This window comes from Lynx canadensis, chromosome A3 (assembly GCF_007474595.2).
Source record: "Lynx canadensis isolate LIC74 chromosome A3, mLynCan4.pri.v2, whole genome shotgun sequence".
Taxonomy (NCBI): Eukaryota; Metazoa; Chordata; class Mammalia; order Carnivora; family Felidae; genus Lynx; species Lynx canadensis.
In genome coordinates, this window is record NC_044305.1 from 59,012,955 (window position 1) to 59,085,043 (window position 72,089).

Below are 72,089 nucleotides of genomic sequence, written 5' to 3' on the forward strand. Positions count from 1 at the left end.
TGGTTGGAGCATTTAGTCCATTTACATTCAGTGTTATTATAGAAAGATATGGGTTTAGAGTCATTGTGATGTCTGTAGGTTTCATGCTTGTAGCGATGTCTCTGGTACTTTGTCTCACAGGATCCCCCTTAGGATCTCTTGTAGGGCTGGTTTAATGGTGACGAATTCCTTCAGTTTTTGTTTGTTTGGGAAGACCTGTATCTCTCCTTCTATTCTAAATGACAGACTTGCTGGATAAAGGATTCTCGGCTGCATATTTTTTTCTGTTCATCACATTGAAGATCTCCTGCCATTCCTCTGGCCTGCCAAGTTTCAGTAGATAGATCCGTCACTTGTCTTATCAGTCTCCCTTTATATATTAGAGCATGTTTATCCCTAACTGCTTTCAGAATTTTCTCTTTATCCTTGTATTTTGCCAGTTTCACTATGACATGTCGTGCAGAAGATCAATTCAAGTTCCGTCTGAAGGGAGTTCTCTGTGCCTCTTGGATTTCAATGCCTTTTTCCTTCCCCAGTTCAGGGAAGTTCTCAGCTATTATTTCTTTAAGGACACCTTCATCACCTTTCCCTCTCTCTTCCTCCTCTGGAATCCCAATCATGCGTATGTTATTACGTTTTATCTCATCACTCTGTTCTCTAATTCTCCCCTCATACTCCTGGATTTTTTTATCTCTCTTTTTCTCAGCTTCCTCTTTTTCCATAATTTTACCTTCTAATTCACCTATTCTCTCCTCTGCCTCTTCAATCTGAGCTGTGGTAGCCTCCATTTTATTTTGCAGCTCATTTATAGCATGTTAACTCCTCCTGACTGTTTCTTAGTCCCTTGATCTCTCTAGCAATAGATTCTCTGCTGTCCTCTATACTTTTTTCGAACCCAGCAATTAATTTTATGACGATTATTTTAAATTCATTTTCGGTTCTATTGTTTAAATCATTTTTGATCAGTTCGTTAGCTGTTGCTACTTCCTGGAGGTTCTTTTGAGAAGTCTTCCATTTCGTCATTTTGGATAGTCCCTGGAGTGGCATGGAACTGCAGGAATCTTCCTCTGTGCTGTCTGGAGTAACTTGCATTGGTGGGCGGGGCCGCAGTCAGACCTGATGTCTGCCCCCAGCCCACCGCTGGGGCCACAGTCAGACTGCTGTGTACCTTATCTCCCTCTCTCCCAGAGGCAGGGCTCACTGTGGAGTGGTGTGGCCTCTGTCTGGGCTACTTGCACACTGCTAGGCTTGTGGTGCTGCTTCCATGGGATCTGGCATATTAGCCAGGTGGATCCGCAAGGTGCACAGTGGCAGGAGGGGCAGACTCAGCTCGCTTTGCCTTCAGTGGTCTGCTTCAGGAGGGGCCCTGTGGCACCAGGAGGGTGGCAGACCCTTGGAGGGATGGATCCACAGAAGCACAGCGTTGGGTGTTTGCACTGTGCAAGCAAGTTCCATGACGGGAACTGGTTCCTTTTGGGATTTGGGCTGGGGGATGGGCGAGGGAGATGGTGTTTCCCAGCACCTTTGTTCCCCACCAAGCTGAGCTCTGTCCTCTGAGGCTCAACAACTCTCCCTCCCATTGTCCTCTAGCCCTCCCATTTACTGAGCAGAGCTGTTGACTTATAACATTCCAGATGTTAAGTCCCACTGGCTGTCAGAACACACTCCCTCTGGCCCCTCCGCTTTTGCAAGCCAGACTCAGGGGCTCTGCCTTTGCCGGGCAGGCTGCCTCTCCACCTCCCGGCTCCCTCCTGCCATTCCGTGTAGCACACACCGCCTCTCCACCCTTCCTACCCTCTTCCGTGGGCCTCTCATCTACGTTTGGCTCTGGAGAGTCTGTTCTGCTAGACTTCTGGTGGTTTTCTGGGTTATTTAGGCAGATGTGGGTGGAATCTAAGTGATTAGCAGGATGTGGTGAGCCCAGCGTCCCCCTACGCCACCATCTTCCCTCAAGAATGGTTTCTTCTCACCCCGTCCAGAATACAGAATTGAGTGCAGCATAAATAGGAGCAGGAAGAGGCTGGGACTCTTGAGGACACTAAGAAGATACAGATCCAACTACCTACATCACAGATTCCACTGAGAAGCCTGCCCAGGAAATTAAGAAGTGCACCTGTTGTGATGAGCACCGGGTGATGTATGGAATTGTTGAATCCCTGTATTATACACCTCTCACTTCCAGTCCGGCATTCACCAGCTCTGTGCCGGTCATCACCGCCATCATTCTCTTCCTGCACTCCCCTTCCTATGCGGCCAGATCGCGGGGTGAGTGAGAAAGAATGTGACTTGGGAACAGCCAGGCAGGTGCATTACAAAGGAGGAGGGGTGCAGGATGGGCGGACAGCTTCTCTGCCATCACCAGGCCGCCACTCTCCCCGCAGCTCCACGTCTCCAATGCAATATTTCTTACCAATCCCCAATTTTATTTCTAGGTGAACATGAGATAACACGCTTTATTAAAAGCACTGGATTGATATTTCAGTCTTATTGGCCCACTTGAAATCATTAACTAGGTCATCATTTTTCCATTTACAGTAACCACGTTGTTATCCCTTGTAAAAATAACTGTCATATGTGAAGATATGATCTAAATATTGCCAAAGGCAAATTAATTATTTTTGTAGATGATCATGAGATTAGACCCAAATAATGTGTAAAACAAAGCACTTATAAAAGTATTTTCACAGGAGTTACATTTCAGGCCCAAAGTTGAATGGTGGAAAGTTAGAGCCAGGGAGCATTCTGAGAACTGGCGTGCCACAGTCCCAACTACAAGTGGAGCTGCACACATTTAGGTCCTGGGAATGAGAAGAGATGGCAGCAGAGCAAGAAGTGGTGGTGAAGAGCTGAGAACACCAGCATTCAAATCTTGGCACTGGCCGTTCTGGGGCCCAAACTCTCTCTGCCTGTTTCCTCATATTTATTTTTACCGTAAACTAAGAGAAGAGAGACGTTGGGAGTCACTGACTTTTATCAATGGGGAACAGCAAGGATGTGCTCTTGACCTTTTGCTTTCATTAGGAGATGAAGCATCAAAGCACCTAAGTACAGGTGTGTATATAAATATTCTCCCTTTGGGGTGAGAGCCTGGAATTGGTCAGGAAGACCATGCAGATGCTGCAGTGTCCCACCTGCTAATTGCAGCATTTCAACTTCCTTTCTGTGGTCCCAGCTGTGGGGACAGCTCAGGCTGGCCCTTAGTGCACGGTTGCTTATAGAGCTGGTGTGTGGATGTGCTGGCATGTTGGGCTTGCTCACAAACCTGACCTAGCATCTATGCTCTTAGGTCTGACTCCCCAGGCATCTAGTATTCCTCTTGACAACTGTCAAGGGGGATAGAGTCATGTTGCTTGGCTGGTGTGATCAAAGAGGCTCACCCTAGATCGCTTGGTGAGTGAGCAAGGTGGAGCTATTGGCTCCAGATGGTTTATGATGTTAAACATATCAGATGAAAAGCTAATGTTTTTGTCCAGATTACTGAACATAATGCACTTGGATAACAAATCCATTTTCTCACTGCCCTATAGATTTTCAAAGTCAAATGCACAGCACATTCTGGTGTGTGTATGTGTGTGTGCATATGTGTGTATGGAGTGGGGTGTCAGGGGGTAGGCTGATAAAGAAAATTCCTAGTAATGGACGCTCTTCAGGAGCAGGCATCTGAGCCACTCATCTGCTGGCTCCAATGTTCCACCAAGTGAAATCAGCCATAGGGCTCCAGGGTCACTCAGGCTTTCCAGGTTTAAGAAAAGTGAGACACTCATTCTGCAGAGGTTTACTGGGCACAAACCACAGTCCAGGCCCCATGCTAGGAGTTGTTGGGGAGAGATATCACTACCATACACAAACTCACCATTTCATGAAGGCAGACAGGCACACATGGAAGATGGTGGGGGGCCACGATGTCATCCGAGTTGTCCTCCCACTGCCCATTAAGTTGGCACCTGTGCAGATGGCTCATAGTTCATCTCATTTATATTTCTGAACTCTTTAACCAGTTTTAGAGTATTGACTTCTTCTAATTCATCCCCCCAAGTGAGATGGTTCAGGCTTCCATGCATTACGTGTTCAACCTCTACCAGCATATATGATTCTAGGATTAAACTGCAGAATTTACAGTGTTCCAGCTGAGCTTTGTTTGTAAAGCTGAGAGTGGGACAGGGCTGGCTATGGGCAGTGGGTCCAAAGTGTTTTTTTATCTCTGACAAAATACATAAAAAGGGTGGGCTGCAGAAGCCCAGTGACAAATGGGCTTCTAGATACTGGAGGAGCATGCATCCATTGGGTTAATTAGTTGCACTTTAAAATATGAATAACCTCCTAGAGGATTAAGCCCTACTAAGCTTAGGTCATTGCAAGTAAATAATCATCCATCACCTCTCAGAGAGTGGATATAAGTACTTTAAAATTTGGAGATTTGAAGCAGATGCATTTTGGGAGGAGGTGGCTAGCAGTTCAAAAGTGAAATATTTTGAGCAGACAGAGGGAGTCATAAAAGCAGGGAATAAATATTTTCCAAATAATTCACCGAATAGTGGTGGTTCTGTTCCTTCCTTTCTCACAGGGGCCAAGTTTGGGAATTTAACCAGTCCTGTCCTTCCCTTGCCATTCCCTAAAATCACACCAATTAGAAATGCAGTGAATTAATTATCAAATATCCCAGGGAAGGTTAGATAGGAAAGGAAAGGAAAGGAAAGGAGTGAGCATCAGTTGATTCCATCTGAATAGTCTACATCAAGAGAATGGCCATTTTGATTGGGTGAAAAAAAGTAGGGATTTGTACAATTATCAGTTGTAGTGTTTCTCAAACTATTTTTAAATTTATATTGCAGATAAATTAACTTTTGTAAAATACAATAAAACAAGTATCAGGAAAATGAAAGGAAATACTAAAGATACAAGTCTAGATTTTTATTAAGATTCAACAGATCCTACTTATTGTTAAGTACAACATAAAATTACATTTTGATAAATATAATCAGCACACACATAACACTGGAAAAAGAAAACAATTACAAAACTGTACACATTCACTGAAGGTATGTATTTGTGTAGGTAATTAATCTATACTCTTGTAACCTTCTGTGGTTCCACAAGTGTAACTAAATAAAAGTTGCAACTAAATAAAATAATTCATGAGTGAAGTGATGATTTCCTATTTCAAATGCCCCTGTGCATCCTTTGAATGAATACCACCATGTATGTTAATATGTGAAGTTTTTAGGGTGACAAATGAGCTTGTTTCTCAGTTGCTAAGTCATCTAAATTCCCAACAGTACTATTTGCAGGAGACAGTGTTTCTATCTTTTTCTATATTTTGTTTTCATAACACTAATAGTAGAGACACCATCTCGCAGAGAAATGTTGACAGTAATTTTAATTCAAACATTTTAAATTTTGAAGGAATTTCAGTGAATTGAGGATATTCACTTTGAAGCTTTTTCCAAAATGAATCAAGTGGTACTGTATCTTCAAAATTAATCTTCAAATTTTCATCAATAGCCTGTTCCAACTATTTGCCCTATGAACTCCTAATTGAATTTAAATTATCTTTTGATGAGGGGCACCTGAGTGGCTCAGTCGGTTAAGCATTCCACTCTAGATTTTGGCTCAGGTCATGATCTTGTGGTTCATGAGTTTGAGCCCCACATTGGTCTCTGCACTGACAGTGTGGAGCCTGCTTGGGATTCTCCCTTTCTCTCTCTCTCTCTCTCTCTCTCTCTCTCTCTCTCTCTCTCTCCCTCCCTCCCTCCCTCCCTCCCTCCCTCCCTCCCTCTCTCTGCCCTTCCCCAGTTTGCTCTCTCTCTCTCAAAGTAAATAAACTTAAAAAAATAAATTATCTTTTGATGAAAGAAATTATTCCTAATCTGTGAATTTCTTATGAGAAATTCTCTTGATAAAACAAACTCCATATCTTTTCCAACACTTGGTCGATCTTTTTAATTGTTGACATTCTAGCAGGTATGCAGTGGTAGCTCATTTGGGTTTGATTTGGATATTCCTAATTAGTCTGAACATCTTTTCATGTACCTGTTTTTCATCAATGTATCTTTAGTAGTTAAGTGGCCAAATATTTGGCCCACTTTTTAACCCAGTTATGTGTTTTTTTATTACTGACTTTCCGGTGTTCTTTATATACACTTGATAAAAAGTCCTTGACCAGATACATGATTTACAAATATTTTCTCCAAGTGTGAGGCATATCTTAACTGTCACTTTAGAAGAATAGAAGTTCTTAATTTTCATACATCCAATGTATCAATTCATCGATGCCCCAAACCATCAGGCACACTGTATTTTATATCTTTATAATTTATATTTTGGTTTATTACTTATTGCAATGAAGGAGAACACTCACCATGGGGAGCCATTGGTGGGAGGGTGTTAGAAAGAACCTATTATAAGGTTTGGGCTTTAGTTCGGTAATTTTGGCTTCAGTAGGTGCAATTCTGTGATAGAATCTCTCACTCAATCTTATTGAAAAGCAGAGCAAACCAGAGCAAGGATGAAGCTGTATTTGGTAAAGGAGTAGTAATTACTCATTTTAGCTGGAAGAGGGGGATGTTGAATATTTTGTAGGTTACACAGTGAACTTGTTTTTGTATCACTTTATCATTGTCTCAGGGCAACTTTGTTTGATGTTGGTGTTTTATGAGATTGTTTAATGTCCAACATTAACTAGTTGTGAGCATCAGGCTAGCTTTGTAGTAATACTGAAGCCTCTCTGTGTCAGACCTGTTCCCAGATGTAAGAATCTCCTTTTTTTTTTTTTTTCTTGTTTCTCTTATGGATCATAATTTTGCTATTAAATATAAGACCCAAGGTCACAAAGATTCTCTTCTATGATTTTTTCCTGTAGAAGTTCTATGGTTTTACTTTTAGGTCAGTAAACTTTGAGTTAATTTTCATATATGATGATAGGTATAGATCAAAGTGTTTTTTCCTCTTCTTTTCCTCTTCCCCCTTCTTCTCATATTTTCCCCTTATCTCCTCATCCTTTTCCTCCTCCTTTTTGCCTATAGATATCCAATTAGTTCAGCATTGCTTATTGAAAAGACTATCCTTTCTCCACTGAATGGACTTTGTCAAGAATCAGTTACCAGTATACACATGTGGGTCTGTTTTTGAAATCTCTATCTTATTTCATTGATCTACTTGTTTATTTTGATACTAAAACCACACTTTCTTGATTTCCATAGCTTTATAATGAGCCTTGAAGACTAAACTTTGTTCTTTTCTTTTTTTTAAGTAGTTTTGGACATTTTAGGTATTATGCATTTTCATGTGAATTTCAGAGTCAGCCTGCCAGTTTCTACAAAGAGGCATGCTGGGATTTTGATTGAGATAGATTTGGACTTATAGATCAATTCATAGATCAAAGATCTGAATCTTCTGATCCTTCAACAGAGTATGTCTCTCCCATTTGTTTAGGTCTTCTCTGATTTCTCTCAGTGATGTTTGTAGTTTTAGCGTATAGGTCTTATAATTTTTTTCACATTGTCTTTAAGTTTTTCATACTTTTTGTAATATTGTAAATACTATTGTTTTTAAATTTCAATTTCCACTTGTTGCTAGTATATAGAAATGCAATTATTCATCCCTGGCTTACTTAAAGGTGTGTTAGTGTCCAAGCACTTGAGGATTTTCTAGATGCTTTTCTATTATTTTTATTTTCAATCTACTGTGGTCAGAGAACATACGTTGTATGACTTCACTCCTTGAATCTCTTAAAATTTATTGAGACTTGTTTTATGGCTCAAATATGTAGTATATCAGTAAATGCTCCATGTGCATTTGAAAAGAATGCATATTATGCTGTTGGGTGGAATGTTCTATAAATGTCAATCAGGTCAAGCTGATTGGTAATACTGGTCAAGTCTTACTGATTTTCAGGATACATATTCTGTTGATTGTTGGGAGAAGGGTATTGAAATCTTCATCTACAATTATGAATTTATTTAATCTTATGGTTCTATCAGTTTTTGCTTCATATATTTTGAAATTCTGTTATTAGGTACATATGTGTTTAGCAGTGTTACATCTTCTTGACCAGTGTACTTCTTTATCATTATGAAATGGCCACCTTTTCTCCTAGTCATGTGGTTGGATATGATATCTACTTTGTCAGATATCAATATAATCACTCTAGCTTTATTTTGATAAGGTTGAAGATGGTCTATCTCTTCTTATTTATATCTTTTTCTTTAAAGTGAATTTTTCTATAGGCAGTATATATCTGGGTCTTCCTTTGAATATAAGTGGACTATGTTTGCCTTTTAAAAAATGTTTATTTATTATTTTGAGAGAGAGAGATAGAAAGAGAGAGCAGGGGAGGGGCAGAGAGAGAGAGGGAGACACAGAATCTGAAGCAGGATCCAGGCTCTGAGCTGTCAGCACAGAGCATGACACAGGGCTCGAACTCACAAATTACGAGATCATGCCCTGAGCAGACGTTGGATGCTTAACTGACTAATCCACCAGGCGCTCCCACAATCTTTGCCTTTTAACCATGGTATTTAGATTATTAATATTTAATTAACATTAATTGATATGGTTGAGTCTAAACCTACCATCTGACTCTGTTTTGTATTTGTCTCATCTGTTTTCTGTTCCCTATTTTTTTCTTCTTTTGGATTAATAGAGTTTTAAAAAAATTTTATCTCCTTTGTTGGCCACTTAGCTATATATAACTATTTGTGTTATTTAGGTGGCCACTTTGGGATTACATCTTTAGCTTATTGAAATTTTCCTTCAAGTGGTATTCTACCATTTCACACGTAGTATTAGACTTTATAAAACTACCCTTTTGTTTCTCCTCTACTAGCCTTTGTAGATTTTCTTTCTACATACACTGTAAACCTCACAATAAAGTAATATTTTTGCTTTAAACATTTCTTGTTCTTATCACACATGCCTCCAACAAGTTTCTCTTTTCTGTTCTCTTAGTGGAAATCTGTGTAAAATAAGAACAAACAGGATCTGAGATCCTTTGGTTTCATAATCTTTAGTGTATTGTCTTTTTAAAAATTTTTTTAAAAGTTTAAAAAAAATTTTTTTTTAATTTATTTTTGACAGAGAGACAGAGCATGAGGGTGGGAAGGGCAGAGAGAGGGAGACACAGAGCGTGAATCAGGCTCCAAGCTGTTAGCACAGAGCTTGTCGCAGGGCTCAAACTCACAAACTGTGAGATCATGACCTGGGCTCAAACTCACCAACTGTGAAATATTGACGTGAGCCGGAGCGAAGTCAGACACTCAAACAACAGCGTATCGTCTTTGTAGCACCAATGTAACTATTCAGAAGCTTTTTTCCTCCTAGTTTTCTTGTTGTTAGTTGTAAATTTGTGGAATAAGCAACTTTCAAGTGAATTGTTACTGTATAAAGAAAGTAGATTAAAAAATAAAAAAATTAAAAAATAAAGAAAGTAGATAAAAAAGAGAGTTGGGAATAGTTGAGTATTGAGAAACAGATCAAAACCTATTTTGACTACAACTGTTACAGTAAAAAATAGAGAGCGGGGCGGGGGTGGAAATCATTCATGCAATGATTCATGGGATGGGAGGTGGTGGGATGTTGCATTTGTATTATAGGACTTGAAGATTGACTAATGTTGTCTCCTTTTCCCTTTGGTGAATTGACCTAGTTTTCTCTCCTTGCTTGATGAGGAAGCATTTCCCCTTCCCCAAAACCAGATTTGATTAAGGTATTTTATATTTTCTTTAGTCATCCGTTTTAATGTTAAACCTCACAAACTTAAATTTAGACTTGACATAATGAACATATGGATTCTGGAATGTTGTGTTTTATTGCATTCAAATACAGAGCATAAAATAAATGGTGGAACAATAAGGAGACAATAGGCTATGTGCAGTGAGTACTCTAAAAACTGGCTAATGATCACAGAGGAACATTTAGTCCTTGCTTATATACCAATACAGCTTTTAACTCCCTCCTTCCAGCAACTTCTGTCTGCGATACTCTACGTTAGGAGACATTTAAAAAAATTATATTTCTGCTTCCTAAATCAAGGGCACAGTACAACGTCCACTTGGAAAATCCCTCCTCTCCCAACACCTAGCACGGTATTCCTTTACGTTCTCTTTTAAAACTATTCTAAACTAGAGTTCTAAAATGTTTCAGTCTAAAATTCAAAGTTCGTTTGGAAGCTTGCTGGAGATCTGTTCAGTACCCACTTCAGGCTTCCCTGTCACTTAAGACAATTTCCTAAATCAAATTCGTGATGTGCTCGGTAACTGCCTCGGTTCTCTTTTGAATCGCGGCCACAGGTTGTCTCGGCGGCCAGGCCTCTGGGAAAGCGGGAGAGAGCTGGGCGCCCAGCCGGCCGCGGACACCTGTTCCAGGCACGGCCGCGGCTGCGGGAAGAGAGCGCGCGGCGAAGGGCACGTGTAGGTGAACGCGCACGCACACACGCGCCCAGCCGCCCCGAGACGCGGAGGCGAGAGCGTTTGCAGGAGACGCGGACGTGGGGAGGGGGTCGCCGCGTTCTCACAGGCGGCCTGGGTTACATAAGCGAGCGGGGCAAGGAAGGCGCTTCGCGTGCGCGGGGGCTCGGGCCGTGCCTGCCTCGCCCCCGCCCGGGTCCGGTTGTGGTCCTGCGGGACCGGCCGCCCACGCCGGGTGGGGGACACCGCCGCAGCCTTGCGCCTGCCCGTGCCAGTGGTCGCGGTGGCCCGTAGCGGCCGCCTCCAGACGCGCGTGGCTCTCGGAGAAGGCGGTGGCCGCGCTCCCGCCGCCGCGCCCCAGGCAGCAAGAGCATCCGCTTGCCTAGGCTTCTCCCTTCCGGGCCTACGGGGCCGCAGGCTCGAGGCTATGAGCCCCGAGCCGGTCCCGCCGCCGCCGCCGCCGCCCCAGTGCCCCGGCTGCGACTGCGGGGAGCCTTTCGCCAAGCGCCTGGAGAAGGGCGATGAGGCCTTCCGCGCCGGCGAGTATGAGATGGCCGCGGAGCTCTTCCGCTCGATGCTGGCCGGGCTGGCGCAGCCGGACCGCGGCCTGTGCCTGCGGCTGGGGGACGCGCTGGCCCGTGCCGGCCGGCTCCCCGAGGCCTTGGGTGCGTTCCGCGGGGCGGCGCGGCTCGGGGCGCTGCGGCCGGAGGAGCTGGGGGAGTTGGCGGGCGGCCTCGCGCGCGCCCTGGGCCAGAGAGAGTGGCGGCTGCCGGCTGCAGGGCCGGGCCGCGCCCCCGAGGAGCCGCGTGGGGAGCAGCCGGCCTCGGCGCCCGCCGCGCCCCGTGATCTGCTGGGCTGCCCGCGCTGCCAGCGGCTGCTCCACAAGCCGGTGACCCTGCCGTGCGGGCTGACGGTGTGCAAGCGCTGCGTGGAGTCCGGCCCTGTCCGGCCGCAGGCGCGGCGAGTCAACGTGGTGCTGAGCGGCCTGCTGGAGAAGTGCTTTCCGACCGAGTGCCGTGTGCGCAGGCTGGCGGGACAGGCGCGGAGTCTGCAGCGCCAGCAGCAGCCCGAGGCCGCGCTGCTCAGGTGCGACCAGGCTCTGGATCTAGGTAAGTCGGCCTTGGGAGTTGGCCCGCCGGCCTGCCCACCTGTTGACTGCAGGGGTGGGCGTGGAGAGCTTTGTTCAGGCGTAAGGGTTATTCTCATGATAAAGGTGGTAAGATGAACCTGCACCCAGAGTGGCTGGTGTCAGAGGGCAGGTGCGCCCCGCTGGTTGCGTCTTTTACCTCCGCAGCCTTCCTGAGTAACCCGTAAGGCCAGGACTGTCTTTTACTCCCATCTCAGCTGTCTAGGAGTGGGAGGATGACCTAGTGTTTTTACTTGTCCAGCAGGAATGTGCAAATAACTAACACCCTAGAGGCGCACTAGGACCGTTGACTTGTGATGTGGAAGGATTTGCTCTGGAGGTTTCAGCTAATGAATCCAGGAAGGATCGCCTTCCATTCTGCTTTTGTTACTTGTACGTTCTCTCTCAAAGGGCATTAGACGTCGTGTAATTAGCTTATTAATTACATTAACTAGTGTGTGTGTGTAAGTTTTAAAAAATAACTGAAATCTGTGACCAGCACAAAGGATCTCTGATTTCCTACCCACCCCCCCACTCCAGCCCACCTGTTAAGAATATGTAATTTAAAAGACCAAATTTCCTGTCATTGTATTTGATTCCCACTGCCATATGCTCTATTGACAGTTATTGGGGTGAAGTGTGTGTGGAGGGTGATTTGGCTTCACTGTTTTTTTACAGGTTGTATGTGATTTAAATCACTGGCCAAGAAGACTTGGTTTAATCTCTGTTACTAAGAGTCTTGTATGCTGTACTCATCCATTTTATTTTAAATTCAGAGTTAAGGTTTTCCCTTTTTGAGAGCACACCTATATCTAAGTTGGGAGATGCTTTGTTGGAGCAGAACAGTTGAATTGCTTTATGTAAAAAAAATATCGTGTACCATTTCTGCAGCCAGTATATTCCATACCTTAATATGGCTGCATGTTTCTGAACTTTTGTCCATCTTGTTCATGCACGTGCAAGGTGGAACAGCAGTATCCAGTGGAAATACTGTGTAAACCACATATGTGCAATTTTAAATTTCTAGTAGTCACATGTAAAAGGTAAAAAGAAGCAGATGAAATTTATCTTAACACTATTTTTTAAACCTATACATTCAAAATACTATTTCAGCATACTTTCAATATAAAAAATGATGGAGATTTTACTTTTTTTTTTAAACCAACCTTTCAAATGCATTATGTGTTTTACATGCACTGCCCACCCCAATTTGGGCACAAATTTTTCATCAGAAATACTTGCTTTATATTTAGATTTTTTAATATTTAGAGTTGAAAAACTAGGTTGGCATATTGAAGTTCCAAATTAAAAGTTTTCCACTAGTCAATAGGGTATCAGGTTTCAAATTTAAATTTCAATTAATTAAAAAGTTAATAACTTTGTTCCTCTAGTCCCATTTTAGTTGCCCAGTAGCCACATGTAGCTAGTGGCAACTGTATTAGTGGAAATCTAGAACTTTTTTTTTTTAATTTTTTTTTAACGTTTTTATTTATTTTTGAGACAGAGAGACAGCATGAATGGGGGAGGGTCAGAGAAAGAGGGAGACACAGAATCGGAAGCAGGCTCCAGGCTCTGAGCTGTCAGCACAGAGCCCAACGCGGGGCCCGAACTCACATACAGGCGAGATCGTGACCTGAGCCGAAGTCGGCCGCCCAACCGACTGAGCCACCCAGGCGCCCCAATCTAGAACTTTTAAAAACAGCTGCTGGAAATGTAGAAGATCACAATACAAACTGTTGGAGAAGATGGATAAAATGAGGATTATCATATATACTGCAGATCTGCGAGTTGTACACCTGGAAAATTGCTTATAGTATCTGAAAATATTAAATGTGACTTTTGGCCAAGCTGTTTCAACAAGGTGCATGTATATGTGCACTGAGAGAATTATAAGAATGTGCAAGAGTGTATATCCTTATTTAGAGATAGCCCTGAAGTAGAAGCAACCCACATGTCCAATAAGAACAGAATGAATGGCTAAGTAAGAAGAGAATAAATGCCTTTTCTAATACTGTATAGAAAGAAAGTAAACCGGCTACAGACACACACACTACAATGTGGACAAATCACAGACATAATGTTGGGTGAAAGAAACCAAGACTCAAAGGCATTTTTATGATCTGATTCTATTTTTTTGTAAGTCCAAATACACAAAACTATTATAGCATGTTGGAAGTAAGGGCAGTGGTGACCTCTGGGGGGGGGCAGGGGGGACAAAATATTGGCAGATTGAATCCAGTGATACACTTAAAACACATCATGGTCAAGTAAAATGTCATAATTTAATCATTGTCAAATGTTTAATCATTATAAATCAACCAGTGTAATTCACTGCATCTACAGAATAGAGAATGGATCTCTCAGGAAAGTTGGAATAAAAGGGAATTTCTTAATATGTTAAGGAGTATATACAAAAATCTGTAGCAACCATTGTAATGATGAAATATTGAATGTTTTACTACTGAAGGAAAAGGTTGACAAGGGTGTTCACCTGTCATCACTGCCATTCATTCAGCATTGTATTAAGATTTTAGCTAGTACAATGAGAAAATAAAAGGTATTAAGGTTGGAAAAATAAAACTTACTATTTGTAGATGACATGCTGGAGTACGTAGAAACTCCAGAGGAATATTTGAACTGTTAGAAATTATAAGCAAATTATCAAGATTGTTGACTATAAGGTTAATATAGAAAGATCACTGATATATATACCTAGTAAAAAAACAAACAGAAAGAAAGCCCATTTATATAACAAAAATTCTTTGGAGTAAATGTTGAAATATCTGAAAGTTGTTCAAGACCTCTACACTGAAAATACAAAATATTTCTGGGAGAAATTACAATTGACTTAAGTAAATGGAAACATATGTTATTTTCACAGATTGAAAAACTCAGTATTGATGTCAGTTCTGTGCATATGGAACTATAGATTGAGTGCATTCTCAGTCAGAATTTTAGCTAGGGGTTTTGGTGGAAGTTGATGAATGGCCAAGGTAATAATGAAGAAAAATAACAAAGCTGGAGAACTGATACTGTAAGATACCGAGACTTACTATAATGTAGCTGCAGTAACTAGCACAGAGTTGTATTGGCCCAAGTTTAGACACATAGAAACTGACTCTCACATACATGGTCACTTGGTTTGCTACAAAGATGCCAAAAGAATTCAATGAAGGAAAAAGGCTTTTAAATAGTCTAAGTCTGTTGCATATCCATTTGGTAAAAAAATGAACCTAGATGCCCACTACACACCATACATGGAAATTATAATCCCATATCTAAAATCATACAATATTTTCATGATTGTTAGGCAGTTCTTTTTTTTCTTAAGACACAAAAAACATATCCATACAGGAAAAGATAGATAAATTCAATTTAAAATTAATAACTTCTCTTCCTTAGAGACCCCCCAAAGAGTGAAAAGGTGATGTGTATTTGTAATATATCCAAATGAAAATGCGAATCCAGAATGTTGAAAGAATGCCTACAGTTCGAAAGGAAAATAGGAAGTCTATCTAAATAATAGGCAGATTGAACAGATGCTTTGTAAACTGGATCTCAAATGGCAATAAATATATGAAAGGGTGCCCAAAGTAATTACTGATCAATTGAAAATTTAAACTAAAATATTACTACATGTCTTTCAGAATGATGAAAATGAAAGGGTCATGCTACCTAGTTCTGGCAAGTATTTGAAGTAATCGGGACTCTTAACATTGCTGTGGGAAGTGCAAATTGGTACAAGTTAAGTATGTTTGGGAGTACCAAGTAAGTTTAAACATAGATATAACCTCTGGCACATTTCCACTCTTGAGTATATATCAAGTAGAAATTAATGCTTATGTCTACTAAAAGTAATATACAAGAATGTTCATTTCTAGATATATGTGCCAAAAAAAATTTAGATAACAACCCAGTGGTAGAATAAGTATGTAAGTCAAGTCATACAGTGTATTATGCAACAGTTTATTAAAAAGAAAAAAACTGAGACATACAGCAATGTGGAGGAATCTCACAGAATGATACTGAGTGACCTATACAAAAGAGTACATTCTATTCATATAACCCCATGATAAGTTCATAAACAGGTTCAAGTAATCTAATGATGATAGACGTCAGATGGTGGTTCCCCTCAGGAAAGGTGTACTACCTGAGAAAGTGCCCAAAGTAGCCTTCTTAGTTCCTGATCTGGGTGGTGACCATTCAGGTGTGTAGGTATATAAAAGTTTAAGATACACACTTAAAATTTGTGGCCTTGACTTTTGAGTCCTACATCACTTTGAACAAATAACCTCTGAGGAGAATTGCCGTTTATTCTATTTATTGGGACCACTACATAGCTGTCCTTGCTTTATGTCTCCACTCATTCAGCTCTTTCTAAATAATACTTGGGATGCCTAGGTGGCTCAGTTGATAACGCATCCCACTCTTGATTTTGGCTCAGATCATGATCTCATTGTGAGTTCGAGCCCTGAGTAGGAGTCTGTGCTGACAGTGCAGAGGCTGCTTGGGATTCTCTCTCTCTCTCTCTCTCTCTCTCTCTCTCTCTCTTTCTCTCTCTCTCTCTCTCTCTCCCTCCCTCCCTCCCTCCCTCCCTCCCTCCCTCCCTCTCCGCCCACCCCCCCCCACTTCCATGCACATGCTCTCTCTCTCAAAATAAACTTAAAAAAATAAATAATACTTGTACAGTTCTCTACTTCTCACCACTGTCCGCTCATTTGACACATTTTACACCGGTAACTAGCTCCCAACACTATGACAACTCTGGGTTGGAGTTGGAGGAGAACAGCCTTAGATTAACCCTAAACACAAATGTAGAGAGTAGATTATCTCTTCTCTTCCTCACAATGCCAGGTTCTCAGACTGTACTGTTTTTGACTCATTTCCCCATACAGGGGTTAATTGATAAACCCTTTGGATATTTGTGTCAGTTTCTTGGAAGGTGCACATGTGCATTTTTCTTCCATAAGCTGTCTTCATACAAAGAATTTTAAGTTGCTTTTCCTCTTCCATTTATTTTTTTAGTGATTCCTCCATAAATTTTTCTCAGTTTTACTAAGCTTAAGGCTTAATGGTTGCAAAATGTGTAGAGATTTATTAGAAATATTTTAAAAGATTAAATTATGAAGCTCTGGCTTCATAAATAGTAGAAGTCAACAGAGAAAACAGTCTGATTCATTCAGTGTCTGGATGGGAAGTGACTTTTTTGGACTTCATTAAAAATAGCCTTTAGAATGTGTGGAGTAGAGGCTTAAATACATTTATTAGAAAAGAATGATTAAAAACAAATGTAAATGAAGAGTGTTTTTCACTGCAAAAACTTTGTCAAAATCAATTAAGGTAACACAAGTGTAAGCAAAGAGATAGTGAAGAAAACATTAGTGAAACAAAAAGATTGAGTTGGTTAAGAAGTCAGAAGCTGGTTCATTACAAAGACCAACAAAAGAAACAAATGTTTGGCAAATGTAATGAAGAAGAAGCAAACCACAAACAGGAGGATCAGGAGTGAAGAAGTAGCAGAATTGCAGATGTAAAGGAATATAACAGATTTTAAAGCCTATAAAAAAAGGACAGTTTTAAGGAAACTATAAATTATCAAAATTTACCCAGGAAGAAATAAAAGCCTAACACTGACCGAAAATAAATGAAATAGAAGTGCTTGGGGCTTTTCTTTTGACAAACAAAACAAAACACTAAGATCAAACAAGTTTTAACAAACTTTCAAGGAAGATAAACTTTCATTTCAGATCATGGAGAGATATGGAAGATTTTTCATTGTTTTATTTTAGAATGCATGAAAATGGGGTAGAGGGGTAGAGGGAGAGAGAGAGTTTTACGCAGGCCCACACTGACGTGGGGCTCAATCCCACGACCCTGGGTTCATGACCTGAGCTGAAATCAAGAGTCAGACACTCAACTGACTGAGCCACCCAGGTGCCCCACATTTAATTTTATAAGATTAATATAACCTTGATATTATAATGAGGTAAAGCCCAGGAAAAATTTTGTAGACTAGTCTTACATATATACATGGTTGCCAAAATCTTAAACTTGTCAGTATTTGAATCCAGCAATATAATAAGAGTTAAGGTCAAGATGTGCTTATACTAAGAATATAAGGATAATTCAGTATTAGACAAACTGTTCAATGTAATTCACTGTAAGGACAGATTAAAGGAGATATATTTCATGTAATCTCCCACATGTTGAAAGAGCATTCTATAAAATTCAACAGCCACTTTTTATAATGCCTATATAGAAAACTAGGAATAGGAGGGAACTTACCTAATTTGATAAGTATTCTTTGTCAAGAGTTTACAATAAGCATATTTCATGTTAAAACATTATACATATCCTTTTTCAAATTCAAGAATAAGAGCAAAATATCTGCTGTTGCTGTCTCCCCTGTTACTGCAACGTGGGAGTGAAAAGAAACACGAAATAAAATTAAGAATGCCACAGTCAAAGCTGATTGTTAGCATATGATATGGTTGTTTAGAAGATTCAAGTGGGAGCAAGGTGGGAGAACTTCATTCTCACACTTGCAGCAAGTGTATATCTCAAGCTTGAACTATAGTTCTGGAAGCATTTTTTTGTTTGAGATTTCCAAAATCTCCAAAGGTTATTTCTGTACTTGATAATGCATTTAACTGTGCAGTTTGAGGAGATTTCACTTAATCTTTAGTTGGAAATGAATAATTTGTAACTACATTTACTGTATAATGACATACTAAAGATATAAGAAGAATCTAATAGAATTCTGCAAATAACTCCCAAGCAATCAAATGCTTAATTAAAAATTTTATGCTTGTGGATGGACATCCGTATTTTATAGTACCTATGTGTGTTTTCAAAGATGAAATATGAAAAATATCATTACAGATCATAACCAACACATGAACATCTTCAATTTATTTTGATGATAGGGAACATTAACTTTGAATTTTAAGGAAAATGTTATTCCTTACCCAAATAATTCTGTTCCTGTACAATATCCTCAAGCTTCTAACTGGCCTGCAAAACCTAAAATATTTACTGTTTGATTTTAACAGAAAAAAGTTGTTGATCCTTAACTCTCACCAGTCAATGTTATTTTAAAGGATTCAACTTTTATTGTTAGATTCTCCTTTCTTGCCATTTCTTTCCTCTTTTTCCCGTCTTTTTCCTTGGCATACATTGCTCTATGAAACACATATGCAGCGATAACACAGTTACAAGTAGTGGCTGTAATATCTTTTTGTATGATTTGTTATGCACACTTGCTCAGTTACCTACATAAACTAAGAGGAGATGTAGTAGCATTTGCAAAGTTCCAAGTGGCTAGTTTGAGAAAGAGCCAAGGTCAAGGATTTGGAGCAAACTGAAATGGGTATTAGGTAGAGAGATGAGAACATATTTTAGGTACTGAGAATATTTCTTATCAATTAAAATCAAATGCTATAGCTGTATTACAAAGATCCTGCAATGAGTATATAGAGTGAACCAGGTCCAGCAGTATGAAAAATGGCTTTCATGAGCTCTGTCACTTTTCCATGGTACCTTGCCAAGTCAATGACTTCATATACTACATATCATAGTTCATAGAGTCACTCTTGGCCTTTGCATAGCTAGGCTCTGTCCATAGTCTCATATGAGCAGTTCTCAAGCTTGCATCTGTTTGAGGACTCTAGGGAAAAGGCAGTTATTTTTTCCCTCATTTTCCCACTTAACATACTATAGGTACAATTATGATGACAAGTTCACATCCATGCAGTTGTGTAGGAAAGCATATTATGTGCTTTATTTTTTTTAGTTTCTTAAACTATTTTATAAAATGTTTATTTATTTTGAGAGGGAGAGAGAGAATCCCAAGCAGTCTCCATGTTAGAGTGGAGCCCAATGCATGGAGCTTGATCTCGTGACTGTGAGATCATGACCTGAGCCGAAATCAAGAGTCAGACACTTAACTGAGTGAGCCACCCAGCTGCCTGTTAGTTTCTTGAGCGTGAATTTCCTTGTGTAATTTCAAAAAATTATTTTCAATCTTTTCATTTTTAATATGTAGTTATAGCATTAGGATGCTTCAGCATTTACTCAGTATTATTGCAACTTATGTTGTACCTAGTGTGTGTTCAGCAGTCTTTTTCTGGGTGCATTTAAACATTTATTTATTTTTGAGAGTCAGAAACAGCAAGCTGGGGACGGACAGAGAGAGAGGGAGACACAATCTGAAGCAGGCTCCAGGCTCTAAGCTGTCAGCACAAAGATCATGAACCGTGAGATCATGACGCGAGCCAAAGTCAGAAGCTTGACTGGCTGAGCCACTCAAGTGCCCCTCTGGCTACATTTTGAAGTCTTGCCAATCATCTTCTGTTTTCCTGAGAGAAGCTATGTAAAATATATTTATCAAGTTACTAAACCACATTATGATTTGAGGGAGGAAGTATTTATTTTGCCTTTATATTTACTTTCCAGTTTATTATTTTTAGTGACTTAAAGATTTGTTTTTAAATGTAATCGTTTTAATTTTTTTCTATTCCCTGTGTCTTTCAGTTCCTAGAGATAATTCGTTATTGCTGCTGCGAGCAGAGTTGTATTTAACTATGAAGAACTATGAGCAGGCTCTACGGGATGCCAATGCAGTTTGTCAGAATGAACCTCTCTTGACTAAGGTATTTGTATTGGGTGGTTTTAGAGATAAGAAATGTAAGTTTATGGGATTTTCTTAAGAATAAACTAAGATGACTGTGATGAGGTACCTACACACAGTGTATATATCCATCAATAATAGCAATGTAGCAAGCCACTTCATAATAAACCAACTCAGTTTAAAAGATCAAAATGTTCCCAGCTGGATTTAATTAAGAAACACTAATTTAGATCATTCTTAGGAGATATTTAGCCGAATGATATACCTTATATACTAAATAAATACATAAACACAATGATAAAATTGGATAAATTTGTGAGTTCAGGGGAAATGTTTAAAATTATACTTTAAATAGGAAGATTGTAAAATAATCATGAATAACAGGCCCTGCTATGCAGGGGACATATAAATGTTGTTAGTGAAAGGATGAATGTTTTGTATGTATTTTGGAATAATTTTAGTGTCTGTGTTGGAAAGGTCTAATATTTCTGTGATCACACAGAATAAGCTTTGTTAATGTAATAACAATAGCTTAAGTTGCCCTTGAAGATTAAGAAGCCACATAATCAAACTTGTAGCTTTTTTCATGAATCTCTGGAATTTTAAACCCAAAAGGGATTTTGAAGTTTTAAAGAATTTGTGATGAAATTAATACCAATTGCATACTCTATTAGCTAGTAATTAAAAATATTTTTGTCCCACTGTATTACTTCTTATCATTTTCATTTTAGAAACATTGAAGAGGCATTAACCCAGGTTAATAGAAAAGATGCCCTTTCCTTCCATCCATCCAACCTTCTGTTCTTTAAAACAAAGTGTTTTCAGATTAGATTGAGTGTTAAATTGGAATTAGGGATGAGCCTTAGGATGGGAAACAAATGTTTATTGGACCAAGTCCAGAAATCTGTATTGTTGCTTGCTTGCTTTACTAAAGACATTTTCTCCTCCTTTTTCTGATGACTTTTCTTCTATCCCTTGATCTGTTAATCTTATGAGCTAATTTCATCATCAGTGACTGAGCCTTAATTGTTATGAATTATAAGATTAGTATTTCTGACTGACAGTAGACCTGTAGTACCCTGTGAAGCTAGTTTCTTCTCCACAATATTGGACTTTCAGCTAAAAACTTGGCAGTGTGTCTGTGACAAAAGACAGACTTCATTACTACAAAGTTACATAGATAATTTTAACTGTAAGAGACCCAGCAAATGCATCATTAGCTTTTGGGATTTTGGTCCTGTCTTTAGAATTTGTTGCAAATATGTGGGCCTCAATTCTTGATAAATGCTTAGTAAAGAACAGCTTTAGCAGAAATGTACCCTGATAAATAACTTTAAGATGTGAAGGATAGAAATTTGTTTCCAGGCTAACATCATAACTAAAAGATTAGGACAGAAGCAACATTGTTAAGTATGTTGAAAGGACTGAGGGAAGGATGAATTTGTCCAACTATGGCTGAGCTGAGATGGAAGCACTTTAGAATCAACTGAGTTTTCTGTTGTGGGCTACCAGAGCAATGTGTTTTATCCAGGCAAAACTATCCTTTCAAGCTACCAGCGATGGCTGATACTGATTCACAACTTTTGGTACAAATGGAGGTGAGTTAGTGCTAACAAAATATTTGACCACATTCAGAAATATAAATAGTCATGTGATGAGTTTGACCTTATCTAAATGGGTAAGCATACCTGTGCTTTTTAATGCTCATAGAATCCTATGCTGGTAAAACATGTCTCAGTAGATTTCAAATCATTGAAATCTTGAAGAATATACTGACAATAGAATTAAAAGAGTAATCAATGATAGTAAAATATCCAGGAAATCCTTAAATATCTATTTTTTAATTAGGTCACCTTTAAACAATCCATAGAACAAAGAAGAAATCACAAGGAAACCAGGAAATATTTTGAAATCATTGATAATAAAAGCACATTATATCTAATTTGTCATATGCAGCTAAAGCCACTTTTTGAGGGAAATTTGTAACATGAATAAATTATTAGAGAAGTAAGCTCTCAAATGAGTGATCTAAGTTTCCACCTTAAAAAACTAAGAAAAGAGCAAATTAAAACAAAGGTAAGCAGAAAGAACAAAAAAATACGTAGAAGAGATTGGAGTCGATAAATGGAAGACAAAAAACAATAAAGAAAAGTCAATGAAACAAAAACCTATCGTTTTTGAAAAGATCAATGAAATTGATATATCTCACCAGACTAATCAGGAAGAAAGAGAGAATGCACAGATTACTAATATCATGAATGAAAGTGAAGATATCACTATAGAGCCCACAGACATTAAAAGGATAAAAAAGGAACAGTTTTATGAAAACTTTGTATTAATACATTCAACAACATAGAAGAAGTTAACAAACTCCTTGAAAGACACAAACTGCCATTATCCATTCAAGAAGAAGTAGATAACCTCAATAGCCCTATCTCTATTTAGAGAAATTAAAGTTGTAGTTAATCATCTCCCCCTGCCCCACACCAAATATCAGGACTAGATGGAATTACTGTTGAATTCTATCATGCATTTAAGAAAGAAATAATACCAGCCCTTCAAAAATTCTTCTGTAAAACAGAAAACGAGGGAACACTTATTTTATGAGAACAGCATTTTTGTAATAACAAAACCAGGCAAAAATGTTAAAAACAAACTTCAAACCACTATCTCTCATTATCTCATTTGAAAATCAATTTGTATTGGCAGACTGAAAAAAAGCAATAAATGAAGCTAAAGCACTTGATAAAATTGAACATCCTTCATGTTAAAACTTTGAATGAAATAGGAAGAGCAAGGGATTTCCTCAATCTGGTAACGAGCATCTATGAAAAACCTTACAGCAAACATCATACTTAATGGTAGGAAATGGAATGCCTTTCTACTGAGACCAAGAAAAACAAATATGTTTGCTTTTACCACTTACCAATATGGTACTTGAGTTCCTAGCCAGGAAGGTAAAGCAAAAAAAAAAAAAAAAGGAAGAAATAAAAGGCATACATAATGGAAAGAAAAATGTAATACTGTCTATTCACAGTTGACATAATTGTGAGGAAATCTCAAGAAATTTATAAAAAGCTTGCAGTGTACAAGGTGAATATGCAAAAATGAAACCAATCATATTTCTACACACCAACAAGAAATAATTGTAAAAATGAAATTTTAAAAATAATATTGTTAAAATAGCTTAAAAAAACATGACATGTTTAGGGATAAAGTTAACGAAGTACCTAAAAGATCTATACACTGAAAACTATAAACCATTGCTGAGAGAAATTAAGTAGCACTTAAATAAGTATAAATACATACTAGGTTCATGGATCAGAAGACTCAATTTTAGTAAGATGACAAATTCCCCAAATAAATAGAGCTAATTTGCCAAATTCTGCAAAGAAGCCTACCAGAATTTTAATCGGGACTGTGTTGTTTTTATTTGGGGAATTTGTCCTCAATGTATATATGTATATATGTATATATGTATATATGTATATATGTATATATGTATATATCTAATTATTCATTAGTACAAATTATATACATATGTATGTATGTGTGTATGTATGTATATGTCTGTGTATATTTATGGAAATACAAGGGAAAGAATAGCCAAACAATTTTAAAATATAAGAATGGAGTTCCAGGAAATATACTACTTGATTCCAAGACTTTCTATAAAGCTAAAGTAATGAGAATTGTGTGATATTTGCTTAAGGATAGACATAAGATCACTAAAACAGAAGGCAGTCCAGAAATAGACCTACACATAAATGGCGAATTAGTTTTTTTACAATAGTGCAAAGATTTAAGGAAAAGATCATCTTTTCATAATTTGTAGTAAGGGGCAATTGCATATCTATTTGCAAAAGAAAAAAAAGAGGGGCGCCTGGGTGGCGCAGTCGGTTAAGCGTCCGACTTCAGCCAGGTCACGATCTTGCGGTCCGTGAGTTCGAGCCCCGCGTCAGGCTCTGGGCTGATGGCTCAGAGCCTGGAGCCTGTTTCTGATTCTGTGTCTCCCTCTCTCTCTGCCCCTCCCCCGTTCATGCTCTGTCTCTCTCTGTCCCAAAAATAAATAAACATTGAAAAAAAAAAAAGAAAAAAGAAAAAAGAAAAGAAAAAAGAAATGAACCTCATCCCTCTCTTTACATCATATATAAAAATTAATTCAAAATGGAGCATAGCCTTAAATATATAGGCTATAACTATAGAATATCTGAAACAAAATGTAAAAATCTTTGTCACTTTTTGTTAAGCAAAGATTTCTTAGTCAAGACAAATTGTAAAAGAAAAAGTTAGTAAATTGGTCTTCATCAAAATTGAAAACTTCTGTCCAAAAGATACTGCTATAAAAATGAAAAGGCAGAATGGGAGAACATATTTGCGAGGCATATATTTGTATATAGCATATATAAAGAATACTTACCAACTCAATAATAATTTAAATAACTCAGTTAAGTAACGGGAAGGATTTTAGCAGATACTTCACCAAAGAAGACCTAGGAATATCAAGTAAACACACGAAAAGATGTTCCATATCGTTAGTCATTAGGGAAATACAAATTAAAACCTCAAGGAGATACCACTCAGTACTCACTAAAATGGCTTAAATTTAAAATACTGACCATACTAAGTGAGGAGAAGGATGTCCAGCAACTAAAACTCTCACACAGTGTGTGAATGCAAAATGGTACAGTCACAACAGAAGACAGTTTGGAAGTTTCTTTAAAGTTAAGTATACACTTCCTATGTGATCCAACAGTCACTCTTAGATATTTCCCAAGAAAAGTAAAAGATATTAATACAGTATTCATAGTAGCTTAATTCATAATAGTCAAAGACTGAATATAACCCATATGTTTGTCCATCAGCATGTAAATAGAGGCTATCACAAGATGGCAGACCAGGTGGTCCCAACACTTATCTCCCCCATGAAAACAACCAAAGCAATAAACAACTACAAAACAGTGAAAACTGTGGGAAAGCTCTGGACTACAGCAAAGCAGCAGCAGAAAACCTATAGAGCTCCAAAACTAAGGATGGTCACATAGAAAAGTGTAGGAAGTATTTTACTTGTATCACTACATCCCCCAGTTCAGAGCAGCTCAGCACCAAGAAGGATCCCCTCAGAGGGATTTCACCGCATAGGGTAAAGAGAACAAGAGGATTCCAGCAGTCCTTGTTTTCACCAGGAACTTCTGCAGCCTTTACTACTGAGGACCCCAGAACTCTTAACCAATGGCGAACCCAGCTGATGGAACTGTCCAGAATCCTGTCTCAGGGTCTCCTTCCCAGGGCTGGAGCCATTGCTATGGTGACACTTGCCCACTGGAGCCCGAGTTATTGCTGTGCCCAGTTCTGCAGGACTGGGATGCCACAGGGCCTCACCATCTACAGGGACCAGAGCTACCTCTGTGTTGTGCCCCACCCCCCTCAGTCCTAAGCCCTGTCATTGGCCCACCATTACCAAAGCTGAGCTTCTGCTGCTCTATGCCCTGCATCCTGGGTCCTAAGTGACAGCTTTTACCTGCTATCACTGGGTCATGTTGCCTTTGCTCTGTATCCCACCCCTTTGGTCCTGAGTTGGGGGCTGTGTAGCTGCTGTTGTGCCATCACTAGGGCCACACAGCTGCTTCTGTGTGCCCTACCCCTCAGTCCTGAATAGGGATACCTCTGTGCCCTGTCATCCCTGAGCTGTGCTGCTGATGCATCTTGCTTTCCCCTTTATCCCCTTAAACTAATGTCATTATATGAGTTTCCCAGCTCCCGTTTCCATGGGTGATCTGCACACACTCTTCTTTTTTTTAATGTTTATTTAAATTTGAGAGAGAGAGAGAGAATGAGAGAAAGAGAGGGAGGGGCAGAGAGAGAGGGAGACACACAGAATCTGAACCAGTCTCCAGGCTCTGAGCTGTTAGTTAGCAAAGAGCCCAATACAGGGCTGAAACTCATGAGCGGTGAGATCATGACCTGAGCTGAAGTCAGACACTTAACTAACTGAGCCACCCAGGAACCCATGCACACACTCTTACATCTCAGATACTGTCATCACAGCAAATAAGTCTGTGTCCCAGGCCATGGGCTCGGGTAGTTCTGCATGTCACTAAGCCTATGACTCCAGCTCCTTTGCTGTTCTGAATGCCAGCACATCAGAACTGTCACCAAGAGGGATCCTCTTGGCAGGGCACCTGGATGACTCAGTTGGCTAAGCGTCTGACTCTTGATCTCAGCTCAGGTCATGATTTCAGGGACATGAGTTCAAGCCCCATGTTGGGCTCTGTGATGGGCATGAAGCCTACTTAAAAAATAAATAAAGGGATCCTCTTGGCTAGAACTTAACACCCACAGACAAAGTAGAACAGGAGCATCCCAGCAAGCCTTTACCAACGAGGACACCAACAGCCCCAGCCACCACTGCCATCACAGACCCCCACAGAATGCCCACAGTCTTGGCCGCTGAGGATTCCCACTGCCTTTGCCAGCATTGGACTCAGTAGACAGATCTGCATGGAGACTATGCCACTGCACCTGAGCCAGCCAGTGCCCTTGCAGCCAACTTTAGATGAAAATCTTTCCCCATCAAATACACATCACCCAGACAGAAAATCAGCAAGGAAGTAATGGACTTGGACTATACTTTAGGCCAATGAATCTGACAAACATATACAGAATATTCCACCCAAGAGCAAAAAAAAATATGTATTGTTTTGAAGACCACAGAGAACATTCTCCAGGATGGATCATATGTTAGGTCACAAAACAAGTCTTAACAAATTTAAGAAGATTAAAATCTTACCAAATATCCTTTCCAAACACAATGGTTACTAGAAAAAGTAACAGGAGGAAAGCTAAAAAAAATTCACAAATACGTGGAAATGAAACAATGACTTCCAAACAACCAATGAGTCAAAGAAGAAATCAAAAGAGAAATTAAAAAAAAATCTCGAGACAAATGGAAATGGAAACACATATACCAAAATTTATGGGGGTGCAACAGAAGCAATTCTAGTAGGGAGGTTTATAGGACACCTACATTAATTTAAAAAAAAAAGATCTCAAACAACTTAATCTTATTTCTCAAGTAACTATAAAAAGAACAAACTAAACCCAAACTTAGCAGAAGGAATAAAGATTAGAGCAGAAATGAAATAGAGACTAGAAAGACAAAAGATCAATGAAACTAAGAATTGGTTTCTTGAAAAGAAAAAATTGATAAACCTTTAGGTAGACTAAGAAAAAAAGATGACTGAAAGAAATGAAATTATAAATGGAGGAAGCATTGTAACTGATGCCACAGAAATACCAAGGATCATAAAAGACTATGAATAATTATGTGCCAACAAGTTATATAACTTGGAAGAAATGGATAAATTTCTGGAAACATACAACTTATCAAGACTTAATCATGAATATCATGGTTTGTGAGATGAGCCCCGCATGAGGCTCTGCATTGACAGTGTGGAACCTGCTTGAGATTCTCGCTCTTTGCCTCACCCCTGCTCTCTCTCTTTCAGAATAAATAAACATTTTTTAAAAAAGGAAATAAAACAAATGAGCAAAGAAAAAAAAGAGATAAAGTAAAAAATGGCCTCTTGGGGGTGGCTCAGTTGGTTGAGTGCCTGACTCTTGATTTTGGCTCAGGTTGTGATACCAGTGTTGTGGGATCAAGCCCCACAACAGGCTCCAAGCTGAGCATGGAGCCTGTTTAAGATTTTCTCTCTCTCTCTCTCTCTCTCTCTCTCTCTCTGACCCTCTCCCCTGCTAGCACTCTCTCTCTAAAAAAATAAATAAATTTTAAAAATTGAAAAAAAAGTCTCTTAACTGTAGAGAACAAACTGATGGTTAGTGGAAGGGAGATGGGGGGGATGGATGGAAGTGATGGAGATTAAGGAATACATTTGTTGTGATGAGTACCGGCTGATGAACTGCAGAATCACTGTATTGTATACCTGAAACTAAGCTTACACTGTATGTTAACTAACTGAAGTTTAAATAAAATTTTTTTAAAAAAAAAGAAAAAAAAAAGACTTCATCATGAAGTAATAAAAAATCTGAACATACCAGTAATCAGCAAGGAGAATGAATCAGTAATCAAAATCTCCCAAAAAAAGCAAAGCCCAGGACAAATGGTTTCATAGATAAATTCTACCAAACATTTAAATAAGAATTAATACCAATCCTCAAAATTTTTAGAAAGAATTGAAAAAGAAGGAATACTTCCAAACTCATTTTATGGGGCCAACATTACCTTTATAGTGAATCCAGATAAGGACACTACAAGAAAATTATAGGCCAGTATCCCTGATGAACATAGATGCAATAAATCCTCAACAAAATACTAGCAAAATCAAAATCAGGAACATGTTAAAAGAATATACCATGATCAAGTGGGATATATTGCTGGGATGCAAGTATTATTCCACTTCTGCACATCAATCAGTGTGATATACCACATTAACAGAATGAAAGATAAAAATCATATGATCATCTCAATGGATGCAGAAAAAATATTTGACAGAATTCAATATCCTGTCATGATAAAAACTCAACAAATTAGGTATAGAAGGGATGTTCCTCAACATAGTATAGGTTATATGGGCAATCCCACAGCTAACATCATACTCAAGATTGAAAAGTTAAGTCTCTCCTCTAAGATCAGGAACAAGACAAGGATGCCCATTTTTACCACTTCTATTCAACATAATATTGGAAGTCCTCACCACAGCAATTTGGCAAGAAAAAGGAGGGAAAAAAAGGATCCAATCAGAAAGGAAGAATTACCTGCTTGCAGATGACATGATTTTTTATATAGATAACCCTGAATATTCCACCAAAAAACTGTTGGAACTAACCGGGGAATTCTCTAAAGTTGCAGAACACAAATTAGCATTCCTATACAATAACAAGAAACTATTTGAAGAGAAATTAAAAAAGAAATCCCATTGACAGTAGCATCTGGAATAAAAAAATAGTTAGGAATGAATTTAACCATGAAAGTGAAAGACCCGTACACTGAAAGCCATAAGATTTTAATGAAAGAAATTGAAGATTCAAATAAATGGAAAGATATTCTGTGTTCTTAGATTGGGAGAGTTGATATTGTCAAAATATCCATACTACCCAAAGCAATCTACAGATTCAGTGCAATTCCTATCAAAATTCCAATGGGATTTTTCACAGAAATGGAAAAAACTATCCTAAAATTCATAGCGAAGCACAAAAGATCCCTAGTAGCCAAAACATTCTTGAGAAAGAACAAAGTGGGAAGCATCACACTTCCTGATTTCAAACTGTATTACAAAGTTATAGCAAGCAAAACAGTGCAGTAGTGGCATAAAAATAGCCACGTAAACCAATGAAACAAAATTTAAAGCCCAGAAATACACCCATGCATATGTAGTCAACTAATCTTCTACCAAGAACACACAATGAGGAAAGGGTTTCTTCAATAAATGGTGTTAGGAAAAGCAGATCTCCATATGCAAACAAATGAAACGGGACTTCTATCTTATACCACTCACAAAAATGTACTTGAAATGGTTTAAAGACTTAAATGTAAAACCTGAAACTATGAAACTCCTAGCAAAACTTAAGGGGAAAGTTCTTTGAGAGTGGTCTTGGCAATAATTTTTTTGGATATGATACCAAAAGTAGAGGTACCAAAAGCTAAAATAAACAAGTTAGGAGTGTATCAAACTAGAAGTTTCTACACAGCAAAGGAAACAATCAATAAATTGAAAAGGCAAACAGTGGAGTGGGAGACAATATTTGCAGACCATATAGCTGATAATGGGCTAATATCCAAAATAGATGAAGAACTCCTACAACTCAATAGCAAAATGAATACGGAGACTAAAAAATGGACAAAGGACCTGAATAGACATTTTTTCCAAAGAAGATATACAAATAGTCAATAGGTATGTGAAAAGGTGCTCAACATCACCATCAAGGACATGCAAATCAAAACCACAATGAAATATCACCTTACACCTTGTTAGGATGGCTAGTATCAAAAAGACTAGAGATAACTAGCAAAGATGTGGAGAAAAGGAAACGCTTGTACACTGTTAGTGGTAATGTAAATTGGTACAGCCATTATAGAAAACTGTATGCAGGTTTCCCATATAAAAAAAATGGAACTGCTGTGTGATAGCAGTTCTTCTGGGTATATAAAGGAAATGAAGTCAGTATCTTGAACAGATACCTACACTCTCATGCTCACTGCAGCATTATTCACAGTAGCCAAGATATGGAAACAACCTAAGTGTGGGTGAATAATGAAGGTGTGAGGCACACCTGCGTGTGTGTGCACGCACACACACAGGAATATTATTCAGCCTTAAAACAGAAGGAAATTGTGTTATTTGTAACAAGGTGGGTGAACTTGGAGGGCACTACGCTAAGTGAAGTAAACTGGATAGAGAAGACAGATACTGTGTGCTACCAGTATATGTGGAACCTAAAAAAAATAAAATCTGATTTCATAGAATAGAGTGGTGATTTGCTGTTGTTTAACATAGTGTTGGAAGTTCTAGCATCAGCAATCAGACAACAAAAGGAAATCAAAGGCATCCAAATTGGCAAAGATGAAGTCAAGCTTTCACTTTTTGCAGATGACATGATATTATACATGGAAAATCCGATAGACTCCACCAAAAGTCTGCTAGAACTGATACATGAATTCAGCAAAGTCGCAGGATACAAAATCAATGTACAGAAATCAGTTGCATTCTTATACACTAACAATGAAGCAACAGAAAGACAAATAAAGAAACTGATCCCATTCACAATTGCACCAAGAAGCATAAAATACCTAGGAATAAATCTAACCAAAGATGTAAAAGATCTGTATGCTGAAAACTATAGAAAGCTTATGAAGGAAATTGAAGAAGATATAAAGAAATGGAAAAACATTCCATGCTCATGGATTGGAAGAATAAATATTGTTAAAATGTCAGGACTACCCAAAGCTATCTACACATTCAATGCAATCCCAATCAAAATTGCACCAGCATTCTTCTCGAAACTAGAACAAGCAATCCTAAAATTCATATGGAACCACAAAAGGCCCCGAATAGCCAAAGTAATTTTGAAGAAGAAGACCAAAGCAGGAGGCATCACAATCCCAGACCTTAGCCTCTACTACAAAGCTGTCATCATCAAGACAGCATGGTATTGGCACAAAAACAGACACATAGACCAATGGAATAGAATAGAAACCCCAGAACTAGACCCACAAACGTATGGCCAACTCATCTTTGACAAAGCAGGAAAGAATATCCAATGGAAAAAAGACAGTCTCTTTAACAAATGGTGCTGGGAGAACTGGACAGCAACATGCAGAAGGTTGAAACTAGACCACTTTCTCACACTCTTCACAAAAACAAACTCAAAATGGATAAAGGACCTGAATGTGAGACAGGAAACCATCAAAACCCTAGAGGAGAAAGCAGGAAAAGACCTCTCTGACCTCAGCCGTAGCAATTTCTTACTTGACACATCCCCAAAGGCAAGGGAATTAAAAGCAAAAATGAACTACTGGGACCTTATGAAGATAAAAAGCTTCTGCACAGCAAAGGAAACAACCAACAAAACTAAAAGGCAACCAACGGAATGGGAAAAGATATTTGCAAATGACATATCGGACAAAGGGCTAGTATCCAAAATCTATAAAGAGCTCACCAAACTCCACACCCGAAAAACAAATAACCCAGTGAAGACATGGGCAGAAAACATGAATAGACACTTCTTTAAAGAAGACATCTGGATGGCCAACAGGCACATGAAAAGATGCTCAACGTCGCTCCTTATCAGGGAAATACAAATCAAAACCACACTCAGATATCACCTCACGCCAGTCAGAGTGGCCAAAGTGAACAAATCAGGAGACTATAGATGCTGGAGAGGATGTGGAGAAACGGGAACCCTCTTGCACTGTTGGTGGAAATGCAAACTGGTGCAGCCGCTCTGGAAAACAGTGTGTAGGTTCCTCACAAAATTAAAAATAGACCTACCCTATGACCCAGCAATAGCACTGCTAGGAATTTACCCAAGGGATACAGGAGTACTGATGCATAGGGGCACTTGTACCCCAATGTTTATAGCAGCACTCTCAACAATAGCCAAATTATGGAAAGAGCCTAAATGTCCCATCAACTGATGAACGGATAAAGAAATTGTGGTTTATATACACAATGGAGTACTACGTGGCAATGAGAAAGAATGAAATATAGCCCTTTGTAGCAACGTGGATGGAACTGGAGAGTGCGATGCTAAGTGAAATAAGCCATACAGAGAAAGACAGATACCACATGTTTTCACTCTTATGTGGATCCTGAGAAACTTACAGAAACCCATGGGGGAGGGGAAGGGAAAAAAAAAAAAGAGGTTAGAGTGGGAGAGAGCCAAAAGCATAAGAGACTCTTAAAAACTGAGAACAAACTGAGGGTTGATGGGGGGGTGGGAGGGAGGGGAGGGTGGGTGGTGGGTATTGAGGAGGGCACCTTTTGGGATGAGCACTGGGTGTTGTATGGAAACCAATTTGACAATAAATTTCATATATTGAAAAAAAAAAAAGAATAGAGTGGTGATTGCCAGTGCCTGGAGGCAGGGAAAAATGAGGAGATGTAAGTCAAAGGTACAACTATAAGAAGAGCAGGTTCTGAGGATCTAATATACAGCATGGTGACTATAGTTAGTAATACAGGATTACATACTTGAAATTTGTTAAAAGTAGATTTTTAGTGTCCTCGCTGCAAAAAAAAAGAAGAAAAGGAAGAAAGAAAGAAAAGAGTTAACTATGTGAGGTGGTAGATATGTTAATTACCTTGACTGTGGGAATCATTTCACAGTGTATGTATGTATCAAATCATCATGTTGGGTGCTACGTTTTATATGTTATATTTGTTAATTGTTCTTCAGTAAATCTGGATTGAAAAAACTGGATTCAGCTATCATCTGGAGGAGTTCAAATTCTTAGTTTTGGGCTATGTGACTATTTTTTTGTGTTTGTTTGCTTTAACTCCCACAACCTGTCATTCCTGAGACTTTTCAAGGAGATAAACAAGATGAGTTGTACTGTGCATATGACCTATCATAATTGTCCATTTGAGTAAGGTTACTGGTCAGCAAATGTCTGGTAACTTAAAAATTTCTGGTTTATTGTGCGTGATTCACTTGTCTGAATGAAGTACTATGAAATTAATAAAATTTCTTTTTAAAAATTAAAAAATTCAAATAAGCAGATTGTAGTATAATCATTCAGTGGAACCCTACATGGTGATAGGGAATAATGAAGTATCTGTCTATTCAACAATGCGGGTGAACCTCAGAAGCATCACTTTAAGTGAAGGAAGGAACACAAAAACATGTGTGATTACATTTATATGAAATTGTCAAAAAGGCAAAACTGTAGTGACAGGTCAGTTGTTCCTGAACTTGGAGAGAGGAGAGGATTGACTTCAAAAGGCATGAGGGAACTTTCTGGGGTGATGGAAATGTGCTACATCATGATTGTGGTTGTAGTTACACAGTGTATACATTTGTCAAATGTCATACATTGCACATTTAAAATTGGTAAAACCCTAGCTAGACTTCTCAAAAAGAAAAAAGATAGGAACCAAATAGATAGATAAAATCACCAATTAAAGAGGACAGATCACAACCAACACCATAGAAATAAAACAATTAGAATACTATGAAAAATTATATGCTAGCAAACTGGGAAATCTGGAAGAAATGAACAAATTCCTAGAATATCACAAACTACCAAAACTGGAACAGGAAGAAATAGAAAATTTGAATAGACCCATAACAAGCAAAGAAATTGAATCAGTAATCAAAAATCTCCCAACAAATGCAAACTGGTGCAGCCACTCTGGAAAACAGTGGGGAGGTTCCTCAAAAAATTGAAAATAGAACTACCCTATGACCCAGAAATAGCACTACCAGGAATTTATCCAAAGGATACAGGAGTGCTGATTTATAGGGGCACATGTACCCCAATGTTTATAGCAGCACTTTCAACAATAGCCAAATTATGGAAAGAGCCCAAATGTCCATCAACTGATGAATGGATGAAGAAGATGTGGTTTATATATATAACGGAATACTACTTGGCAATGAGAAAGAATGAAATCCTGCCATTTGCAACAACATGGATGGAACTGGAGGATATTACGCTAAGTGAAATAAGTCAGTCAGAGAAAGACAGATATCATATGTTTTCACTCATATGTGGAACTTGAGAAACTTAACAGAAGACCATGGGAGAAAGGAAGGGAAAAAATAGTTTCAGAGAGGGAGGCAAACCATAAGAGACTCTTAAATATAGAGAAAAACCCGAGGGTTGATGGGGTGGGGGTTGGGGGAAAGGGGAAAATTGGTGATGGGCATTGAGGAGGGCACTTGTTGGGATGAGCACTGGGTGTTGCATATAAGTGATAAATCATGGGAATCTACCCCCAAAACCAAGAGCACACTGTATATGCTGTATATTAGCCAACTTGACAATAAATTACATTTTTTAAAAATCTCCCAACAAATAAGAGTCCTGGGCCAGATGGCTTCCCAGGGGAGTTCTACCAGACATTTAAAGAAGAGTTAATACTTATTCTTCTCAAACTGTTCCAAAAAAAAAAAAAAAGGAAGGAAAACTTCCAAACTCATTCTACGAAGCCAGCATTACCTTGATTCCAATACCTGGCAAAGGAGAATTACAGGCCAATATCTGTCCCTGATGGACCTGGATGCAAAAATTCTCAACAAGATACTAGCAAATTGAATTCAGCAGTACATTAAAAGAGTTATTCACTATGATCAAGTGGGATTTATGCCTGGGCTGCAGGGATGGCTTAATATTCACAAATCAATCAACATGATACACCACGTTAATAAAAGAAAGGATATGGGGCACCTAGGTGGCTCAGTAGGTTGAGCATTGGACTTTGGCTCAGGTCATGATCTCATGGTTTGTGAGTTTGAGTCCCACATTGGGCTGTCTGCTGACAGCCTGCTTTAGATCCTCTGTCCTCCTCCCCCTCTGCCCCTCCCCTTCTCATGCTCTCTCTCTGAAAAGTAAATGAAAACATTTAAAAAATAAAAGAATAAGAGCCATATGATCCAGTCAATAGATGCAGAAAGACCATTTGACAAAATACAGCACCCATTATTGGTAAAAAGTCTTAACAAAATAGGAATAGATGGAACATACCTCAACATCATAAAGGCCATATAGGAAAGGCCCGTAAATAACATCATACTCAGTGGGGAAAAACTCCTTTCCCTTATGGTCAGGAACAAGACAAGGATGCCCACTTTCAACATTACCATTTAACATAGTCCTGGACGTCCTAGCCTCAGCAATCAGACAACAAAAAGAAAGGGTATACAAATCAAGGAAGAAGGCAAACTTTTACTGTTTGCAGATGACACTGTACCTATGTAGAAAATCTGAAAAACTCCACCAAAAAATTGTTAGAACTGATACATGAATTCAGCAAAATTTTAGAATATAAAATCAATGTGCAGGAATCTGTTGCATTTCTATACACAAATAACAAAACAGAAAAATCAAGGAATTATTCCTATTTACAATTGCACCCAAACCAATAAGATACCTAAGAATAAACCTAATTAAGAGACAAAAGATCTGTACTCCAAAAACTACAGAAGACTTATGAAAGAAATTGAAGAGGACACAAAGAAATGGAAAAGCATTCCATGCTCACGGATTGGAAGAACAAACATTGTTCTAGTTGCTTGTTACCCAAAGCAACCTATGCATTTAATGCAATCAAAATACCACCAGCATTCTTTGCAGAACTAGAACAAACAATACGTTTCTATGTAAAATTTGTATGGAACCAGAAAAGACCCTGAATAGCTAAAGCAATCCTGGAAAAGAAAAAACTGGAGGCATCACAACTCTAGATTTTAAGCTATATGATAAAGCTGTAGTCATCAAGACCATATGGTATTGGCACAAAAACAGACAGATCAATAGAACAGAATAGAAAACCCAAAAATGGACCCACAGCTATATGGTCAAGTAATCATTGACAAAGCAGGAAAGAATATCTAATGGAAAAAAGACAGTCTCTTCAACAAATGGTGCTGGGAAAACTGGACAGCAACATGCAGAAGAATGAAACTGGACCACTTTCTTACACCATACACAAAAATGAATTCAAAATGGATGAAAGACCTAAATGTGAGATAGGAAACCATCAAAATCCTAGAGAACATAGGCAGCAACCTCTTTGACCTTGGCTGGAGCAACTTACTGGACACATCGCCAAAGGAAAAGGGAACAAAAACAAACATGAACTATTGGGACCTCATTAAGATAAAAAAACTTCTGCACAATGAAGGAAACAATAAAACTAAAAGGAAGCCTACAGATTGGGAAAAGATATTTGCAAATGACACATCTGGTAATGGGTTAGTATCCAAAATCAAACTCAACACTCAAAAAACAACCCGGTTAAGAAATGGGCAGAAGACATGAATAGGAACTTTCCCAAAGAAGGCATCCAGATGGCTAACAGACACATGAAAAGATGCTCAACATCACTCATCATCAGGCAAATACAAATCAAAACCACAATGAGGTATCACCTCATACTGGTCAGAATGGCTAAAATTAACAACACAAGAAACAACAGGTGTTGGTGAGGATGCAGAGAAAGGGGAACCCTCTTGTACTGCTGGTAGGAATGCACATTGGTGCAGCCACTCTGGACAACAGTATGGGGGTTCCTCAAAAAACTAAAAATAGACCTACCCTACGATCCAGCAGTTGCACTATTAGGTATTTACCCAAAGGATAAAAAAAATACAGATTCAGAGGAATATATGCACCCAATGTTTATAGCAGCATTATCAACAATAGCCAAACTATGAAGAGAGCCCAAAGGTCCATCAACTGATGAATGGATAAAGAAGATGTGGTATACATCATAAACACACACACACACACACACACACACACACAATGGAATTGTATCCATACATACAGTTGTATACGTACAATGGAATATTACTCAGCCATCAAAAAGATTGAAATCTTGCCATTCGCAACAACATGCATGGAGCTAGAATATATTTTGCTAAGTGAAATAAATCAGAGAATGACAAATACCATATGATTGCACTCGCATGTGGAATTTAAGAAACCAAACAGAACATGTGGTAAGGTAGAGGAAGAGAAGAGAGGGGAACAAACCACAAGAGACTCTGAGAGAACAAACTGAAGGTTTATGGAGGTAGGTGGGTGGGAGATAAGCTAGATGGGTGATGGGTATTAATGAGGGCACTTATGATGAGCACTGAGCGTTGTATATAAGTGATGAATGACTAAATTTACTCCTGAAACCAATATTGCACTATATATTAACTAACTAAAATTTAAATTTTAAAAGTATTCATAAAAATGTGTGGATTTTATTATATATAAATTATATGTCCCTAAAACTGTGGTGGCAAGAATGTATAAGCAAGTATAAGTCTATAGCTGAAGAGAATGAGGAACATTTATGAGATTAGAAAGCTCAGAAAATGTTTGGAATGCAGGTTAATGGATGAAAGAGCAGAGGATGTTATAGTTCAATGGGAGCCAAGTTCACATCATAATATAAACTCCAGGAAGGATTCGATTTAAGCTCTTAGGAAAGGAATAAGAGAGAAGGTTTGCTTGATGGTGCCAGTTCACTCTGCCATGCAGATCAGTAGTGGAGAAAGAAAAGTCCTGGTACCTCACCCCGACTTCCTGCAAAGAATTGCACAAACTGTCTGGGGAAAATTGTGGCTGCCAATGCATGTGACAGATCCTTCCCCCACCCCCCCAAGGAAGCCCCTCTAAATCCTGGTACATGGGGCTCCCAGCATAAGGCCTGGCTTCCCTGTCACACACCTGAAAATAAAATCTCTCAAATAGATCTCTTTTATGTAGACAAAGGACCCAAAAAAGCTTCCATTCAGCAGTGAAGACTATGGAGGACGAGGGTCTGACTCAGCATAAGAGAAAAACAGTTGGAAACAACTTAAGAAAGAAACATCTTTCTTAAATATGAACAAAGAACCAGAGAGTAACAAGAAAAAATAAATAAGAAAAAGACTAAAGATATGTGAACTGATAAATTACAGTATTTACAATGATTTGAGAAAATACTGCAATTACCAAAAAAAAAAATGCTGGTGGAAAATTCTGATCCATATTACACTTTGTTTATTTCTGTTGTAGTATTTTGTAGGCTATGCTTTGTGTTACAGATATTTCTGCTCATGTCTGTCTTACCTCACAAGTCTATATGCTCCATGAAGACAGGAACATGGTTGTGATCTGTGATTGCTGAGTGTATTTAAAGTTGGTAGATAGCCAGTTCTCTCTTAGCATGTACCTTGGAACTGCCTTGGGCTCAAATTCCTAGTCTGGTGACCCCTGTTGGCTGATTGTGGATTGTGTTTATGAGACATTTGGGTTTGCTTGGTTTCCAAGGCAGAAGAGCTAGAGCCAACCTTGATGGGTTTTTGTTTATTCTAGCTAATTTGAAAATTAAATAGTTCTAATGGTTTTTTTCAGATCTCCTTGTATACAAGAATATAATCACACCATTTTTTAAAATGTATATCTTGTTTTTTGATGAATCCAGGGGCATCATGTGAAAGCTCAGGCTCTTTCTGGATTGGGAAGAAGTAAGGAAGTGTTGAAGGAGTTTCTCTACTGCCTTGCTTTAAATCCTGAGTGTAACTCTGTGAAGAAGGAAGCACAGAAGGTGTGATTTTCTTTAAATGACTTTCTTCTTTAAGTCTCATTTATATAGCCCTTGTGTCCATGCTAGTGACTCCCGTCACATAAACAAGAAATATAATTCTGAATATTCATGACAATATGATTAAAGACACACAGGAATAATGATGAGTTTCATGCACTTGATAACTTTCATCCAGGGATAAAGCACAGTGAGATGGCTTTCGTATAGCTCTGTTCTGCTGAAATAATGGCACGTGCTAGTGAGGGAGGATCCATGTGTGAGACTGGAGAGGCAAAGTGAGTTTTCTTAGAGTGGTAATTTCAAGCATTATTGTTTGTATAGGAGCCCTATAAAAGACATTGTGATAATACGCAAAATATACCAGTCTAGCTGCATAGGTTGACTTGGAAGTTTTAGCAAAGCTTCACCAGAACAATGCAGAAATATCTTCTCTCTTATTCAGGTCTTTAACCCAGTCTTCTTAGAAGTCACTGAGTCACACTTACTGTAAAAGAGCCTGTACAATAGTTACAGTCTTAGCAGGTGCAGTGACCAGCAGTTCTTGTTTTTATGTCAGTGTTTCCCTATTTTAACACTATCGCTGACTTCTACCACACATTTACCTTGTAATTTCCACTTTCCAGTCTAGTTTTATTTTTGGCAGCAAGGAATAATGAATCTATTCTTCCTTCTCCATTTTAAAGCACCTTAGATATTTGAGATGGATTTTTATCTTTGTCTCAAGTCTTTCTTTGGCCTGAACATCCTTATAAGGTAGTAAGGGTTCCTCCTTTGGATACATTTAGTGTACCCCAGCATCCAAATCTGACAACTATAGGGGGCACCTTTCACCTTCCCTTGTGTTCATTTCATGAGGCATGTTTATTTTTAGCCTAATACCATCACACCATTGGCTCATAGTTAGACAAAACACCTACATCTTTCTTGTTTGTTTTCAGTGAGAACCTTCTAGCAATATTTTTTTTATCCTTTTATTATGCAGTCTATCGGTCTTCGCTAATGCTGTCAGATCATCACTTACTGGTTTTGGCCGTTGTTTCAACTTGTCAAAATAACATTGAATCTTAACATTGGCTTTTCTAACTATCCCTGCCTGCTTTGTTCCACCTGCACATTTCACAAGAATGTTAAAATGCGTCTCAACTGCTTTTTACAACAGCATCATAGGAAATTCAGCTTGAGCTCAAAATTAAGCAGATGTATAAAGGTCCCAGGACCAGAATCTAGATCTTGTGGTGCTTCTTGTCAGTCTGGTGCTATTTCAGATATGATGTTTTTCCCTGTAGCATTCTGTCTGTGGTAGATGTCTTCTGTCTCACACAGTCCCAAAACAGTGCCTGGTGGTGCCCGTGAAACATGGTATCCTCCCAGGCAGCCTTCTGCTGCTCTAAACCTCAGAGCCAGTGCTGAAGACATTGATGTCCATGCTGAGTGCTGTTTCTTCTTGATACAGCAGTTATGGGTGTGGTGCACTGACCTGTGACAGGAAGAACCATGGAGGACTCTTTATTAGGTTTCAGTCACTGCTTTGTACTTCTCTTAAGCCCTTGGATTTCAGCTGAGTCCATGAGGATTGGCAGGACCATCGAGGGATTGGCAGTTACTTCCCGCTACCACCAAAGGCTGGTCTGTGGCTCTTGAACTAGAATTACAGCCCTTCACCTTGTCTTCCTTTTATAGTTCTTTACTAGGTGTCTCTTCCAGTTCTCTTGTAAGTTGAGCATTCCTCTAGAAATGTCTCAGTCCTGTGGGTGATCACGACTTGGATTTAATTTAGGATCCCTGCAACCTCTAGACCCCACTTTTCTCTCTTAACCCTGAGACTTTAGGGGTGATTTTCTGTAGCAGATGTGTAAGGGCCAGACAGAAATAGTGATGCTCATATTTTGTAGTTGGTTAGACTAAAGTGGAAAGGTACTGCTAGCCAGAATGCTTAAAGCATCGATTATGGTTTCAGAAACTTGAGTTTTAAAACGTTGGCAATTGGAATATGGTAACTATTCTTTTCAATGACTTGGATCAGTTTGCCCCGTAGTTTCCTTTGGATCTTTAAGGCATACTATGTATTTTTCAAAAGTGTTTTAAAATATATTTTTTTCTTCTTGGAAATTTTACAGGTAATGTGTGAGGTGTTGTTCCCAGCTTCAGAAAATGTGCATCAAAATTTAACACCTTCCATCCAAAGCAGAATATTGAACAGCAGGTTGAAGGCTCAGTGTGCCAGTGATATAAACACCCAGCCTCTGGAAGAAGGTGACAATGCAGGGAGTTCTAAGGTACAAAGTGCATGTGTTTGTCAATTTTATCTTGATTAAACTTTATGTAATTCCTTAATTTTCAACGTTTACAAGTTATTCAAACTGTGGTGTTATATTAGTTGGAAGTACTTCTCAAGACAGGTTCTAGCTCCTCAACCTGAGAGTTGAACCTTTTAAAGGAAATTGATGGAAGTAACGAAAACAATGCAAAGAAACATGTAGAAAGAAAGATTTAGGACAGCACACATTGGGAACCCCAAGCATCAGGAGGCCTGAACTTACTTTGGCTTGGAGAAAAGAAAGCAGAGGGATGATTTGAATATATGAAGACTGATATTCAGTTGATCTGTCTCAAGGAGAATTATTCTGTATTTTACTACAGGAAGTGCAAAGCTCATCTTAGAAGTTAATAGATGAAACCAGTCATGAATGAAGAGTACAGTCCTGTTTTTTCCAAAGATGTCTAAGAAAGGCTACTGCATGAATACTGTTTTCTCTTATTTTGTGATTTCTTTAATATTTTGGGTTCTTTTTTTCCTACTTAACCAGAATCCATCTGAGAAATCCGATGTGTTCAGAAATACAAATTCTTCGGTTTTGTATTTTATACTGGGTCTGCACTTTGAGGAGGATAAAGAAGTGTTAGAAAGTATCCTTCCAGGAGCACCCAGCACCAGTTTAAAGAGACAGTTTCCAAATGATATGGAGGATGTGCATGACCTGAATGGTCCTGGGAAAATTCCCAAAAAAGGTCAGTAAACTATTTTATCATGGAGTTGTGTGACTCCAGAGTGATAGAATGTTAGCTAATATTCAATGCATTTTTTAATTTTTTTTTAATTTTTCTTAATCTTTATTTATTTTTGAGAGAGAGAGAGAGAGAGAGAGAAAGAGACAGAGTGCAAGTAGGGGAGGAACAGAGAGAGAGGGAGACACAGAATCCAAAGCAGCCTCCAGGCTCCGAGCTGTTAGCATAGAGCCTGACGCGGGGCTCGAACTCACGAACCGTGAGATCATGACACGAGCCAATGTCAGACACTTAACTGACTGAGCCACCCAGGCACCCCCAATGTTTTCTTTTTTTTAATTTTTACACAGATAGTTTAAAATTAATAATGAAAGGAATATGTCAGCTTTAAGATTATAGAACAATTTGAACGGTTAATCCCACAAGGATTTCATAGTCAAAACGAGGGAAAATTTAGTTATAACTTTAACTTTTATTCAAGTCCACTGTCCAGATAAATTATTGCTGTATATTGTTAATCGGGTTAGGAACTATTCCTTCGTAGCATAATTTGTTACATTGATGTAACACTTTTAGCCAGAGGAAATACAATTATTGCATGCTGGTATCCATATAAGCAGTGTTAATTTTAGCATTTTAAACTTTTTCAGAGGCAGATTCCTCACCTCAAAGGAATATGACCTCTAATGTAGGAGAAGGTCCAGAGCTCTCCATAGATGTAACGGACTTTGAGTGTGCCCTTTGCATGAGGTAGGATGACGTAGAATCTGTGCAACTCTTTGAAATATCCATCCTTCCTGAATTTGATATCATAAACATAATAGGCTTTTCATTATCAGAAAAATTATATATACCTTAGCAATAAGTGATTTCTAAAAATTTGATAAGGAAGCTATAAATGGAAATAGATATAATTGATTTCTACAACAGTAGGGAAATTATCTTAAGGAATTCTTAGAAAATAGATTATTTGAAAATCTCTTCTGGACAATTTTTGGCTAAAAACTCAGATATATTTTCCAGGTTGCTCTTTGAGCCTGTGACTACGCCATGTGGACATACATTTTGCCTAAAATGCCTTGAGCGCTGCCTTGACCATGCCCCGCATTGTCCGTTGTGCAAAGAAAAACTTTCAGAAGTAAGTATTTCTTCTGAAATAAGAAGACTGTTCGGCCCCTCTTCTTACCCCTCAGCAGGTGCTCATTTCTTGGGTTGGCTTTGTTTTGACTACCCATTTATTAAAGAAAGTTGGATTTCTCCAATCAAAGATAGGTCTTTTTCCTATTGGATTTCTCAAAAGATACACAGAGGAAGTTTAGATACAGAACCCATTAAACTTCAGGGAAATTTTCAGGCATGAGTATCGAAAACAGGTAACATAATTGGAGCTCTTACTATGCGTTAATTATTAATAATTGAGATAACATTGCTGAGTCCTTACCCTATGTTAATCATAAAGGGTTGAGGTAACATAATGGCATACTTAATATGTGCCAAGGATTCAGTCCTTTACTTCATCTCAAGGTGAAGTCATATTATAGTACTTAGTTTTTCTTAGGATCGAAGACTTGATCATTTTTGATACTGGGAAATCCCTTTGGTGCCCTGTCAGTTGCATCTTTTGTCTGAAATCAAAGCCAGTAATACATAAGTTTCCATGAAGGGAAGCTGCTTAGTTATGTCTAACTCAAAAATAAACTGTTTAAATCCATACCATAGGTGTGGTAAATACAATAAGCAACACTTAAAAGCTTTTAAAAGCTTTCTGATCAACTTTGCACATCATGACTCTGTCAACTATGTGGACTCTGGTACTTTTGGTGCCACTAACCTTCCACGAAGCAAGTTATTTAACTTCTGGGAGGGCAGTTACCTGTAAAATGATACTACAAATATTTGCCTTAATTACTTCTAGAGATCAAACTCACTAAATGCATTTTAAATACGATCAAGTGTTTTTTTTTTAAAAACAAATATACAGTTAAATTTATTTTTGAACTTGATATGGTATAGGAGATATCATACTTACATGAGTTTTTAAATAATTGTGACTTAGTTTACTGCCAAAACTATAATTGAGACCTTTCTAGAGCATTATCTGTACATAGTTTCTTTTAATTGCATACATCCTGAATCTAAGTTACTCAGGGAGAGCCTGAATAATCATGAATATCATTCATTGTACCATGCACCATGTGTCCTGATGGTGGATGCTTTTTGAGTCTTTGTAGCAGTTTCCTTCAGCTGTTCCTGTGCAGGTCTACTCCACAGTATTTGCTCTCTCTTCTTGCTAACAGTGGGTAGCATCTGGCCCACTGCCTTGTTGTACCCATGCTTGTCTGGACCGGTGGACCTGGAGGCAGCTTTCTTATTCTCAGAGAGTAAGATGCATGTCTTTATGACCACTGTTTGTAACACAGACCCTTCATTCATGTCTGCGTTCAGTGCTATTTGGTTAGGGGGCTGTGTGATGAACCAGTGCATTGAGGTTGGCACTATAATATAAGCTCCTTAGGGACAGAGATGACTTCTGTCTTGTTTTCACTCTACCTCCAGAGACCAGAACGTGTACTAAAGGTTCAGCAAGTCTATGTTGAATCAATGATTAAATGAGTGAATGAATGAATGGCTAAGTGCAAGTTCTGTGTAGGTTGCCGGTGTTCCAGAAATTAGAATATAATAAAACAAACTAAAATAATAATAATTTGATCTTTCTTCAATGCAGAAATACTTTCATGAGGTTAGACTTTTTCACATGCGTTATTATAAACACGAATTGTCAATTATCTGTGTATGTGCCAAACTCTTGGTTGACATAAAGCCAAGTGAAGCAAATTTTATTGTATTACTCTTCAATAAAATGATACCCTAAAAGAACAGTATAAAATACTGATGTCATTAATAATACTAGTTGTGAATTAAGTGAAACTTGTTTCTGCTAGTTACTCCGTTACTGAGGGTCTCAAACACAGTTGTTGTTTCCCAAAGTTGAACTTCTAGTTCTTAGTGGGTTATAGCAACACATGTAGCTTGCTTCATATACTTTGTTTCATGTAGCTTGCAGCCCAGAAATGCAGCAAGTTAACAAAGAAACAATAGGACATTGAAACCTACTGGCCCTGGGGTCCTAGCTGTGCCACTGTCACTCTACACTAGCCCCTTAACCTTTCTGAGACCCATCTTCTGTATTAGTGCATTGTAGATGGTGCCTGTGGGACAGTGCTGTTTTAAGGCCTAACTTAATTTATATGAAGCATCTTCAGCTGGTACCTGATACGTATTCAAATGTTGTTGAAAAAGAACTGTTATTTGCAAATTCATGTGTCTAAGATAAAAGCAGTGCACACACAGACACAGAATGATAGATCTTCAGCTATGTATAACTCTTTCACCCACTGATCCTAGCACATTTTAATTCAGTTTCCACCTATTTTCCTTCATATCCGGCTGTAATTCCTTGGTCTGTCAGTTCCTTTCCCAATCCAAATAAAGTCAACTCTGCTTCTTGCACGTGTCCATATAAATAACAAAGCAGAGCTGGAGAAAAGCCACAAAATTGGTAAGATTGGTTTCAGTTTAAATTCACGATCTTAAATCTTAGACTGAAAACATTAGTACTCATCCTTACTATGCTTCTCTAGTAGCTTGAATTTTCTACTTTCCCGGATGAGTATTTCCTGTTTCTCTTCTTTGACAACATATCTACTCACTTCCTCTCCCCTCCCTGACATTATGATACGTGATTGAGAATACAGAAGCCAACTCACTAATCCTTCCTCTGGGTGAACACCTTCTCCTGCCCTTTTCTCAGAGGGGAGGAACTGCCCTGCCGCTCTCCATATCCCAGACTGGCTGACCTCTAAGCTCTGTATCCCCATCCTTTTGTCTTCCCAAAGACTGCACCCCTCTACCTTGTTGTCGACCTTTCCTACTGGGAGAAGAGTGCTTTGTCCTTTGGAATTAATTGCCATGTGGTATTAATATTGCCTTTTGTTACAGTTGTTGGCAAGCAGAAATTTTAATATAACTAGTCTGGCCGAAGAATTAATATTTCGATATTTGTCAGATGAACTCTCTGATAGAAAGAGAATTTATGATGAAGAAATGACAGAATTGTCAAAGTAAGTCCTCATGTTGTATATACTTGGTCTTGAGTTCAGATTAAAGAAGGAAATCCTTGTTAACTTAATAGCTTTATCTCAGGTGTTTTTTTTTTTTTTTTCCTCCTTGGCAGAGAAATTAGAAATCCCACAAATAGAAAAAAATTAATTACAGAGACTTATAGAAATTTAACTGGGATTATAAGAACTACTTCAAAGGTGTGGCTTCATAAAAAGTATGTAGTTGCTTTTTGTATCTAAATAAGTGGTACTGAATTTTTCAGAATTGAAAGGTACTAAGTATATAGAAATAGAAGGGAGAGTAGGATTACCACTCAAAATAGGCTTGACAGTTGTTTTTATCTTTTAAAGTGAGCAGAGTTCTGTGTTGTAGCAACTTTTAAATATTGAGGTCTTAAAATTCTGCTACTCTTTTTTATTTAGAACTCACTACTTTTGACTACTATGTAGTTTATGCTTTCATCAGAACTTTTTTCTCTTTTTCTTATTTGTTTTTATTGAGGTGTAATTGGCACATAACATTACATTAATTTCAGGTATGTAACATAATGCTTTGATATTTATGTATATTGCAAAATGATCACAGTAAGGCTTAATGTCTATCACTATACATAGTTAATTTTTTTTTCTTGTGGTGAGCACTTTTAAGGTCGATTTTCTTAGCGAATTTCAAATATACAATGCAGTATTATTAACTGTAGTCACAATGCTTTGCATTACATCCCCAGGACTTACTTATTATGCAACTGGAAACTTGTATCTTTGACCCCTTCACCCATTGCCCACCTCCCCTCCCCCCCAACCCAGCCTCTGGCAACCACCAATCTTTTGTCTGTATCTATGAACTTGGTGTTGTTTGTTTGTTTGTTTGTTTGTTTGTTTTTAAGATTCCACATGTATGTGAGGTCTTGTGGTATTCATTTTTCTCTGACATCTGTTTTTCTGTTTAAAATGTTTACTTATTTATTTTGAAAGAGAGAAAGAGGAAGAGAGAGAACCCCAAGCAGGGTCTTTGCTGTCAGTGTAGAGCCTGACATGGGGCTTGATCTCACAAACGATGAGATAGTGACCTGAGCTGAAATCAAGAGTTGGACACTTATTTCACTTATGATGGTGCCCTCAAGGTCATCAGAATTTTTTTTATAGGAGTCATAAGCTATAACTTTTCTAAGAAAACTAATACAATATAGTATGTTCTAGCTCATCAAATTAAGTAAGAAAGGCTTGGCAGGAAGCCTGGTTGGTTGAAAACTTTCTCATGTGGTGGGCTTTCTTTTCCCACTAAAGACTGAGGAAGGGAGTGCCTGGGTGGCTCAGTCAGTTAAGCATCCGACTTCAGTTCAGGTCATGATCTCATGGTTCGTGTGTTTGAGCCCCACTTTGGATTCTGTGCTGACAGCTCAGAGGCTGGAGCTTGCTGCGGATTCTGTGTCTCCCTCTCTCTCTGCCCCTCTCCCACTCATGTTCTCGTTCTCTCTCTCTTTCTCCCCCTCCCTCCTTCTCTCTCTCTCCTTCCCTCTCTCTCAAAAATAAATAAACATTAAGAAAATTTTTACAAATATAATAGAGACAGAAGCAGGCTTCAGGGTTTTATTTTGTAAATGAGAGAATTGAGGTTAGCTAGCTTTTGCTATTTTACAGTGACTAATACTCCCTTCTGTTTCTGACAGCTCCTCCTACTTCTAAGTTAACATTTTTCCTCACCCCACAGTCTGACCAGAGATGTCCCCATCTTTGTGTGTGCCATGGCCTTCCCCACCGTCCCATGTCCACTGCATGTGTTTGAGCCCCGCTATCGGCTTATGATAAGAAGATGCATGGAAACCGGCACCAAACGGTTTGGCATGTGTTTATCTGCTGAACACGCAGGGTAAGAATTGCCAACGTTCAGAGGGTCCTGAATAAATGCATAACCTGTTATTTTTCTTGAAGAACAATTTAAGGTGATGTTGAAAAATTCTGGTGGCTTCCATTACATAACAAAGTATAAATCCAAGGCCATCCATGATGTGATCCCAGCTTTCCTTCTAGCCTCATCTCCTACTTCTTTCTTTCAGACATAATATTTGCTAGTCCATTAGCATATTATTTGCTTTTCTGTAAATATACTTCATATCCATACTTCCATGCTTCTGCCTATAAGTCTTTTGTAGTTCATCATCATACAAACAAATCCAGTCTAACTTTTTAAGATCCAGAAATTTGCTATGTAGGAGCACCTGGGTGGTTTAGTCAGTTGAGTGTCCAACTCTTGATCTCAGCTTAGATCTTGACCTCAGGGTTGTGAGTTCAAGCCCTGCATTGAGCTCTGCATGGGCATGAAGCCTACTTATAGGCAGGTAGTTAGGAGATAGATAGATACATACGTACATACATGCATACTTACATGCATATGTACATACATCTTCCGTGAAACCTCCACCTATACAGCCAGACAAATTTCAGTCTTATAAAAACCCACAGCTCTTAGTTTTGACCTCTCCTCATTTTACATCATTTGTGTAGGGAAGATGTTCCAAATCGACAGGCAGCTCCTTTCCATGGGCTGCTCTGAGGACTCTGGGAAGGAGACTCCCAACAGATGGGAAAGAATCCCATCTGTTGGCTTCCTTATCCCCTAGGACTTTGTCATTACTGCATGGTCATGATGAGGTCTCTACATGTAAGTTCTAGCTGGTAGAAGAGGCACAGGTGCTCTGAAAGGATTTGAAGAAAAGGGGTACTCATCACTATTGTTCATACCTACTGCAAAGGAGGCTGGGAAATGTAGCCCATCCATGTGCCCAGGAAGAAAAGGAGAGTGGATACATAGGACCATCCACTAGCTTCCATAATATATACCTAGGAACAGATCTTTTTAAAGATATGTGTAGCACCTTTATGGAAAAAATTCTACAGCTTTATTGAAAAATATTCAAGAAGGCCTAAATAAACAGAAGTACCATATCCATGGATGGATGCATAGATTCAATGTCATAGTAGAAATGCCAGTTTTACTCAAATTAGTCTCTAAATCTAAAGTAGTTTCAGTCAACATTCCAAGAGGACTTTTTCATGGACTTGTTCAAGCTGACTTTAGAATTATTATGGAAAATCAAAAGACCAAGACCATGATAGTTTTGAGGAAATCAGCTGAGCAAGATGGGAGAACCCTCCCATCTTGTAAACCCTAGTGAGTAGACCATTACAGTATATGGAGATAAGAAACAGATCATTCATATTTGGACCCATATTTAGATATAATTATGTGAGAAAAAGCAAGCCGCTCATTTTTAAAAGGTGCTCAGAAAATTAGTGGGCAGTCCAAATGTGGAAAATAATCTCTTCTCTGCCTTGCACTGTACACACAAAGTAACACATGTTATTTACATTCTCAATGTGAAAAATAACATATAAAAATTTTAAGAGGAAATGTTGGAGACTATAATTAGGAAAAGACCTTTTTTTACACAAGATGCTAAGAGCAGGTAACATAAAGGAAGAGATTAATAAATTTGAATATGTTAAATTCATCAAAATCAGCAAAAGCAAAGTGATAAAACATCCAGAAGTTCTGCTTCCACTGAGGATATAGAACACTAAGAAGTGAATTATTCCATATAAAGTATAGGACATGAGTCTCTTGAACCTTGCTCTGGTGAGCAGAAGTTGCTCAGGGGAAGTGAGGAAAGGTAAGTCTATCCAGGGAGAGAGTAAACAAAAGTGTGGCTCATCTGTGGCAGAGCCTAGGAGAAGGAGACCTGCAGGTGTATAGGAGGAATTCAGCTAGATTTTTGGGACCAAGTTCTAATGGCCTCATGTGGACAAGCACGAGAGTCCAGAAAACCCTGGGAGTTTCAGGCACAAGGGGAGTTTGCATCCACTCACAAATTCTTGTCCACATACAAGACAGGATGGCTCATTGGAGAGACAGGTTCTGCAGCTGAGACGAGCTTTGGAAGAGCTGATATTGGAAGACATTTGTCTGCTGATAGTTGGGGCAGCAAGTCCTCTCTTGAAAGGGATCTTCAGGGCACCTCCATCCATGCCACAGCTATGGATAAGATAGCCCTGTTAGATAAGCAAGAAGAGATCGTTTTATTAGAGATTCAAGTAGAGGTGTCCAGCCTTACAGGCATGTGACTTGGGAACCATCACTCATTGTTAGTTTGAAGGCATGTAGTGAAGTTGTTCATTCACTTTAGAATTGGGTAGCCTTGGGTTCAGATCTCAGGTCTGAATCTTACTGTGGCCTTATAGAAGTTGTTTGATTTTTCTAAGCCTTTTCCAAGCCTTTCTGTTTTTGTGCTTGAATGAGTGCATATTATAAACTGCTCCTAATAGTGCATGACACATAGTAGGCACAATCAGTATCCTCAGGATACAGATGATAGTTCAAAAGGGTGAGAGTGGGTAAGGTCACACAGGAGAGCTTTGGAGTGAAGATGCCATTGTGGGTGGCCCTGGTGTTTAAGGGACATGTGGAGGAGCCAAGCTGTGAAGGGGTGCACTGGTCGGGAGGGCAACTGAGAGCAGCAGTGGGTGTTAGGTCAGTGACAGATCAGTAGAGGATATAAGTAGCAGATGGGGTCATGCCAGAGTCATTTGTGACTTCCACTGGGGTTGTTTCGGTGAAACGGAGGCCTGATGGGGAGGTAGGAGATGGAAGGCAGTGACTGTAGATGACTTCCCATAGTAGTTTGTTGGGGACGATAGAGTTGGCCAGCATCAGTGGAAATGAGAGAGGAGGGAGCAGAATCTGTGAGTAGCGTGGGGGCCCAGGCATACTTTGTGCTCTCTGTACCCCCTGCTGGTGCCCTGGCCAAGGGGACTGAGGATCCTGTCTCTCTCCACCTCTTAGGTCCTTCCAAAGCACTAGCTTATTTCAACTACTGAGGCACAAGGGCCCTTTCCCCTCCAGCTCTCCCTCAGTGGCCTTGCACACCAGTGTGTTTTGCATTTAACAGAAGGAATCATCTGCAGGTATCTCTTAGAGAAAACAAGCTTGCTGGTGCCATGCAGAGACACCATTTGTTTTGTTTGGACCTCCTGCATTTTTAAAATCACGGTTTTTTTTCTCCCGCCTGTCCTGTCAGAATTTCAGAGTACGGCTGCATGCTGGAGATTAAGGATGTCAGAACATTTCCTGATGGGAGTTCAGTTGTGGATGCCATTGGAATTAGTAGGTTCAGAGTTCTAAGCCATCGTCACAGAGATGGCTATAACACAGCCGACATTGAATATCTCGAAGATGAAAAGGTGAGGTTTATTTTCCTGGCGTATGTTTAGAGGGCCATCGAGTCAATACTGTAGACTTGTCCAGGCCATGCAGTCTTGGTTGCAACTCCTCAGCTATGCTCTTATAGCCCAGAAGCAGCCATAGACAATATGTAAACGAGTTGGCATGACTGGTTTCCAATAAAATGCTGCTTACATATGGAGTGAACAGGATTTAATTTGTGAGTAGTAGTCCATCCTGTTCTAGATACTGGTATTAGTTCAGAATGAGATATAAAAAGTAGCATTTAAAAATACCTTCTAAAAGCAGTGTGGAAGTTCCTCAGAAAATTAAAAATAGACCTACCCTATGACCCAGCAATAGCACTGCTAGGAATTTACCCAAGGGATACAGGAGTACTGATGCATAGGGGCACCTGTACCCCAATGTTTATAGCAGCACTCTCAACAATAGCCAAATTATGGAAAGAGCCTAAATGTCCATCAACTGATGAATGGATAAAGAAATTGTATACACAATGGAATACTATGTGGCAATGAGAAAGAATGAAATATGGCCTTTTGTAGTAATGTGGATGGAACTGGAGAGTGTGATGCTAAGTGAAATAAGCCATACCGAGAAAGACAGATACCATATGGTTTCACTCTTATGTGGATCCTGAGAAACTTAACAGAAACCCATGGGGGAGGGGAAGAAAAAAAAAAAAAAAGAGGTTAGAGTGGGAGAGAGCCAAAGCATAAGAGACTCTTAAAAACAACAAACTGAGGGTTGATGGGGGGTGGGAGGGAGGGGAGGGTGGGTGATGGGTATTGAGGAGGGCACCTTTTGGGATGAGCACTGGGTGTTGTATGGAAACCAATTTGACAATAAATTTCATATATTGAAAAAAAAATAAAAAAAACTGATGTCTTTATAAAAAAAATAAAAATAAAAATACCTTCTAAAGCTAAATATAAAAGGTTTGGCTCTCTTACCCCTTAAGAATTATTTATATGCCTAATAGAAATAACAGAACCCATGTTTTGACAAATTAACAAAATGTTTTGAAGGGATTCTCAAAAGATGTGTACAAAGATGTCTCTAGCAGTCTTACTCATTAATGGCCACAAACAAGAAATAGTGCAGATACTCATCAACAGGGGAATGGATAAACAAATTGTAGTACATTTACACAATGGAATACTACTTGGCAATAAAAAGGAAGGAGCTAATGATACACAAAACCATATGAAAGAATCTCTTAGATCTCTCAACGAACACATCTCTCAACATCCTGCTAAGCCGGGGAAGCCAGATGCACAACCACGTGTGCTGTGTGGCTCCATTTATATGCTTCCAAGACCAGGCATCACCTGTCTCTGGTTTTGGAGGGCAGAGACAGGCTGGGGTGAGGGTTTGTAACTGACCAGAGGAGGGTGTAGGGCCATTGTGGGCCATGGAAATGTTCTCTGTCCTGTTCAGGATGGTGATTCCACTGGTGTGTGTGGCTGGCAAAACTCTGAACCAGCCAGTGAGATCTGTGCATTTTCTGTATGTAAATTATCCTGCAACAAAAACATTACAACTGTTTAGAAGGAGGGAATCCTTGGAATTACTGTATCCCTCTTTTGAATTCTGTCCTTCACATTTAGAACCACACCATGGTTCTCACCGTGGCGAGTGAGAGTCTTTAGCTGTCTGACATCACACTGGAAGTCGCTTTGGGGACAGTGCTGTACATTTGTGACGCCCATCAGGAGACCCACACCCACACTGCCAGCACTGCCCCCTTTCCAGCTGCTGTTTCTGGTCATCCTAGGCACAGGGCTATACAGCTCAGAGGAGCCAAGGGCAGCAAGTCAACCCCAGCATCTCAGGAGCAGAGAGTGGGTTTAAAGGATGGGACTGAATGTGATTGTTCTCTGCTGCCTGGGTAACAAATCTGATGGAAGAGTTTACTGACTGTTGTGGATGGCAGTTTTTAGTGGTGTTTGTATTTATTTCAGAACAAGAGCTTACCTAACTACAAATAAAATAATTTTGGTGTTTTTTTTTTTTAAAGAAAACCCTCTACTACATAGGAATATTTGATTTGTATAAATCAAATTGAGAATGGTTGCATGCATTATAATCTAATTCCTCAGTTTACCCTAGTTTTCAGAGATCCTTGAATTTTATAACCAGAAAGGACCTGAATGGTTTATTCCCATTTTGTAGATGAGAAAATTCTACCCTCAGGAGGCTGTGTGACTGGCTCATGAGAATCAGCAGTGAAGCCAGAACAAACCTGGGTCCCTCGGTCCCCAGCCCAAGCTTTTCCCACTCAGGTGTTCCTCAATAGGGGTGGGATATACTTAAAATAGTGACTTGGCTGTGAGATAGGCACCCAGCAGTAAAGCATGATAAATCTAAGGTATCAGGGCTTACTGCTGCTTAAGGCTAATACAGTGATACAGGGTAGCTGTCATGTTTTCTGGAATATAGTTTGGTGATATGGAATATAATTTTTTAAATGTCTCACTCTTTGACTTGGCAATTCTGCTTCTAGGAAACTATCCTGAGGGAATGACAGCCCCTTCTATCACCACCACTGACAAAAAACAAACCACTTTTGTATAAATATTTATATTACTGTGTAATATTAAAGTATTTTATCTTAATGGTGGAGTAAGTTATAGTATATCTGTACATATAGCCATTGAAAATGATTCATAGTAACATGGCATATATGTTTATGTTGTTAAGAGAAAAATCGGGATGTTATGGATAGACAGGATAGGTAGATCTTCACTGTATAAAAAAAGTACAAATTTCTATGTTGAGCATATATCATGTTTATAAAACACTGATGAATTATCTGAATACTAAGTGTCCCAGCTCCACTTACCAAATACGGCAGATGATCACTATATTTCGTGTGCTAATAATGAATTGCTAAAATGGTCATCCCTCTTTCCTTGATCAGGTGGAAGGAACAGAGTATGAAGAACTTACCAGTCTTCATGATTCAGTATATCAGCAGTCAGTTTCCTGGTTTACTTCACTTCAGGATCACATGAAAGAACAAATCTTAAGCCATTTTGGGTTGATGCCGGACAGGGAGTCTGAGCCTCAGGTATACTCTCCTTATTTCTTTTAGAATGCTATTATTATTTCCTGCTATATGTTAAGACACATTATTCTGAAGGAAAATTTGCCCGTGCTGTGCTGTGTACTCCATTGTGATCACTTATGAACGGGAGCAAAACAACCAATGCTTTTTGATTAATAATGTGTGAAGGTCATTTCTATCAAAAATCAGTTTATTCTGACTGGCTGTTGGCTTTGGTACTTTTACTTCTCTCACCCACTGTTTAAATCAGCTGTTTCAATCTTATGACTTAGAGAGTAATAATTTGTGTGTATTGGCATGAACAGTCCATATTTTGCACATACTGTTGCCTTGTGCCTAATCAACAGATGTTGAATAAATGCAGAGAAAATCTAACTCCTGTTAAATTAGGAGTCTTCCTTGCCCTCTATATCCAGTCAGGCTTTCTCTGTGTTCCGCCAGTGTGCTTTCAGTGAACTTGGCTCTGCAAGCAGGGCGTGGCTTCGGGCTGTGAAGCGCTTCTAAGTGTACACTGAATCCTTTCTTCCTCCTCCGGGTGACAGAGCCAGGCAGGGATGGCTTAGGCCTATGACAGAGTATAAAGTTCCTTCTGTACAAACTCACCTGTCTTGTGGAGAAAGCAGTATCCGGGACCAGCTCTCAGCAGGTTTGGGGAAAGATGAAATGTACTTTGTATTTTTCCCATCCACTGTTACACTCTTTTTCTATCTCTGGCCGACTTCTGTCTTTTACCCCCACCTGAGTTATGTCTTTTCCAAACTCAAGACCAGCCTTTAAGCCAAAAACTGCCTCAGTGTTACTCCTAATCTTCCAATAGAAGCTTCCACATCCTAAGCTAAAGTGACTTCAGAGTCCACCCTCTCTAGTTCCCAGTTGGATTCTGTATTCCTTTAGGGGTAGAATTGGAGGAGAATCCAAGATGGGAAGCCGGGCGGCCTAGATATCTTGGTTCTTAATGTAAGGAATACTGAGAACAACTTTATGACTAGCTTTTGCTTAGATCTCAGTCCAGAAGTGTGTGTTGGGTTATGTGAAATATAAGCTATCAGGTAGCAGAATAATTCTTATATATTTAATTCATGATGACTCCAATCTATATATAATTAACAATAATTCATATATAGATGTTTTGTATACATGTGCATATTTATCACACAGATATTGTTAAAAGATTTATAATACTCAGGCTTGTACACCTACTTTTAGCCTTCCTAATATTGAGCTTTCTATAGTATATTTAAAACTTAAAAAATAATAACACAGAACATTGGAAAGTAGAGGTGAAATTTATGGTCCCCTCTTCTGACTGGTATATATGCATAACAAGAGCTTTGAGAGAACAGAAGCAATTAATTCATGGAATTTCCCTATAAAAGATGCTTCTCTTTGCAGGCTTTACGTTTTGTGAATTCTCCCACATTTAAATTTGTAACAGAAAAGTAAACTTTGTATCTCAAGGGTTGAATGGATGGAAAGTAGATCTAAAATAGAAGGTGGCATTTAATCCTTGCCCACGCCTTGTTGGTGAAACAAAGAGAAGAGACTTGCATTTTAGGTGCTGATTTTCCTTCCCTTTCATGTCCCTTGCAGAGTAACCCTAGTGGTCCTGCGTGGTCCTGGTGGATCCTGGCAGTGCTGCCTCTGGAGCGCAAGGCTCAGCTGGCTATTCTTGGCATGATCTCACTGAAAGAACGTCTGCTCGCCATTCGGCGGATATTAGTCATCATTACGCGTAAGATGAATAGTCGGCAGGAGCTGGTTAATAGCAGGGAGAGAAATAATTGATTTTTTTCTCTCTGTCAAGGTTTCTGGAAGCCCTTGTACTTTTATGAGGAGCGCTAGACGTGGACAAGTAGCATCCCATTCATCGTGCTTTGTAAAATGCTTGTTGAGGGTTACAAAACGGAACACTTAGCAAACATTGACTCCTACTCAAATGTTAGAAGTTGGTGTCTGGCGGAACCTGACTGGGTACAAGGTTAGCCTGAAGTTTGCATGGAGCCCACAGTTGGAAACCAACCTAAGAAAATCTCTTTGAAGCAGATGCTTTAATGTGCAGTTCACTGACAGCAGGGAACACCACAGATGGTTGGCAAGTGGTTTAGGTTTTGCGAGAAAGAAGGACTCCCTCCCTGGTAAAGTATCTCACTACACCAGATGGGAACAGCATGCTTTGGTGGCTAGAGAGTAAGAGGGAAACCACATTTTTATCTGGAAGCAGATTTCTCAGAGCACAGGCTAACTGAAAATGCGCTTCGGCTTTGTGTGTCGCTGTGAAGTTGTGTGCGAAATTGAGGGATCGAACTGTTGTCCAGTACAGGAGCCAAAATTAGTCCTCACCCAAGAAGTAGTAGCTACCAGATAGAACTATGTTGTGTGTCCCGTAGTAGTTCAGATATCATACATTGCATGTTGTAATCAGATGAACATCAGAATACACGAAGGTGTACCTTGGATATAGAAAAATCTGACAACAGTATAGTTGATTTGAGGATATATATTTATATGCACTCAATAAAGAGCAAAAGTTCACTAAAACTGTATGTGTATTGGAATGTCAAACATGCAACCAAACTAGTACAAAAACCCCCTTGAAAGCATAAGCCTGTCTCATTAATTTGGTGAACACTAAACATCCACTCATCCATCCACTCATATATGAGGACATTAACGTCTGCTCTGGAATGGGACTCTTATCTCTTCCAGGAAAATATATCAGGACAGTGTGCAAGAAGAGGGGGGGGTGCATATGGGGTGTAAATATTCAGCAATCTAAAAATTGTTTTCCATCCTCAACCTAAAAATTGTCTCTGTGTCTTTTGAAAAGAAGTTTTAAAAGTGATCAGACCCAGTGTTATCTATTACAGAACAATACATTACAACTTCGACCTCTAATGCATATTGGTAGTATTAATTGGAATAACCATGTGAACTAAGATACTGGATCATTAGCACTGGCCTAACGAGCTGGTGCACTGAGTTGGCTTCTTGGGCTGTGCCATGGATGCTCTTAACTAAAAGATGATGAGAACCAGACCGGAGAATAAATCACAGCTTTAAGTTTTGCTTTTTTCATTCAAGGTGTATCATATTTGAGGTTTTTGTTTGTTTGTTTGTTTTTTGGTTTTTTTCCAGGTAATTTATTTTTTTTTCAATAAATGAAATTTGTTGTCAAATTGGTTTCCATACAACACCCAGTGCTCATCCCAAAAGGTGCCCTCCTCAATACCCATCACCCACCCTCCCCTCCCTCCCACCCCCCATCAACCCTCAGTTTGTTCTCAGTTTTATTTAAGAGTCTCTTTGAGTTTTAACAGAATATTTCATAATGTCAGAAGTTGGTTGTTTATCAATCCATCAAACATTTTATTAGAAACTTTATAATTGTATTTTTTTTAATTGTATGGGTTTTCAATAGCTAATGCTCGGTTTCATTATGGGAGTGAGAAAATCCTCTTCTTGTATAACTTAGTCATAAAGAGAAAATGTGAAAGTATTTTCAATCAGATGTTTCTGGTACCTCACTTATTGCAAATCTCATATCTCATCTTGAATATGGTTTAAAGGCAATTTGGCCATGTGATTTCTAAAATATTTTATTGATTCATGTGTTAATGATAGTATTCAACATTTTTAGGCATTGTATCCTAATCTGATCATCTAAAAGAAAGCAAAACTGTATCTAGTATGCCAGAGGACCTTTCTTAGAAATGGCTCCTAAAAATGGGTATGCATTGACCATTTTCTTTTTTTTGGAGGATCTTTCCTACGTTAAAATCATATCATTGCTGTTTCCATTTGGGAGTGTGTAAAATAGCCACAGTGTGATCCTAGTTTCTGCAGGAGCCTTCCTGAAGTTAAGTCTCTGTGCTCGGAGTACCAGGGCTTTTCCTGTCCCCATCACATGCTGTGGCTTTCTCACCCTTACGCCTGAAATGTCATAACTGGCACAGATCTCTGATCGGAATCATTAATTATCGCTTCCTGATTCTGTCTGCCTCTTTCTGAATTGTCACCTTGTTCCTAGTGCTCTTATGTAAAAGACTATTCAAACAAGTAATGATGTAGATAGAACAGCCAAAGTTTTGGTTGTTTTTGTCTTTTGACACCCAAGGGAATGGACTGCGACTGCTTCATGCTGTGTCCAGTATCTCACCTCTCTGCCCAGAGCAGAGCAGGAGTAGATGGGTATTTCCTGAGCACTTAAATGACAGGAAGTCGGATCAAGGAAAGAATATTTCAAGTCATATTATGAAGGAAGCTTCCTTTCAAAAACTTAAAGAAGGACACCTAAATTCTGGTTTGTTACAAATTTAGCTAACGCAGAATAGCTTTGCCCCTGCCCCTGCCCTCTTTGCTGTCATGGAGATGTCGTTTCTAATATCTCTCAGAAAATAAGCTCTTATTCAGAGTCAGAACATTCAAGTTTAATTTTACTGAAAATGTTCCAACACTAATGGTCTAGTTAGTTCTGCATCAGAATAAAAGCAGAATCTATTTAGAGTAATAATAACAGTGTGGGGGGGTCATTTTTCTTCTTTAAATATAGTAATTGAAGTACATTCTATACACTTTGTTAGGTATTTTTCCATTTCACTCTCCTAAGTGGCTTGACTCATAATTCCATCCCTGCATTCCTATGTCTGTGAAATAGAACTGATATCCTGACAGGCAGTATTCTGAAAGCTTAGATTTTTAGGGTACCACATTCCCTATGTGTCCTCATCTTCAGAATTGAAAGTTAGAATACTTTTTAAAGTTCCAAATTAAAAAAAATTTAAATTTTAAGGTCTATCCATGGAACCACAATAAGTATTAGCTGATTCATGTGCCAAACTTTGGAGTGTTATCCCATTTTTACAACCACAACAAAGTCTTTCTCTTAAGCATCACCCTCCTTGACCTCCCAAACCAAAAAGCACCAAGACTGTTTAGTAAGTTGTATCTCAACTATTAACATACATTAAGCCTTACCACAGGACGTTTAAATCATCAAGGAACAAAATAGATGGTAGAGTTACCATGAACTATGATACTATCATTGTGTCATAACATTATTTGAAAATTGGCAGTTGGTACAATCAAAATACTCCATTGCCTGACCTAGCTGTATCACATAGAAGTCATTATGCTTTTTTTTTTTTTTTTCAACGTTTATTTATTTTTGGGACAGAGAGAGACAGAGCATGAACGGGGGAGGGGCAGAGAGAGAAGGAGACACAGAATCGGAAACAGGCTCCAGGCTCTGAGCCATCAGCCCAGAGCCTGACGCGGGGCTCGAACTCACAGACCGCGAGATCGTGACCTGGCTGAAGTCGGACGCTTAACCGACTGCGCCACCCAGGCGCCCCTCATTATGCTTTTTAAGTTGCTTTTTAAAAGTACTCATCTGTTTCTTCTTTTCTCCTTTTGTGTTTTCTCCCACTACTTAAATTACTTCGGTAGATACCACTCTTTAGCATTTAGATGCTATTAATGTGGATGGAACTGGAGAATGTGATACTAAGTGAAATAAGCCATACAGAGAAAGACAGATACCGTATATTTTCACTCTTATGTGGATCCTGAGAAACTTAACAGAAACCCATGGGGGAGGGGAAGGAAAAAAAAAAAGAGGTTAGAGTGGGAGAGAGCCAAAGCATAAGAGACTCTTAAAAACTGAGAACAAACTGAGGGTTGATGGGGGGTGGGAGGGAGGGGAGGGGAGGTGATGGGCATTGAAGAGGGCATCTTTTGGGATGAACACTGGGTGTTGTATGGAAACCAATTTGACAATAAATTTCATATATTAAAAAAATAAAATTTAGATGCTATTTATCAAATCAAGTGACAGATATGAAGAAGAAAGAGCCATTAGGAGGGAAAATAAATGTGGGTGATTTTTGTTTGTTCAACAGGCGTGGGGTTTTATTTTTTTCTAAATACCCTTATGAAACAGGGTAGAGAGGCTCCCATGTCCCATTTTCAACCTGGATAGCAGCGGCGGCTTGAAGAAAGAAACTTCCTCTGTAGCTCTACCCCTGCTAAAAGACCCTGTTATGATTCTGTGTTTCATCAAAACCCGGGAGGCTAGATCTGGATGAGTAGGGTGAGCTGTATCAACCACACATGGGAAAAATTGAACCCTTCATGTTTCCCAGTATCACATTGTCCCTACTGGCACTGCTTCATTCTGAGCCATTGACTTCTGACTTGTAGGAGAAGGTCTTTCCGCCTTTGCAACTCCTCACCTTAACTTCACCTTAATTTTGGCTTCTTGACTGATAAAAAAATTACCAATATCTGCTGAATCCTGTCAAGTAGCTTTTAGTAGTAGGTCTGCTTTTAGGTGAATATTAGCATATTGACTATTAGAATATTGAAGTAGCATAAACTATTGAGGAAATTAGAGTGCTGCTACCCCAGGTGGACCATTTGGGGGACACTAGTTCTGACTTGTGGCCAAGTCTTAATTTCTAACGGTGACTGGGTGACAATGCAGAGAGGTCCGTGCCTCCGTGCCACTGAAAGGCAAGGTTGTTGTTACTCATAGTTCCACTAGAAATGAGAGGCATGAACTTAAGACCACACAGGGAAGCACCAGAGCTAGAAGGCAGAAGCAGGAGTGAAGGCAAGCGTGGGGAGGGACTTTATTGTGTTTCTGTGGGAAACACCAGACAGGACAGGGGAAACAGCTTAAGATTGTCTAGTTTGGATGATCATGATTGGCTCTGGGCTATAAGAGTGGGATCTACTTGTCTGGTATTGAGTCCTGGGTGATTAAGGCCAGGACTCTTTTCTCCTAGACTGTAAGAGCCAGACAAAGGAGGTGGCTCCAAATATGGGCTCTGGGTTGTTTAGTTCTCATATGAAAGGCGTGCTTCCTTGTGGACCCTTTGCTGTCTCTGACTGGCCAGCCCAGGAGGGTCAATCTCCCCAGCCATTGAGGCCCCGGAGATGTCAAACGCATGATTTTTAAATGCACGATTAGTACAATTGGTCCTCCAATATTCTGACATCATATTAAGGAAACTTCGGGGTGATGACAATGGAGACATTAAACAGTAAGGCGTAAGTTACCTTAAACACATAGAAAGCATTTTATTATGAGAGTAAAAAGGAGAAGCATAAGGAGTCCTTGAGGCCAGTCTATAATTAAGGTTCCCACTTACAGGCCTTAGTCAAAATCATAGATCTGGAACTCTGGGGGGTCTTCAACACTATCTTGGTGGAATTGTAAAGTGTACAAGAAGTATGAGTGTGATAATATCTCAATGTATTTCTCGAGTTAAGATGGCAGGCTCAGCAGTTACGCTATTGGAGGGTATGATAACTTAGTAAATACATTAACGATTAAGCAGTTATGTGTGTGTAACCAAGGAAAAGGAGTGTTACAATTAGAGACACAGGGCAGGAGAGGTGGTGGAAAGCTGGAGAGGGCAGTAGAAGGCGGCAGTGGAGAGTGAGTAGTCCTCTCCCAGACACTGGAGGGGTTGGCAGAGACAAGGCAGGCTCTTCCTGGGGAAAGTAATAATCACCATTGATTTTTGGAATAGTGTACAGATAGTAAACTCCATCAGATTTCACTTTAGGCAGGGGAGTGTAGGGGTGTGTGTTTTGGCAGAGAGCAAGGAATATACCAGAGTAATTCACTAAACAGGCAGCAAGCTCAGAAACATAATAGAATCCCTGATATTGAAGGAAGAGAAGTAAAAATGTCCTGGGTTTACTTTGTGACTTAGCAAAGGTAGTCTGTGGGCATAAGTTCTAGTGTCCAGTGTAGAGTTATCTCCAGTGGCAAGCTTGGGGTCTGGGCAGTGAGCTTCCAGGCCAGAGTGATGTTGTATGGGGTTTGGGACTTGGGGTATCCATTTTAAGTAGGTACCCACTCAGGTCGATGTGGGTCTCAATGTTTGCTATGTTTGCTTGAAACAGTGGTTTACTTCAGGTGTTTGCAAACCAATGAAAATGTCCAGATCAACAGTGATAAGACCAACAGTCAGCAGAATGGTGGGCAGCTACACCTGGCAGAGTTTTTGGTTTTGATTTTTGCTTCAGGTTCACTTGGGTCCCTTATCAGCTGCACAGCTGCCTGACCTATGGGAATGTCCATAATTAATGCGTCCCAAGAAAGCATGTGCCCTCGATCTGGCCGCTAGCCCTTGTTAGATGGGGGAAAGATAGAAACATTTATAAAGGGAGGGGGAAACATTGTTAAAGGGCCTAACATATATAATGAGTTTTTAATATACATGAAGGCAACACATATCCCCCTTTATTTTATTTTGTTTTCTTTTTTTTATTTTTGAGAATGTGTGTGCACACATATGCAGGCGCACGTGCGTGAGTAGGGGAGGGGGAAGAGGGAGAGAAAGAGAGAATCTTAACCTCCACACTCAGTGTGGAGCCTGATGCAGGGCTTGATCTCATGACCTTGAGATCATGACCTGAGGCAAAATCAAGAGTCAGCCGCTCAACTGACTCAGCCACCCAGGTGCTCCTGTTCCTCTTAAATAGAGGAAAGTGCAATCAGAAAAAATTTTCCCCAACTTTTTTGAGGAAAATGGACAAATATAATTATATATATTCCAAGTGTGTAATATGATTTGTTATACATACACACTGAGATAATTAACACCTCCATCACCTCACATAGTTAACCTTGTGTATGCGTGTATGTGTGTGTGTGATAAGAATGCTTAAGATCTACTGTCAGCAACTTTTAAGAACACAATACTGTATAATTTTGTCCCTGTGCTATACATTAGAGCCTCAGAACTTATTCTTCTTATAACTGAAAGTTTGTACCCTTTGACCTACATCCCCCCATTTCCCCCTCTCCTCAGCCCCTAGCAACTCTGCAATTCTATTCTTTATTTCTATGAAATCAGCTTTTTCAAGATCCCATATATAGTGATATCATAAGTATTTATCTTTTTGTGTCTGGTTTATTTTCACTTAGCATAATGTCCTCTGTGTTCATCCTATTTGTGACAAATACCAAGATTTCCTTCCTTTTAAGACAAAATCATACTCTACTGTATGTATATAAATATGTGTGTGTATGTATCAGATTATCTTTTTCCAGTCATCCCTTGAAAGACATTTAGGTTGTTTCCATATCTTGGCTATTGTGTGAATAAGCTGCAATGAACCTGGGAAATGAAGATATTTCTTCAAAATACTGATTTCTTTCCTTATAGGATTTCATTTTATTTCCTAAATGGTTTACAAATATTTGTTTCCCATTCTGTAGGTGCATTTCCAAATTATTAATTGCTTTCTTGCTATGCAGAAGTACTTTAGTTTTATGTGGTCCTACTTGTTTGTTTCATTGCCTGGGCTTTGGGCATCTTATCCAAAAAGAAAGCATTGCTAATACCAGTATCAATGAGTTTTTTTCTAGGAGTTTTACAGTTTCAGCTCTTATATTTAAGTCTTTAATCCATTTTGAATTAATTTTTTTTTAATTTTTTTAAGAGAGAGAGAGAGCGTGCACAAGTAAGGGAAGGGCAGAGAGAGAGAGAAGGAGAGAGTCCCAAGCAGGCTCCACACTGTCAGTGCAGAGCCCAATGTGGGGCTTGAATCCACAAAACATGAGATCATGACCTGAGCTGAAGTCAGGAGTTGGGTGCTTAACTGACAGTCACCCAGGTGCCCCTTTTTTGAGGTGATTTTTATAGGTATAAGATAGCTGTCAATTTCATTATTTTGCATGTAGATATCCAGTTTTTCCAACACCCATTTTTTGAAGAGCCCATCATTTACTCATTGTGTTTTTTTGGCACCCTTGTCAGGATTAGTGGACCATATCTGCACAGGTTTATTTGGGGGCTGTCTGTTCTGTTCTACTGGTCTGTGTGCCTTTTTAGGCCAGTATGAAACTCTCTTGATTATTATAACTTTGTAATGTAGGTTGAAATCAGGAAGTGTGATGCTCCCAACTTTATTCATCTTTCTCAAGATTGCTTTGGCTTTTGGGGTCTTTTGCGATTCCATATGAATTGTAGGACTTTTTTTTTCTATTTCTGTAAAAAATACCATTGGAATTTTGATAGGGACCACATTAAACTTGTAGATCACTTTGGATAGTACAGACATTGTAACAGTATCAGTTCTTCCAATCTAGGAACATAGGCTATCTTTCCATTTATCTGTGTCTTCAATTTATTTCATCAGTGTCTCTTAGTTTTCAGTGTACGGGTCTTTCATCTCCTGGGGTAAACTTATTTCTGTGTATTTTTGATGCAATTATAAATGGGATTTTTAAAAATTTTTCTTTCTGATAGTTTGTTAGTGTATAAAAACGCAACCAATCTTTATATATTGATTCCATATCCTGCAACTTTACTGAATTCATTGATTAGTTCTTACAGTTTTTTGGTGGGATCTTTGGGGTTTTCTATTTATAAGAGATAATTTTACTTCTTCCTTTCCAGTTTGAATGCCTTTTATTTCTAGGATTTCCAGCACTGTCTTTAATAAAAATGGTGAGTACTTGGCTTGTTTACGACCTTACAGGAAAGGCTTTTAACTTTTTGCTGTTGAGTGTAATGTTAGCTATGGGATTATGATTCATAGCCTTTATGACATTGAGAAACATTGATTCTACGCCTAATTTATTGAGAGTTTTTGTCATGAAGTGGTTTTGAATTTTGTCATATACTTTTTCTGCACTATTGAAAAGATCATATACATTTTATCCTTCATTCTGTTAATGTGGGGATCACACTGTTCGATTTGTATATGTTGATTTTTCTTTGCATCCCAGGGGTAAATCCATCATGATCATGTTGTATAATCTTTTTAATATGCTCTTGAATTTGGTTTATGAGTATTTAGTTGAGGATTTTGTGAATCTGTCTTCATCATAGATATTGACCTGTAATTTTTTTCTTATAGTGTCCTTGCCTGGTTTTGTGTCATAGTAATGATGGCCTTGTAAAGTAAGCTTGGAAGTGCTCCCTCTTCTTCGATTTTTGAGATGGTTTGAGAAAGATTAGTATTAATTGTTTAAATCATTGGTAGAATTCATGTGTGAGGCCATCTGTTTCTAGGCTTTTCCTTTTAAGAAATTTTCGATTACTGATTCAGTCTCCTTGCTTGTTATTGACACTCATATTTTCTGTTACTTCATGATTCTGTCTTGGTAAATTGTATATTTGTTTGAATATATCCATTTCTTCTAAGTCATCTCATTTGTTGACATAAATGTTCAGAGAATTCTCTTAAGAGCCTTTGTGTTTCTGTGGTATCATTTGTAATGTCTCCTATTTTGTTTATCACATACTTGAATCACCTCACTTTTTTCTTAGTCTGGCTGAAGGATTGTCAGTTTTATTTAAAAAAAAAACAATTCTTCGTTGATCTTTTCTGTTGTCTTTCTAGTGTCTATTTTATTTACTTTCTGCTCTAATTTTTATATTTCCTTCCTTTTGCAAACTTGGACTTAGTTCCTCTTTTCCTAGTTCGTTAAAGTTTAAGGTTAGGTTTATTTCTTTGTACACATTTACTAGGCATTAATGTAAACTTCCCTCTTTAGAACTGCTTTTGCTACATCCCATAAGTTTTGGTATGCTATGTTTCCATTTTCATTTGTCTCAAGACAAACCCTTTTGATTTCTTTTTTGATTCATTGATTGTTCAGAAGTATGTTATTTAACTCCTATGTAGTTGTGAATATTGTAGCTTTCCTTCTGTTATTGATTTCTAGCTTCATATCATTGTGCTTGGAAAAGATACTTGATAAAATTTCATCTTTTAAATTTATTAAGACTTGTTTTGTGACCTTTATATGATCTATCCTAGAGAATGTTCCATGTGCACATGAGAGGAATGTATATTTTGCTGCTGTTGGGTAGAATATTCAGTATATATCTGTTAGGCCCATTTGGTATAAAGTGTAGTTCAAGTCCATTATTTTCTAGTTGATTTTCTCTCTGGATGATATCCTTGCTGAAAGTGGGGTTGAAGATGCCTGCTGTTAACTGCTTTGCTGTCTGCTTCTGACTTCAGATCTGTTAATAATTGTTCATTTTATTTAGGTGCCCTGATATGTGTTATCTGTATATGTGCAGTTATTATATCCTCTTGATGAATCGATTCCTTTATCTTTTTATAATGATCTTCTTTGTCTCTTGTTACAGCTTTTGACTTAAAGTCTATTTTGTTTGACTTTAAGTATAGCTACCTCTGTTCTCTTTTGGTTTCCATTTGCATGGAATATATTTTTCTGTGTCTTGACTTTTAGCCTGTGAGTATGGTTAAAGCTTAATTGAGTCCCAGCATAAATTTGGGTCTTATTTTTTTTAATCCTTAGTCACTTTATGTCATTTAACTGAAGAATTTAAACCATTTACCTTAGAATAATTATTGATAGGCAGTGACTTACTATCACCATTTTGTGAATTGTTTTCTGACTGTTTTGTAGTTCATTTGTTCCTTTTTTCTTCTGTTGTCTGACTTTCTAAATTAATGATTTTTGTAGCGATATGCCTTGAGTTTTTTTCTCTTTATCATTGATGTATCTGTTAATAGGTTTTTGCTTTATGATTTCCACAAGGCTTTCATAATGCATTTGTAGTTTCAATAGTCTATTTTAAGCTAATAAAAAGTTAACTTTAATTGCGTAAAAAGTTCTACACATTTACTTGTCCTCTACATTTTATGTTGTTGATGTCACAGTTTCCATCTTTTTATATTGTGTGTCCATTAACAAACTATTGTAGCTATAGGTATTTTTAACACTTTTGTCTTTTAATGTAGATGCTAGAGTTGAAAGTACTTTGCACACTACCATTACAGTATTAGGGTATTTTGATCTTGCCTGTATGTTTATCTTTACCAGTGGTTTTATATTTTTATATGTTTTCATGTTACTAATTAGCATCCTTTGGTTTTATCCTGAAGAACTTCCTTTGGCATTTCTTGTAAGGCAGGTCCAGTGGTGATGAATTACCTCAGCTTTTGTGTATCTGGGAAAGTCTTTATCTCTCCTTCCTCACGGAGGGACAACTTTGCTGGGCAAAGCATTCTTGTTTGGCAGGTTTTTTCTTAGAGAACTCTAAATATATCATCTCATTCTCTCCTGGTCTACAATGTTTCTGCAGAGAAATCTGCTGATAGCCTTATGGGGTTTCCGTGTATGTGATGTGTCTTTTTTTTTTTTTTTTCTCTTTGGCTTTTTTCAAAATTCTCTCTGCCTTTGATTTTTGAGAGTCTCATTATAATGTGTCTCAGTGAAGATCTGTTCAAGTTGAATCTGTTTGAGCTTCATATGCCTGAATGATCCATATCTCTCCCCCAATTTGGGAAGTTTTCTTCCATTATTTCTTTAAATGGTTTTCTGTCTCTCTTCTTTTTCTGTGACATTCATAATATGGATATTTTTTTGCTTGATGGTGTCCCATAACATAGGTTTTCTTCACTCTTTTTCTTTTTTTGGCCTCTGATTGGATAATATCAATGCTCTGTCTTTAAGTTTGCAGATTCTTTCTTCAGCTTGTTGAGGCTGCTGTTGAAGCTTTCTGTTGCATTTTTTCATTTACTTTATTATATTCTTCACAGTATTCTAGAACTTCTATGTGGTTCTTTTTAATGATTTCCAAATGTTGAACTTTTTGTTTTGTTCATGCATTATTTTTTCCTGAGTTCATTGAGTTGTTTATCTCTGTTTTCTTGAATTTCACTGAGCTTTTTAAAAATAATTATTCTGAATTATTTTTCAGGTAACTCACAGAGTTCCAATTCTTTGGGGTCAGTTGCCGGAAAGTTAATTGTGTTCCTTTTGTCATGTCATGTCTCCTTGCTTTTTTTGTGTTTCTAGTGGGTTTCACATTGATGTCTGAGCATTTGAGGGAGAATTAACCTCCTCTAGGTTTTTCAGACTGGCTATGGTGGGGAACGACTTTCACCTGACTTTCACCTGGTGGGCTGTGAGGGCCCTGGCTTAGTAGGATGCATTTCTTGTTCTGGGGAGGGTACAGTGGCATAGTTTCCATGCAGGTCTGTTAATTTTTTTCAGGTTTTTAAAAAATTGTAATGTTTATTCATTTTTGAGACTGAGAGAGCACAAGCAGGGAAGGGGCAGAGAGAAAGAGGGAGACAGAGAACCCAAAGCAGGCTATGTGCTGTCAGTGCAAAACCCGATGTGGGGCTCAAACCTAAGAACTGTGAGATCATGACCTGAGCCAAAGTCAGATGCTCACCTGACTGAGCCACCCAGGCACCCCATACAGGTCTGTTACATGAGGTCAGTGTTATTGAGGACTGTGGGGATCTTTAGTGGCCAAGACTGTGCAGGGCTTGCTGGTGGCAGTGGCAGCTAGGTCTACTGGAGTCCTTGGTGGTGAAGGTTGCTAGAGTTCTCCTGTTCTCTTTTGTTGCCCATGGAAGGAAGTTCTAGCTGAGAGCATCCCTCCCGGCACCAAGTCAGTACACTGATACTCAGTGGAGCTGTGGTCCAGGTCAGTTGCACATGGAACTACCATGGTGCCTGGGTCCTGAGGCACAGGTGCGCCTGCTGCAGCTGTGGCACCCATGTCTGAGGTACTGGCATTTGCAGATCTACAATGAGACCAGGGTTGGGAGCTTGCTGCATGATTTGGGTCCCGGGAGCAGGGGATGCAGTAGTGGCACAGACCCTAGGATGACAGAGTGCAGCAGTGGCCTGGGCCTAGGGGGCAGTGGCTGGCATCCATCAGCACACCCTGAGGGTAGTGTGTCAGAGTTCCAACTCTGAGTCCAGGGGGCAGGAGACAGAGCAACAGCAGTTTGGCCAGTAGTTATGCTGGATCAAGGCTCCAACTGAGGAACCAGGGGGGAACACAGAACTACAGTGGCATGGCCTGATGATGGCAGGGCAGAACTGTGACTTAGGACCTGGGGAAGAGGTGTGGAGCAGCAGCACCTCTGCCCCAGTAATGGTGGGTTGAAGCCCTGACTAGAACCTTGGAGTCAGACACAGAGCTGCAACAGCACAAGCTTGTGATGGCGGGTCAAAACTGTGACTTAGGACCCTGGGGGCAGGTCTCACCGCAGGGACCACTCCAGCCTCAGGAAGAAGACCCTGCAGGACTCTGAGCAGCTCTGTTAGCTGGGTTCAGCACTGATAAAGAATGTCAGGGTCCTCAGTAATAAAGGCTGCGCATGTCTACTGCTGGGGGGCCCTGCTCTCCTTTCCCTGTGGGGTGACATCCCTCTGAGGGGATCGCTCTTGGTGCTGAGCTGCTCTGGACTGAGTTGGGGTCTTGCATGTAAAATGCTTCCTGCACTTTTGTAAGTGGCCATCCTCAGGTTTTGAGCTCTACAGGGTTGTGGCTGCTGCTTTTTTGTCATCCAGAGCTGTTTCCACTTGGTGTGGAGTTATTTATTTGTTGCTTTTGCTATTTTTGGCAGGGAGAGAAGAGCACTAGGACTACCTACCCCATCAACCGCCAGATATTTTGGGGGGAAGTTTTTAAAAGTTTGTATGAGGAGTGAGGCAGCCAAGAGGTCCTGAATTAAGAGACATTAAGGCCTGGGGCACAATTGGGGCCATCGAAGCGTCTGTTTGCTAGACTCGACTTTGAAAAGGAAATGTTTGAGGATGTCATTATTTTTCAAACTGGTTATCTGGGACCTAACAGGGACATGAAAGGTCTGTTGAACATCTTTTCCAAATGCCCGGCATTGCATATTCTGAGAAGTGACATGTATGTCTTGATTACTACTGAAAATGCCTGCAACCCCAGAGGAGTAAGAAGTGTCCTGGCAAAGGCTTGTGTTGTGGGTCTAGTATGTATATGAGTTTGATTTGTGTTTTAGATAGCTGTGAGGGATAAGATTCCCAGCCATTTTTATCCCAAAAGGGACAACGCTTAGGCAATGGCAACAGTTGTGATATTTGCCAAGGAGAGCATCCAGTGCTAATATGACTGTCTGAAGTTTGGCCATTTGTGCTGACACTTGGGGTCCAATCCTTTTAGAGACATCCTAGCTGAGAGACAGAACGTTTCAGTGTTCCATTGAGCTCCATCATTTTCATGATGGTGGACAAGGTCATTCATGTGGTCTGTGAATTTTACCTTCTGTTCACTCATTTAATCCCAAGGGCTTCTCAGGTAGCCAGGGAGTCTGGGGAGGGTGACCTCCTCTGGCACAGTGGCATCTGGAAAAGGACTAAGGACCACCCTCTCTTGTAGCTGAACTGTGTCACGTTTGGCTCCATCCTATATCAGGGAAGCCTCAGTACCCATGCAGACCTTGTGGGATGCTACTTCCATGGCCCAGGGGCATCTGGATGCAGAGATATAGCCCAGGGTCTGTGAGAGCCTGTGTTTTCAGGAGAGTCTGGTATGTGGTCAGTCATTTGTTGTTTTAATGGTACATAGCATGAGACCGAGAGGCTCAATTTTTTGCATCTACAGCCTTTTGGCCACTTACAGCCACATCGGTGGTCCAGAGATGCTGGGAGACCTGAGAAGAGGTTGCCAGCATCTCTTGAATGAGGGAGTCTCTGAGGGCAGTGCATGTTGGTGTTAATTTGATCAGATTTCAGATGTTTTTCTGAGGCAGCCCCATTTAAGGGGGCTGATTTGTAAGTAGCAGCATCCATGAGATTAAGGGCAATTTGTAAATGAGGACTATTACAGAATATTTCAGAGGACTACTTTCAGAACTCCCAAAATACTGAAAGATGTTGGACTTGTATGTCACTTGGGGAGTGTGTGAGGTGAGTCTCCTTGGAGCAAGGGTGGTATTACTGTGATGTCATGCCTGTGCTCCTGGAGAAGATGGGTGCAGCAAAGATCTTGTCTGAAAAGCTGCTGAGGTACCCCACAGGGAGCTGGAGAAGACGGGTCCATCCCTTTGAGGTGAAGGCAAAGTGTGCCTGAGAGACTGTTGAAGTAGGTGCTGAGCAGAGTGTACTAGCCAAGTCTATAAGAGCAAAATATTTACCAGTTATTGACTGAATAGAATTAGTAATTTTAAGAATATTGGATATTGGTTATGGCAGCCCTAACGCAATAGGACCATAGCAACAAGGCTGCAGTAATCCACCATGAGGGACCCTTTATGTTCCCCGGGTTTAAGAACAGGCACATTTGAGCTGTAAAAATGGAGAAGCATTTGGGATAATCACCCCTTTGTGAATTAGGTTTTATAGAATACATCGTAATTTTTTTTATGTTTGTTTTTTTTTTTTTAATTTTTTTTTCAACGTTTATTTATTTTTGGGACAGAGAGAGACAGAGCATGAACGGGGGAGGGGCAGAGAGAGAGGGAGACACAGAATCGGAAACAGGCTCCAGGCTCTGAGCCATCAGCCCAGAGCCCGACGCAGGGCTCAAACTCACGGACCGCGAGATCGTGACCTGGCTGAAGTCGGACGCTTAACCGACTGCGCCACCCAGGCGCCCCTGTTTGTTTATTTTTGAGAGAGAATGAGCAGGGGAGGGGCAGAGAGAGAGGGAGACAGAGGATCCCAAGCTGACTCTGTGCTGACAGGAATGAGCCAGATGTGGGGCTCGAACTCATGAACCATGAGACCATCACCTAAGCCAAAGTCGGACACTAAACTGACTGAGCCACCCAGCAGCCAGCCCCTAGAATAAATCTAATAAATTTATATCTTGAAAGGCCTTATTCACTTACATTGGGCCAGATAAACTATTTTAATGGGGGGAAGGGGATCATGGAGTCCCATTTTTATCAATCTAATTTGTAAGTGACAAAGACTTACTGTAACTTAATTTATTATTCATTATGTTAGAGTGTCTATACTCAACAT

General features: G+C 39.2%; 1 protein-coding gene across 2 annotated transcripts; it reads left to right on the forward strand.

Moving 5' to 3' along the window:
- The first annotated feature begins 10,809 nt into the window (after positions 1-10,809).
- LONRF2 (LON peptidase N-terminal domain and ring finger 2) lies at positions 10,810-57,431 on the forward strand. Of its 2 annotated transcripts, none has more exons than XM_030310396.1 (12): positions 10,810-11,491; positions 20,041-20,159; positions 38,782-38,904; positions 41,022-41,180; positions 41,712-41,913; positions 42,561-42,660; positions 42,934-43,048; positions 45,910-46,031; positions 47,743-47,901; positions 51,107-51,269; positions 54,194-54,343; positions 55,931-57,431. In XM_030310396.1, the coding sequence occupies exons 1-12, from the start codon at positions 10,810-10,812 to the stop codon at positions 56,123-56,125; spliced, it is 2,289 nt and encodes a 762-aa protein (XP_030166256.1). In that variant the 3' UTR covers positions 56,126-57,431. The 2 variants fall into 2 exon arrangements, with proteins under 2 accessions (XP_030166256.1, XP_030166257.1); XM_030310397.1 differs by having other exon boundaries at positions 42,567-42,660.
- The last annotated feature ends 14,658 nt before the right edge of the window (positions 57,432-72,089 follow it).

Excerpts from the sequence above, each read along its gene's own strand:
- LONRF2 (XM_030310396.1), top strand. The coding sequence starts at position 10,810 with ATGAGCCCCGAGCCGGTCCCGCCGCCGCCGCCGCCGCCCCAGTGCCCC. Across the intron at positions 42,661-42,933 it reads GAGTGTGCCCTTTGCATGAG|GTTGCTCTTTGAGCCTGTGA; the intron begins GTAGGATGACGT and ends TATATTTTCCAG. Across the intron at positions 47,902-51,106 it reads TTATCTGCTGAACACGCAGG|AATTTCAGAGTACGGCTGCA; the intron begins GTAAGAATTGCC and ends CTGTCCTGTCAG.